General features: G+C 45.9%; 2 protein-coding genes across 3 annotated transcripts; both read right to left on the reverse strand.

The window, feature by feature from the left end:
• Positions 1 to 3,286: 3,286 nt before the first annotated feature.
• MAL (mal, T cell differentiation protein (MAL blood group)) lies at positions 3,287 to 29,912 on the reverse strand. 2 transcript variants are annotated; one of them, XM_083433244.1, is made up of 4 exons: positions 29,598 to 29,912; positions 6,556 to 6,723; positions 5,557 to 5,685; positions 3,287 to 3,689 (listed from the first exon to the last, which is right to left on the reverse strand). In XM_083433244.1, exons 1-4 carry the CDS (start codon positions 29,682 to 29,684, stop codon positions 3,615 to 3,617), a joined length of 459 nt encoding a protein of 152 aa, XP_083289370.1. In that variant the 5' UTR covers positions 29,685 to 29,912; the 3' UTR covers positions 3,287 to 3,614. The 2 variants fall into 2 exon arrangements, with proteins under 2 accessions (XP_083289370.1, XP_083289369.1); XM_083433243.1 differs by lacking the exon at positions 29,598 to 29,912 and adding an exon at positions 13,937 to 14,094.
• A 15,035-nt stretch (positions 29,913 to 44,947) lies between these two features.
• On the reverse strand, positions 44,948 to 66,082 carry LOC310674196 (MAL-like protein). Its single transcript, XM_083433236.1, has 4 exons — positions 65,731 to 66,082; positions 52,303 to 52,470; positions 50,494 to 50,631; positions 44,948 to 46,264 (listed from the first exon to the last, which is right to left on the reverse strand). The coding sequence occupies exons 1-4, from the start codon at positions 65,839 to 65,841 to the stop codon at positions 46,202 to 46,204; spliced, it is 480 nt and encodes a 159-aa protein (XP_083289362.1). The 5' UTR covers positions 65,842 to 66,082; the 3' UTR covers positions 44,948 to 46,201.
• Positions 66,083 to 71,680: the final 5,598 nt, after the last annotated feature.

Genomic DNA, 71,680 nt, shown 5'->3' on the forward strand with positions numbered 1-71,680 from the left:
AGGGTATGAAACTATAGGTTGCTGTAGGCCACCCAACAGAATTCTCCCAAAAGCCTGGCATTTGGGGAATCTGGCAAGAAATCCTGCCAAACCCAAGATAATTAATCATGTTGGACTGTACAAAGGAGGCAGCCCAGATTAGAATCATAGAATCATAGAGTTGGAAGAGACCACAAGGGTCATCGAGTCCAACCCCCTGCCAAGCAGGAAACACCATCAGAGCACTCCTGACATATGGTTGTCAAGCCTCTGCTTAAAGACCTCCAAAGAAGGAGACTCCACCACACTCCTTGGCAGCAAATTCCACTGTCGAACAGCTCTTACTGTCAGGAAGTTCTTCCTAATGTTTAGGTGGAATCTTCTTTCTTGTAGTTTGTATCCATTGCTCCGTGTCCGCTTCTCTGGAGCAGCAGAAAACAACCTTTCTCCCTCCTCTATGTGACATCCTTTTATATATTTGAACATGGCTATCATATCACCCCTTAACCTCCTCTTCTCCAGGCTAAACATGCCCAGCTCCCTTAGCCGATCCTCATAAGGCATTGTTTCCAGGCCTTTGACCATTTTGGTTGCCCTCCTCTGTACACGTTCTAGTTTGTCAGTGTCCTTCTTGAACTGTGGTGCCCAGAACTGGACACAGTACTCCAGGTGAGGTCTGACCAGAGCAGAATACAGTGGCACTATAACTTCCCTTGATCTAGATGCTATACTCCTATTGATGCAGCCCAGAATTGCATTGGCTTTTTTAGCTGCCGCGTCACACTGTTGGCTCATGTTAAGTTTGTGGTCAACCAAGACTCCTAGATCCTTTTCACATGTACTGCTCTCAAGCCAGGTGTCACCCATCTTGTATTTGTGCCTCTCATTTTTTTTGCCCAAGTGCAATATTTTACATTTCTCCCTGTTAAAATTCATCTTGTTTGTTTTGGCCCAGTTCTCTAATCTGTCAAGGTCGTTTTGAAGTGTGATCCTGTCTTCTGGGGTGTTAGCCACCCCTCCCAGTTTGGTGTCATCTGCAACTTTGATCAGGATGCCCTTGAGTCCATCATCCAAGTCGTTGATAAAGATGTTGAATAAGACCGGGCCCAAGACAGAACCCTGTGGCACCCCACTAGTCACTCTTCTCCAGGATGAAGAGGAACCATTGATGAGCACCCTTTGGGTCCGGTCAGTCAGCCAGTTACAAATCCACTGAGTGGTAGCATAGTCAAGACCGCATTTTACCAGCTTCTTTACAAGAATATCATGGGGCACCTTGTCAAATGCCTTGCTGAAATCAAGGTAGACTACATCCACTGCGTTAGTTGGCTGCTGTGTTGAAATACAGGGTTGGGGGAGCTTTTTCAGCCAAATGGCACATGCCATTCATGGGCAGAAGCAATAGAACCAATGGTGGGCAAAAAGCAGAGCAGAGGAATGAATGTCAGTTTTTGCCTTTGTACAGCAGGCTAGTTCCTACACACATTCACACACCCCTCTGGACAAGCAAGAGGCTTTATCAGAGTTCAGGGATATATTCCAAACAGGAAGAAACACTTGAGGCGTGAAGCAGGGACAGTGAAGAGTGTGGGTTGGCATTGTGTTGTTGGCAGTTTTATTTTTTTTTATCTCTTTCTCAATTTATTTATTCATTCATTAAAATAAAATGTTCATTACAATAAATCCCAGATATACAGTACATCACCAGCACTGTACAATATTGTAAAACGTTGTCAGCCTGGATAGCTCAATTGGTTAGAGTGTGGTGCTGATAACGCCAAGGTTGCAGGTTCGATCCCTGTATGGGACAGGAGCATATATTCCTGTATTGCAGGGGGTTGGACTATATGATCCTTAGGGTACCTTCCAACTCTATGATTCTAGTAAGGGCAGTAGATCAAATCACAAAGCAACCCAACAAGAGTGAAAAACACATCACTTGCCTGGGTTAAGATGTCAAAAAGATTCCTAAAAGCCACCAGCCAGGATCAGTGCCAAGTGGATTCCATAATCGGGGTACTGCTCTTGAGAACATCATCTCATACATTAATGGTCCCTGGAGTAGAATTCATCTTTTTCACAGCCACCGCATACTGGGTCAATGGTTTCGCTGAGCTATGCACCATGACCCCAAATCTCTTTCCTGGTTAGTCGCCAACCAATCAGACCCAACAGTCGATAGAAGAGCACTGGATGGTTTCACAGAAGATAAGGCTACCAATGGCTGCTAATCACACCAGCCATGTTCTGCCTCCGCTGTCAGAGGCATTTTGCCTCTGGATTCCACTTGCTGAGAATCACACATCCTGTTGCACTTTTGGGCTCCCCAGAGGCATCTAGCTGGCCACTGTGAGAACAGCATGCTGGACTTGATGCGCCTTTCTTATGTCATTTTACGTTCATCAGCATATATTTGAAGTCACGCTTTTCTGGCCCCAAGGCGCCTCACTTTCCTCTTACTTATATCGAACCGGCTTTTGCCATTTTGTTGCCCATACACCCAGTTTGGAGACGTCCTTTTGGAGCTCTTTGCAATCTGCTTTTGTTTCTCCCAGGGCTCATCTGCATGTCTGTCAGTCCCCAAGTTTTACAGTCAAAGGTATGAGAGGTTCTTTTTTCATCCCTAGGAAACTGTTAATGTTGGAATGAAATTACATGACTTTAGTAGAAACATTATAAGGAGTTAAGTATAAATAAACTCTAAGATTTTGATGGTAAGATAATGTTAAAATAAATTAAGATAATTAAATGACAGGAAGCAGTGAAAGAGGGAAAGGATTTGCTGATATAGTTAATAACTGGAATACAAAAAAGGGAGGTGTGAGGAGGTCGAGGAAATAAGTTAATGAAAGATAAGGATAAATATTGGATGTGTTTTTAATTGTTTTTGTTTCTTTTTGTGTTTTGATGTATTGTGTTTTTTGATCTTTTTTATGTATTGATTTTTCTTTTTTTTTCTTCTCTCTTCTTTTTCTTGTGCTTTTTCTTTTTCTGTAACTTTGAAACTTCTAATAAATATTTTATTTTATTTTTAAAAAAGGAAACCCCGCTGTTTACTGCTGAATCGGAACAAACACCAATATGCAGAAAACCCGCTGATGTTTGTTCCAACTCAGCAGTAAACAGTGGGTTTTCCCAGGGGAAGCGGACAGAAATCTCAGACCCATGACTCAAAATCTTAGGACAAACGGAAGTGGATGAGCCCTCACATCAAATAATTTTGTGTCACCCACGAAGTTGGCCGTCTCCCACTGCTCATGCAGGAGGGGGGAAAACATTTTTTTTAGAAAAAGAGAACAGCAGACAATTTACTTGAAGCTTTTTATTGTACAAACCTTACCTCCATTTACATAAAAGACATTTTTAATACAAATATATTTAAGAGATATTCCCAGTTTCCTCGGTTCCTCAAGCTATCTGACCAAAGTTCGGGGAGGGAGTGGGGTGGGAGTTCAGCTAAAAAGAGATGCACAAGGATTTGTTTATTTTTTTTGTCGGCATACAATAAAAGTACACTGTTGTGTATACACATTTTCCAAAGAAAGACAATCCTTTAGATACACATAGAGAGTAACTGACCAAATACACCTGCAAAAATCAAATTTAAAAAGACATTCAGATTTTTTTTTTTTTTTTTAAGAGGACTTCCATCTCAGCAGCGAGAACACCATGTGGATCACATATGTCAATGTGACTGCATAGGCAAAAACCTAGAAGAGAAACGAAGAGGGTTCAGTGTGTCGATTTGCTAAAATTAGTTCATGAGCAATCCTGAGCATCTCTCCGTAATATCTTTTCCCACATTACTGTGTGTATTGCTGCACTTGCTCTTGTCTCTCGCCCGGCCTACCTCAGGTATGCAGCCTCAGTTCACCTGGGCCCTGCTAGGCCCTGCGTACGCATCACACCCGGCACTTATGGTACCCTATATAGGCACGATAGGGCAGCCATGATGGATCGAAATGGATGACATTGTGCCAGGACTGTGTCTCTCTTTTACAAGTGGCTTGGGCCCTTCATGCCACTTTTGATAAGGCTCCTGAGGACTTTGGCATTATGATTAGAACAGCAGAAAAGCAGACATGCCGCCTAAACTAGAGCGAGGCAGTAAATTGTCTTGGCAAATCAAGGCTGGAAGTGGGTCAAGGATCCCACTAAAACAGCTGGGGTCCCAGTCACTCCTATTTCCCCCTTCCAGGTGGATTATGGTGATTCATAGCCCCATGTTTTAGGTGGGTCTCCTCATAACAACTGTAAAATTGACCGGGGGGGGGGTTAGAACTGGAAATGTCCAACCCCTTGGATTGATATCAAAGGCGTGTTGTTTTTTAAAGGTGTTTTAAAGGTATTTCTTCCTTTTTGGTTACTATCTGCCTCGCTTTGTGAGCTTTGCTAAGGACTAAGTGAGGACCCTGTTTGCTGCCTTAAGATTGGCAACTATGAATTTTTATTGCTCTGTGATGCTAGGGACTTAGATTTGTACAGGCATGCCAACTCTAGTGGGCAGAGGTTTTCGTCAGCCCTCTCAATATTCTTTCTCAGGGGGCTCAGCCCCCAAATATTGAGGGGGCAGAGGAGACCGAACCGACGAACAAGGTCTAACCAGCCTACACAGCATTTCCCAACACCATGCAGGCTGGTGCAGACTTCCACTAGGCCGGGCCGGTCTGGCTTGCATGGCATTGGAAGACGTGTGTGATGTCACACAACCCATGGCGTGTGTGATGTCACACACACACACACACCCCAATCTTGGGGGGCAACCCGGCTCCTGTAGATTTGTAACACAACTAGATGGGCTGAGGGAGACTGGAGTTATATCATTTACTTTGATTGGTCGCTTTGTCAATGCTGCTCTTTAATTCAATGTCACTTGTGAATCTATATGGTCCAAGCCCACCCAGTGAGCTTCATGGCTGAGTGGAGATTCAAACCCTGTTCTCCCAGGTCCTAGTCCACTACACCACACACTTGCATGCAAATGGAAACAAACATATAGGCAGCATATATTGTTTTCAGGTGATTTCACACATGTGTCACGGCAGAGGCAATTCATCCTTTGCCCCAGGGAAGGCAGTGATGCTTCTTTAAGAAGGCACTTGTCCTCTGCAGTTTTCACAAGTCATTTGGGCAAATCCATACCATGATCAACTCCTGCCCGGAAACCAATGTCCCCACTGTGGAAGGACGTGTGGATCCAGAATTGGCCTCCACAGTCACTTACGGACTCATTGTTAAAACCATATTTATGGAAGACAATCTTACTCGGCTACGAGTGATCGCCAAAGAAGAAGAAGAAGATGATGATTAGATAGATATAGATGATAGATGATAGATGATAGATAGATAGATAGATAGATGATAGATAGATAGATGATAGATAGATACCGGTAATAGATAGATAGATAGATAGATAGATAGATGATAGATAGATAGGTGATAGATGATAGATAGATGATAGATAGATGATGATAGATAGATAGATAGATAGATAGATAGATATAGATATAGATATACAGTGTGTGTGTGTGTGTGTGTGTGTGTGTGTGTGTATTGTAAGCGAGGACATATACTCACCACTGCTGCAATATCTATTTGGTAGTATTTAAAATGATCCGGATAAGATTTCATTTGATAGGTAGTATAGGCTTGCACAACTGACGCACTCAGGTAGAAGAGAGAAGCAATTACCTGGTAGAAAGCATCCTGGAAAAGAAAACAACACAAAGACCCTAAGACCAGCGCAAGAGAAGGTGTCCCCGCCGTATCCCTGTGCCAGAGTACACCTGACACTGGTGAGAAGTTTGTTTTGCTTAGTGGCAGTTTTATAGGATACGCTGCCATGACTAACAGCTTTAGAGGGAGAGTTTGTATCCAGGAGGAGATGAATGCTGTATTCTGAGCAAAGTCGGTGCCATGCTTTTCAAAAGCATCATGCACTTCTGGACAAGAATCTGCCAGGGCCTCTGAACTGGCTATGCCTCAGAACTAAATAGATGCCAATTTCAGAGCAGCAACTCATACTAAGATTTGGCAGGTAGCCTCCTCTGTGAGTGGGTACTTTGGGCTCTGTTTAAATGCATTTCTCATGGCATTCTAAGGCTGGTTCTGATATAATGAGAAGCACCCCACAGTGCTCACACTCTGGCAGTGGCGTAGCGTGGGTTGTCAGCACCCGGGGCAAGGCAAGTAATTTGCGCCCCCTAACCCGTGGATTTTAGCACTCGGGCAGAGAACTGCGAGCGCCCCCCCAGATGTTGCGCCCAGTGCGGCCGGCCCCCCCTGCACCCCCCACGCTACGCCACTGCACTCTGGCCCACACACTGCACTTCACAGCCGCAGGGAGGAGTTTAGAAGCACTGGCTTCCATTTTTACACAAAACAGAGTTTCCTGCTTTGTGTTTGAACACTGGAAACTGTAATTTGTTTAAACTCCAGTTTTATGGCACCCTTTTCCTCTGCTTATCCCACCAAAATCTAGGTCATGTGACACCTGATGCATGGATAAATAGCAGTGTATTTGGGGCTGGGGGGGGGGGAGTATACTGGTATTTTAATCTCTCCAAAGAGACTTACCACAGCAACCCAAGCCGACTTCCCTCCATGAGCGCCACACATATATAGGAACAAAAGCAATGTTGAAATTACAAAGCAAAACACTGAGACGAACATCACCCAGCCTTGACTCATCTGCATATAAACTTTCGTGGAAGCCACCAGGATCCAGACTAGGCCGCCAAAAACCTACAATAAAGTGTAAGAAAAGTAGTTCAGTCACCAGCCCTTACAACGGTTAATCAGATCTGTTCTGGAAGACCTCAGTTTCCGTACAAATTACTTGGCCGGACAACACCATCGCAAAATGCAGAGAAGTGCACATTTTGAAGGATGGCTGTGATTCAATTTACATATTGTTTTGGAAAGTGTGCTTTTCCTGGTTCTGGGAGACCAGGGGGCAGGAGAACACTTTGCAGCAGAAAAGGAAGATGCCTGTGCCTCTTCTCCAGCCGGACTCACCTCTGCCTCCCTCATCCTACTCTTCTGATTCAGCTTCTGCCCTTGATTCTGAACTGCTCTCTGCCACAGACTCTCCCAGCTCACTAAACCCTGTTGCCTCTTCAGCTTCTGACAGCTCCTCCTCCCAGTCTTCTCCCTCTTTTCCCTCTGTCTACTCATTGTTGTCCCACCACCAATCCCCTGGCTCTGAGCCTTCTTCCCCTGGGGGTTACCCCAGCTTGTGCCTCCCACAATTCCTCTGCATCCAACCAGTTTTGCAACAGCAATTTTGCTTCCCAGCTTTGACAATATAAGTACTGCCGGGCCCCTATCAACAAATGGCTTACTGCTATTAGAAATCGAGGTTTGCTTACCACCAATAGATCCACGCTTCCCAGGAGCACTCAGTACAACCCTAAAGTCCCCCTCCAACATGTTCACAGAGGAAATAGATATATTTCTTGTTAACGCCCCTCCTTTTAAAGCCATAGATCACTATCCAAAGGCTCAGGTTTGCAGAATGCTGAAGATTCATTGCCTGCTTTGCAGTCACTGCTTCTGCATTGGCTGACATAGTGAATTGCTTGTTTTTTATCCAGGCCTTTGAGAGGCAATGGTAGTCTGGTAAAGTTTTAGGTTATTGGTGGAATCTGCTGCTGTATCTATACATTGATATCATAGACTCATAGAATTTCAGAGTTGGAAGGTGGCTTAAGGGTCATCTAGTCCAAACCTATATATAATAAAAGAGTTTTTCACAGTTGTTTTAGTTATTGTTATTATATGGATATTGTAATTTTATAGCGGTGTGTTTTTTTTAATGTTGTCAACCATCCTGGTATCTAAACGGATGGTTTAAAAATGGAATAAATAAAATGTAAACATTTAAAATAAAATAAAATTTAAGTGTTGTTAGAAAGATCTTATATCCAATCTGGAATAAATGCAACTCAAAACATATTCAGCAATATAGGTGGAAATGGAATTAGATTAGTACACTAGTATTTGGTGTCCATTTGCATGTATACACACTTTCACTAAGATGCATATGCAGAGCGGGAGAGAGAATTTTAACTTCTAGATTAAAATATGTTCTCAGTGCTTACAAAATGCCATATGCTTTTAGGTGCATAGATGTTCAAACCCAAGACTGGCTGGTTCCTCCCTCTCTTTCCCTCCCTCTCCATATGTGTGTGCGTTGAGCAGTTACTGTGCATAGCAACCAGCCATTGTGCACTTTCACCAAGTCTCATGGTAAATGTGCACTTAATCCTTCCATTAAGAGGGAACTGTGCACATTTCCTGGTAAATATACATCTTTTCCTACAGACCTTGGGAAAAAGGCATATATCAAATGAATTTTGTACATTCTCTGGTCATTCTGCATAATCCCCAATAGGCTGGTAAATGTGCAGAACTAAGAGGGAACTGTGCACATTTCCTGGTAAATATACATCTTTTCCTACAGACCTTGGGAAACAGGCATATATCAAATGAATTTTGTGTATTCTCCGGTCATTCTGCATAATCCCCAATAGGCTGGTAAATGTACACAACGGTCAATTGTTATGCGCATTAACCACTCAGTGGGTTGGTGCTTGCTGTTTTGGCTTCTGAAGGAACAGCGCTCAGAGAACTGAGATTGCCATTAGCATTGACAGTGGTGCTGGTGATAAGCAAGAGGTACCAAGAGGGAAGTCTGAGAGCAGCGCCTGTAAGGCAAATGGCAGCGCTCTGCTCCTGGCATCCCTCCAGCTGCTGGAGATTGCCACGCCTCTCCGTACAAATGTAACTATTCTTAGAACTAAAGGCGCAATGCTGGGGTGGGGTGCCAAACATCCCCGGCCAGTGTGCATTGGAGGAGAGGACCAGTAATATCATAGGCAGGAGCTGCCCCTCCTTCCACAAACATATTGGCATGAAAGGACCTGGAACAGTTGCCCAGCCCTGCTTTCAAATGCTTCTCACCTTGCCATGCTCACCTGGCAAACATACAGAAGCCCTGAACGAAGATTGCCAGCCAGCAACGCAAAACGTTACGGCAAATCGGGTTGCCAAGCGACCAGAAGCCAACCTTTGCCTCTAACAATTTAATGCTACTTCACAAAATGTATGCACATCTTGATTGTTTACAAAAGAAATGCAACCAAAAAATGCAAAATATGTGGGGAGGGGGGGAGATGAAACTTAGATATCTACACTAGCACCTGCTAATATTATATCTTGTTCCTGTTAAAGTTACAGGAGCCAGTAATAAGGTGACTGTCCTGTCTGGCCCCAATTTTTGCCCATATTGCACATTAATATAGATGAAAGGAAATAAGATTCATTTTAGCCGCCAAAACCTTTGCTCTCTTGTTTCAGCATCACCTGACTCCTGATGTCTATATATATCGCTGCCAATCTCTCGTAGCAGCACATGTTAAAAAGGTGTGGTAGATTTATTTTCCTCTCAAGCTTGATTCGCTGTCATGATTTTTTACCTCTGCCCTTTTTGCTTTGTTTTCAAACTAAGCCATCTTTCTGTCAGTTGCAGAACTTTCGCTCATATAAATTAGTCTTCTACCACATTTGTATAAGCAGGAAAAAAGATAATAGAAGATAAAGGATTCATTCTAGCAGGTTCTCTAGTAACAATAGTTCTGTTAATGTTTTCAGTTTGAGATATAAATGAATGAAGATGAGATGGAACGTTCTTGGGAGTGAGGAAAATTTAAAGCAGTTCATGGCCAGGCATTTCCAAAGACAATGGGGAGGGGGGTGTCAACCCCAAGACCTAAGAGTTAAGGATTTTGTTTTGGAAATTAAAGGAAATCTATTGTTTGGAACACACTGGGGAAGCTAATATTCCCAGATCAGACTTTTGATGACATTAATAGTTCCTTGTTAAAGAATGTGGAACTTAGTTCCTTTCTTTGTTATCTGTGACGCATAAGCCCATCGGAAATCTCTAGAAGTCTAGAGAAAATAATATACTGAATTAGCTTCCTCCGCCAGAACTTCTCTGGCTTTGGGGGCAGCAAAGCTCTTTCTTCTCTTTCTCATGGGGGCAACTCAGAAATAGTCTATTGGGTAAGACTCTTTAGGGAACAGCAAAATGCATCGAACAGCCTTAAAGTAAGACTTTTGAAATTTGCTTTTTTGCAGTCCCTGTGTTATGCCTTGCCTATGTTCCCTCCTTTCACACCATGTCTTGTAATTATGTAAATATTGCTTGATTTTTCTGAAATAAACTAGCTACTTCTACGATCTTCTCTCAGATCTTTTTGATTTGAGAGTATATGCTGTCAGAGTGCACAATGAGGCTCAGGCAGGTGTTTCATGGGAGTTTTTACTTTTCCTAGTTAGCTGATAAAAGCATAAGAAGAAATAGTGAAAGGGGGTCCATTAGGGAAAATGGGGTACTGCCCCACCAAACTCTGCCCTTAACCAGCCTCCACCTGCCTGCCTTCTTACATACACCCAATATATTCCTCTGTATCAGTTTCCTTCTCCTTACTCTCAGTGTTACCATGATATAATTCAATAGGGTCAAAACTAGAATCAGCCAGCTCTGACTGTCATTGACTCCAACTACAATTGAGTTCTAAGTCTTCTGCTCTATCAGTCTCTATGGGCACCAGCAACTACTGGAACGAATCGACCATCTAGCCAGGCATCCTGTTCTCACGGTGGCCAACTAAATGGCTGTGGGAAGCCCAGAAGCCCAACCTGAGCACAACAGTACTCTCCCCAGTTATGATCCCTAGCAGTTGGTATTCAGGGGCATAATGCCTCTGACAATACATGTAGAGCATTGCCTTTGATGGCTTTATTCTCCGTGAATCTGCCCACTCCACATTACGGTAATCACCATCACTACTTCTTTGGGGACCGAATTCCAAAACTGAACTATGTGCTGTGTGAAGAAGTACTTTCTACTGTGGTACCTCAGGTTACATACGCTTCGGGTTACATATGCTTCAGGTTACAGACTCCACTAACCCAGAAATAGTGCTTCAGGTTAAGAACTTTGCTTCAAAATGAGAACAGAAATTGTGCTCCAGCGGCACAGCAGCAGCAGGAAGCCCCATTAGCTAAAGTGGTGCTTCAGGTTAAGGATATTTTCAGGTTAAGAATGGACCTCCAGAACGAATTAAGTACTTAACCCAAGGTACCACTGTATTGTCCGTCCTGAATCTTTCAACATTCAACTTTGTTGGATGTCCATGAGAGAGGGAGAAAAATACATCTCTACCAACTTTCTCTTCACCATGCGTAATAACTTGGTGTTACCTAAATACAGGGTCGGGGGGGGTGATGCTCTGCTAAGCAGGGCAGAAACTATAAAAAGCAGGGCTTTAATTGACCATTCAAGCAGGTAGAGCTTTAAAGCACAATGTCTGCTGAGAAGTAAGCTCCACTGAATTAAAGTGTACTTACTCCCAGATAGGTATGCAGCATCAGTTGATTTAAAGGTGCTGCATATTAAGAGCACTGGATAGAAATGTACTGATAGTGACAAGTCCCTTTTTGCATACTCACATTCCAGAATTACTGCTAGGAGCAGATATTCTGTGATTGTCTAGATATTCTTGAATTCCCTCAGTCCCAGCCAGCCTGACCAATGGTCAGGGTGATGGGAATTCTAGTCCAGCAACATCTGGACTTCTGGACACAGGCTGAACCCCCACCTCCAAGTGAAACAAAGCCTGTGTATTTCTTCATGTACACATGCACACAAAATTACTGTCAGCTCACCACTTTCTCATCTCTGCCACTGTCTGCTTTTAGGCTGTAATACTTTTTCAGGTGCTGGTTTGAATTATGGTGCTGGAGGAGACTCTTGAGAGTCCCATGGACTGCAAGAAGATCAAACCTATCCATTCTGAAGGAAATCAGCCCTGAGTGCTCACTGGAAGGACAGATCCTGAAGCTGAGGCTCCAATACTTTGGCCACCTCTTGAGAAGAGAAGACTCCCTGGAAAAGACCCTGATGTTGGGAAAGATGGAGGGCACAAGGAGAAGGGGACAACAGAGGATGAGATGGTTGGATAGTGTCTTCGAAGCTACAAACATGAGTGTGACCAAACTGCGGGAGGCAGTGGAAGACAGAAGTGCCTGGCGTGCTCTGGTCCATGGGGTCACGAAGAGTCGGACACGACTAAACGACTAAACAACAACAACAACTTTTTCAGGAGCCATCAGGTCCATCTTGCTAATGTCATTCTAGCGCTGCCATACGTCTGGAATTTCCCGGACATAGCCAGGATTCGGCTGTCATTTGCTGGTTAAAATGTCTGGGGAAACCCGGACGTATGGCAACCCATGACAAAGTATCATTTTTTGGCTTCTTATTTTTTTTTAAAGAACATCTCAAAAATGTCATTTTCTTTTTTTAGTGTTTGCAAAAACGATCACAAGCTGTGGCCCAAAGAAGAAAAAGCAGTACCCCTTTCCCCTCCCCAAACAAATAGCTCATCAACTTTGGCAAAAGGGGAGGGGAAAGCTGGACAACTTATGTGCCTGGATTTTCACCTTTAAAAAAAAAAAATGGCAACCCTATTTGTGCCATGTCAATAAGTGCCATGTCAACAACTCATCGTTGAGTTGGCCTAGTTTCGTTTTTGTTTTGCTTACTGTTTCATTGTCAGTAAAATGAAATACGTCTTTTAAAAGCGAGTGAGCATGGACTGCAAATTTGTTTTCGTTTTTGCACCTCCCTTTATGCAGATGTGTGCACTGGAGAGAAGAGAAATGTTTTGGCTGTAAAAGGCAAACCGGGAGCGCAGGAGGGTGCCTGTTGGTTAATCTAACTCATGGGTGTCTGAGTGGACGACAGCAGCTCTTCAGAGTTCCAGACACGGGTCTCTCCCAGCCGCACCTGGAAATGCCAAGGATTTAACCTGAGACCTTCTGCATACACAGCAGTTGTTGTATCAGGGAGCTAAAGCCTTGCCCATTCATTCATTTAATGGTGTCACAGGCAAAGCAGCCTCACAGCATTGGTCTGAAGGTGGCACCAGTTTCTTCTTTTTCCTAACTTCAGAGCTCAACATTTCCACATCAGTCTATCATTAAAAACATACCTATTTCTGTAAGCACTTTCCCCTGATATGCTACATGTTGTACAATAGTCTCACCAGATATGCATCTTCATGTACATCTCATGGTTGGCAAACTGCATTGCAAAACCCGGAAAGGGAAGTTGGAATTTAGCTCACATGTTGTTTCAGGAAGTGCCAATGAAATAGGCTCATATTAAAATAAAAATCACTCTGAATTTTTCCATGCAATAGGTGGGGGGGGGGAGAGAAATTCAATAGGCAAACCTATTTAATTCACATTTTCTGAGACAATACACAAATGGAAATGCAGCCTTCTTCAAAATTCACACTTCACAATTTTGCAATACAGTTGTCCAACCATGTAACATGTACAAAAATGTATATTGGAGCATAAAGTGTCCATTAAAAATGTATATATTAGTGAAATATAATGCAAACAAATGCATTATATTTAACGGAAATTGCATACAAAATGGCACACAAAAATGTGTATCTTAGGAGAAAATTGCACTAAAATTCAGCTGGATTTTCACGATGCCTTCTTTATTTATTAAAAAAACAAACTCACATGGAAATGTGGAGAACTGAATTTATTTATCTGGAAAAATGGAAAACAGAAAAACCAAAACTGATAAAGACTTGCCCATCCCTCACAATCTGCCAACAGCACCAGGCCCCGTCCCAAACCCCACTCCACAGATCCAACCCAGGTACCATTTTCAAGAGCTGACAAACTAACTAAAAGTGCTTTCATGTTTGTATGGAAACAGAAGCTGGCCCACCATTTCTCAGGTGAGGCAGAGCACAGCAGCCCCAGGCAAGGCAGGTTTTAAGTTTCTTTCCTGGTGAAGAGGGTGGGTTTTTTTCTTTAAAGCAACACAGCAGAATATTTCATCAACACTACTGAAATGTACCTCAATGGCTGTTGCACTCTCTGCTCCCAAGTGGTCCTGAGTTTCTTGATCTGCTACCTGGGAGCACATGGCTTAATAGTTGCACAGTTGTGGGTGCATTAGCTGGAAGAGGAAGGGCATGTCCTACAGAGGCCAGACTTGTTGCCTCACCCAGCTGCCCGCAGCCTGCTGCCCTGAGGTAACTGCCTCATCTCACCTTATTCGGCGTTCAGCATTCTGTGGCCACTGTGGACGCTCAGTCCTCATTAGACTGTCTGGAAGGTTCTCTCTCTACTTTAGAAGTACAAAAAAAAAAACACTTTGGAGAGGGAGCCCTCTACAACATTTGGAGCTACTCCAAGCCTACTGCTACGTCTCAGTGTTGGCTATTTGCAGTATGGTAGCGCTGCAGAGAAGGGACGCGAGTGGCGCTGTGGGTTAAAGCCTCAGCGCCTAGGGCTTGCCGATCGAAAGGTCGGCGGTTCGAATCCCCGCGGCGGGGTGCGCTCCCGCTGTTCGGTCCCAGCGCCTGTCAACCTAGCAGTTCGAAAGCACTCTCGGGTGCAAGTAGATAAATAGGGACCGCTTACTAGCGGGAAGGTAAACGGTGTTCCGTGTGCGGCTCTGGCTCGCCAGAGCAGCGATGTCACGCTGGCCACGTGACCCGGAAGTGTCTTCGGACAGTGCTGGCCCTCGGCCTCTTGAGTGAGACGGCGCACAACCCTAGAGTCTGTCAAGACTGGCCCGTACGGGCAGGGGTACCTTTACCTTTACCTTTTTAGCGCTGCAGAGAGCTTGCTGGGGAGACCATGCACTAAAAAGGGACTCAAAAATAACTTAAAGGTTTTAATAAGAAAAACAAAAACTCCATTTACACTAAATACATCAACAAACCAGACCCAACCCATCCCCCAGGGTAATGGCAGAGCTAAGTGCTGCTCCTTATATACTACACCCAATTCCTGACACAGCTTAATCAATGCAACTCAGCAGCACCTGCTATGTTTCACAGCCGTAAAGCTGGATCTCGTTATTTTGCTCTGGCCCCTTAAAGATATACACATCGGGTGAAACAATGATGAACCTTTACATTTAAAGAAACAATTCAACACTCAGGGGCAGATGGGGCTCGTCAAACTGGGAAGGAAGCCCATCTAGGAGAAGGAATACATATTAACACATATTTACACCTGGAAATCTGCAGTGGATGGGGTGCTGAGCATTATACCCCAAGAAGAAGGAGGAGGAGGAGGAGGAGGAGGAGGAGGAGGAGGAGTTTGGATTTGATATCCCGCTTTATCACTCCCCTTCAGGAGTCTCAAAGCGGCTAACATTCTCCTTTCCCTTCCTCCCCCACAACAAACACTCTGTGAGGTGAGTGAGCCTGAGAGACTTCAGAGAAGTGTGACTAGCTCAAGGTCACCCAGCAGCTGCATGTGGAGGAGCAGGGAATCAAACCTGGTTCACCAGATTACGAGACTACAGCTCTTAACCACTACACCACATTGGCTCTCGGAAAGGCTTTGGGAGTAAACACCAAGGAAAAATCTGAACATGGAGAAGAAAAGGCTAAGGAGTAAACCCTACACAAATCCTAAGTGGTTGGATGGCGCCTTGTACGCCTCCTTCCAACAGCTCCTGCAGCCAAGCTGGTGCCGAATGTGTTGCTCTGCTTTCCTTTAGACCCCATCAGCGAGTCTTGTCATCTGGGCAGCCTAAGACCTCCATGCACACTGCCCAGGCATGCACCCCAATGCGGTCACTTCAGTGCTGCTAGCGCAGCAAAAGCAACACAGGAGGCAGCAGTTACGAATCACTGGTCTCTGCAGCCACAGCAGGCGCTGTGATTCTCCAGCAGTTTGACTTTACCCCTGGAGGCACACTCCATTGTCTTTCGAGACAGACGGGTGCCGACGACTGCTACCTCCCTCTCATGTTGAATCATCAGCAATGGGAGCACCTACTGAACATATGAAATATGCGTGTAGAAGGGGAGTGGTATGAAGATGGGAGCTCCTCCTCTTCACTTTACATGTGTTCCTTATAACAGCATAGGAGCTGCCTTTTGCTGAATTAGACCACTGATCTAGTTCAGTATTGTCTACATACCAGTGATTCCCAAACTTGGGTCTCCAGCTGTTTTTGGACTAGAACTCCCATCATCCCTGGCCACTGGTCCTGCTGGCTAGGGATGATGGGAGTTGTAGTCCGAAAACAGCTGGAGATCCAAATTGGGGAAACACTTGCCTATAATGACTGAGTGGAAGCGGCTCTTCAGTGTTTCAGGCAGGGGACTTCCTAGACCTAGGTGGAGATACTGGGGGTTGAACCAAGCACATTCTGCATGCAAAACAGATGCTCTGCCACTGAGCTGTGGCCCTTACCCTCGGGGTAGCCAACATGAACCCATCCCTTGATAGTAAAGGGACCTCTGACCATGAGGTCCAGTCGCGGACGACTGTAGGGTTGCGGCGCTCATCTCGCTTTATTGGCTGAGGGAGCCGGCGTACAGCTTCCAGGTCATGTGGCTAGCATGACTAAGCCGCTTCTGGCGAACCAGAGCAGCGCACGGAAACGCCGTTTACCTTCCCGCAGGAACGGTACCTATTTATCTACTTGCACTTTGACGTGCCTTCGAACTGCTAGGTTGGCAGGAGCAGGGACCGAGCAACGGGAGCTCACCCCGTCGTGGGGATTTGAACCGCTGACCTTCTGATCGGCAAGTCCTAGGCTCTGTGCTTTAACCCACAGCGCCACCCGCGTCCCCTCCGTCCCTCTATAATACTGGGCTACAATTTCCATCATCCCTGGCCATTGGCCATGCTGACTGAGACTAATGGGAGTTGAACCCACCACCAATATATGGAAGCCACCATATTGTCTACCTCTTGCATCCTAACATTTGTAGAGATGCCCCTGGAACACGTACAATTGCGCACACAGAGCAGATGTGATTTAGAGGCATGTTAAGGATGCAGTTCATAATTACTGAGGGTTCGATCCTCTTTAGAAGTTAATTCTGGCCAGCAGGGATGGGGAGAGAAGCTGATTCCCTTCCCACCCCCTGGAGAGGAAACGTTGCTGAATACACTCAAGCAGCAGCTATTTTTAAACCACATGCAAATCCATTGCGGAGGAATCTGCAATGGTCAATTTATCAACACATTGCCCGAGAAGCCAGCGCAAGGCAGAGCAAATGCGGAGTTAATGAATACTGCAGGCAGAAAGGAACCCCCAGCCGTGCTCAGCAGCTGGGAGAGAGGGAGGCAACTCAGGGAAATCCTTGGTGTGGAAATAGGGAAATAACAAAGAACGTCCCTTTTCCTTTCTTTCTTTCGTGAGGTGCTGAAGGGTAAGGCAATGTCTGTTGGTTCCAAGACAATGTTGCTCTTGTTGTTGGAATTAGTCTGACGGTCTCAAGAGACAATGGAGCGTACCTCCAGGGGTGAAGTCAAACCACAAAGGTGCCCTTCCCAGGACGGAAGCCTGGGCAGTGTGTGTGGAGGTCCTGGGCTGCCCAGATGACAAGACTCGCTGATGGGGTCTAAAGGAAAGCAGAGCAATACATTTGGCACCAGCTTGGCTGCAGGAGTTGCCGGAAGGAGGCATATAAGGCGCCATGCAACTGCCTTAGGGACTTCACTCAGGATTTGTGATGGGATTACTCCTTAAAGCCTTTTCTTGTCTCGAAGATGTTCTGCAAGGCAGGTTTAGGATCACAGTTTTCCTTCTCCTAGATAGACTACTGTATTTTTCGCTCTATAAGACGCACCAGACCACAAGACGCACCTAGTTTTTGGAGGAGGAAAGCAAGAAAAAAAAATATTCTGAATCCCAGAAGCCAGAACAGCAAGAGGGATCGCTGCGCAGTGAAAGCAGCAATCCCTCTTGCTGTTCTGCCTTCTGGGATAGCTGCGCAGCCTGCATTCACTCCATAAGAAGCACACACATTTCCCCCTTACTTTTTAGGAGGGAAAAAGTGAGTCTTATGGAGCAAAAAATACGGTACCTTCCCAGGCTCACAAGCCCCTTCGGCCCCTTCCAAGACAGTCCATAATTAAGATCAGCCTTTGCCAACCAGGTGCCCTCCAGATGTTTTGGACCACAACTCCCATCAGCCCCAGTCTGAAACATCTGGAGGGCACCAGCTTGGTGGAAGCTAGGTAAGAGCATCCAGATCTCCCTACCCTGATTCACTGGGCTTCTGTGTGCAGGGAAATAGTCTTCAGAAGAACGTCCTGATCACACCATACATCTTGTTTTAGAAGATGATAGAAGAGGAGAACCCAGGGTTGCTGTTCTTCTGGATCAGGGTTTCCCAAACTTAGATCTCCAGCTTTTTTGGGACTACAACTCCCATCAACCCTGGCTAGCAGGACCAGTGGTCAGGGATGATGAATTATGGGCACCATGTCCTTTTGCACCTTAAGAGTGGCAGTCTTGTTGCAGCATAAGCCTTCATGGCTGCAGGTGCTCTACCTGAAGGTTGCCTGTAGTGCCTCCCCCAACCTGGAGCTCTCCAGAAGTTGCTAGACTACAGCTCCCATCATCCATTGCCATTGGCCATGCTCCTTGGGGCTGATGGGTTCTGCAGGCCAACCTATCTGGAGGGTAGCAGGCTGGCGAAGCCTGGCCTAGGCAACAATAACTTCTTCTTAGTACCGTATTTTTCGCTCTATAAGACGCACCAGATCACAAGACGCACCTAGTTTTCGGAGGAGGAAAACAAGAAAAAAAATATTCTGAATCTCAGAAGCCAGAACAACAAGAGGGATCGCTGCGCAGTGAAAGCAGCAGTCCCTATTGCTGTTCTGGCTTCTGGGATAGCTGCACAGCCTGCATTCACTCCATAAGATGCACACACATTTCCCCTTACTTTTTAGGAGGGAAAAAGTGAGTCTTATAGAGCAAAAAATACGGTATTTTATGGTCCCAAGGGCTCTTTCATGTTACGGACGCTCCATGTTATGGTATGAATTTGTATCCAGTTCTAGAGCTTCCCTGTGACCGTAGCACCTCTTCTTGTGCAACACTGTGCTTTGACTCAACACACAAACTGGACTGGGCTGCTTTCCCCCAGCTACGTGCTGCGTGTGGAAACTTCTGAGTGACGTGGTATGACAAGAATGACTGGTGTCAAATGCAGGGACGGCTCTCTGGGTTATAGGGAAGCAAGCTTAATATCTGCTGCAGGGCATGTTGCCAGATCATGGGCAGGTTGATTCATTTGCTAGCAATGAATACGTCAGACCAATGGCGTAGGAAGGGGTGTGTGGTGGGGGGCTGCCCTGGGTGTCATCGCTGAGGGGGGTGACAACATGGCCAAAATATCTGTGTTGTGTTTTTTTTAAAAAAAGGGCTCACAACACTTTTGTGGGGGGGGGGAATAACTCCCGCACCCACTGCACCCCCCTTCCTACGCCACTGGTAGCTAGGTGAGGTGGGGGGGCACTGGGTGTCACACTGTGGGGCCTGTAGCGTGCCTGAGTCATGCGTCTCTCCTGAGGGGGAGGCTGCCTGCAAGCTCCACACTGCTTTTTCTTTTCTTTTTTTTTTTCTTTTTGGAATATTTATTGAATTTTAGAACAATTAATGATATAAATCTCATTCATCGTTTTATTTACAATTATTCTCCTTCCCCTCCTCTGGACTTCCCTCAACTCCCCCTCTGCTGAGTTATTTAGTTTTATTTATCGTATCCTGCTTTTCCTACACAAAAATAAAAACCCTTATCATTTCTCTAGAAGAAGAAGAGTTTGGATTTGATATCCCGCTTTATCACTACCCGAAGGAGTCTCAAAGCGGCTAACAATCTCCTTTCCCTTCCTCCCCCACAACAAACACTCTGTGAGGTGAGTGAGGCTGAGAGACTTCAAAGAAGTGTGACTAGCCCAAGGTCACCCAGCAGCTGCATGTGGAGGAGCGGGGAATCGAACCCCGTTCACCAGATTACAAGTCCACCGCCCTGAACCACTACACCACACTGGCTCTCTAAAATATCTGTTACTCAAATGAAGTTGTGATAGTTTATTCAAATCCCACCAGTGAATCCAGTCCATTCTGTTGTTTCTGCAAATAAACTGTAAATGGTTCCCAGACTCTTTTGAAGTCCTTTTTGTCCTCTCATAGTTTGTCTGTTAACTTAGCCAGTTCTGCATAGTTCATCAGCTTTTCTTGCCATTGTTCCTTTGATGGAATTTCTTCCATCTTCCAATATTGTGCAATCAAGATTCTTGCCGTTGTTGTAGCATACATAAATAATGTCCATTTTTCTTTTGGTAGCTCTTGATTTGAGATTCCTAACAAAAAGGCTTCAGGGTGTTTGACAAAATTCATTTTAAACATTTTTTTTCAATTCATTGTATATCATTTCCCAATTTTTTTAAGGCGTTTGCATTCCCACCACATATGACAAAATGTTCCTTCCTTTTCCTTACATCTCCACCGTGCTGCTTTTTCAAGCAGTGTGGGGCTTGCGTCTGCTCACCGCCTCAGCCGCCCTACAGCTGAGGGGGAGGCTGCAGAGAGGCTCCATGTAGCGTGCCCTGCCTTGGCTCGCCCCATCCCCATGGGCAGCTTGCCCCACCCCCAGCTGCAGGATGCGCTCGCAGGACCAGGCACCCAAGCGGCTAGCTACACTGCTGCTTCAGACAGGCATACAAAGTTCTCTTAGAAATGGGCATAGGTTGCTTGACACTGACACATTCTTCCCCGGCTTAGGCATGCAGCCAAATCTCCTGATTTAATGGGTGTCTGGGATGTCACGAAGTATGACTGTTCAACAGTGGAATGGACTTCCTCGGAAGGTGGTGGACTCCACTGGAGGGTTTTAAGCAGAGTTTGATGGCCATCTCACATGGATGCTTTCGTTGAGATTCCTGCATTACAGTGGATTAGAATTTTACGATTCTATGACGAGTGCAGTGAGGAGGGTAGAATCAGGACAGAATGACATATGGCAAGGCGAACGGGGACATCCCAAGACATTTCTGGGCAGTGCTAAATACGTTTGGGGGATTTGCGAGAGAAAATTCAGTGAGTGGAAGCTTCTTCTTAAACAAGGGTTGCTTCATTGATGGAGGTCTCTGGAACAGGAGGAGTAGGGAACCTTTGGTCCTCCAGATGTTTATCAAATCATAGAGCTGTACAGTTGGAAGGGATCCCAAGGGTCACCCAACCCCCTGTAATGAAGGAAACTCAGCTAAAGCATCCCTGACAGATGGCCATTCAACCTCTGCATAAAAACATCCAATGATGGAGAGTTCACACCCTCTGAAGGGAGAATGTTCCACTGTCAAACAGCTGTTACTGTCATAAAGTTCTTCGTGATGTTTAGTCTGAATCTCCTTTCTTGTAATTTGAAGCCATGGGTTTGAGTCCTGCCCTCAACAGCAGGAGAGAGAGAATAGCTTGCTGCATCGCCCATGTGACAGTCCTTGAGATAGTTGAAGATGGTTACCATGTCTCCTCTTTTGGATTCCAACTTGATCAAGCATTGACAATAGCCAGGGATTGTAAGAATTGAATTCCATCAAAATCTAGAAGGCCACCAGGTAGCTACTGCAAGCTTAAACTTTTTGTTTTACTCTGCGTCAATCTCTGGTGCAACCACTCTGTCCCGGAGGCCATTTTGTCCCTGTTTTTATGCCAGGTAAGCTATGAGGCCAGAAAATGGTGCTTCCTCACTAGGCTTGAGCTTCTCCCCTCTCCTATAACTTCACACATGGCCACATTAAGATGTTCAGCCAGAACCTCATTTAGAGATTAAGAATTTAAGAAGAGCTGTGCTGGATCAGACCAAAAGCCTATATAAATGAGCACCCTGATTCCTATTGTTTCCAGTCAGATGACCATGGGAAGCCCACAATAGCCCTCTTCTGTATGGGTTTTCCAGCAAGCAGCATTCAGAACCATGGTGTCTCTGCTAGTGAAGGCAACAAAGCTTCCTCACGACTAGTAGCCACAGACAGTCTTATCCTCTACGAATTTGTCTAGTCCCATTTTAAAAACCTTCCCAGCTGGTAGCCACCACCACACCTTGTGGTGGCAAATCGCATTATTGGCTTTTCTGCTGTATGAAGAGCGACTTCCTTTTCTCTGTCGTGTATTTGCCACCATTCGGCTTTATTTGATGGCCCCAGGTTCTAGCAATATGGGAAAGGGAGAAAAAACTTCCTCCACCTGCTTTTCCATGGACTCAGCTACATTGGCAAAGAAAAAGCACTTTGCATGTGTTGTTTATGCATTGTAACACTGTGCTGTGGAGTTCTGTTTTTGCCAACCTGATTTCTCATACAAAGTTTAAAAGTAAAGGGACCCCTGACCATTAGGTCCAGTCGTGGCCGACTCTGGGGTGGCAGCGCTCATCTCGCTTTACTGGCCGAGGGAGCCGGCGTACAGCTTCCGGGTCATGTGGCCAGCATGATTAAGCCGCTTCTGGCAAACCAGAGCAGCGCACAGAAACGCCGTTTACCTTTCCGCCGGAGCGGTACCTATTTATCTACTTGCACTTTGACATGCTTTCGAACTGCTAGGTTGGCAGGAGTGGAAACCGAGCAACGGGAGCTCACCCCGTCGCGGGGATTCAAACCGCCAACCTTCTGACCAGCAAGCCCTAGGCTCTGTGGTTTAACCCACAGCGCCACCTGCATCCCTTAATACAAAGTTTACAACACATTTAACTGAAACGCTTCTTTGATGTGTCCAGAATCAGCCTGTGTATAATCTCACACACCTCTTATCACATTCTCTCTCAGTCTCCTTTTCCCTAAACTAAAAAATTCCAAATGCAGTAGCTTTCCCTCATAAGGGAGTTGCTCCACGCCACCCCTGATAATTTTTGGTTGCCATTTCCCAGCTCTGCAATATCCTTTCTGAGGTGAGGAGACCACAACTCTACAACATACCGTTCCAAGTGTGGTCACACGCCATAGACTTGTATAAAGGCCTTGAGATATTGGGAGTTAGGTTTTTGCCACCTTTCCTTCATGAACCCTCCTGTGGAATTTGCCTTCTTCACAGCTGCCTCACACTGAGCACTGACCTTTTCATCCAGCTACACACCACAACCCCAATATCCCTTCCTGGGTCAGCTGGCACAGGGGACAGGGGCAGAGGTCCCTGAGGGAGGGAGGGCTTCGCAGTTACGCAAGGGATGGGCAAACCCCCCAACCCTTTCAACTGCTTTCTAATATTTTTCCTTCTTCTTTTTACATGCTGCAGGCGGGCGGCTGGAGTCTCTGTTCCCTGGCAGGCAGCCTGGTTTAACAGGTTTCTGGCAACCACTGCACAACACAGAGCAACCGGGCCATTAATCCTCCTTTCCCCTCCCCTCCAGCTCTGGAGCCACTGGGCTCTCCCTCACCACCACCCTCTGCTTAATCTCCCCTCCCTATCAGATTCTCTGCTATTGTGTCAACTGGGTGGGAAGTTGATTTTAAGCTGCAAAATTTCTGCACCCATTCCCTAATCTTTCCTTGGGTGGGCAACACCTGCGCCAGCTTTAGTTCTTGCTATCTCCACAATAGGGCTCCGCTGTATTTTATCAGTTTGCTTAAGAGAGGGAAACAGAACTGGGTGTGCTGGGACCTTTGGGCTGTTGCAACAGGTACACAGATTGGTCATCTTTTTGCTCTTACCCTCCAGAAAGTCTCTCTCGCTCTCTCTAGGATGGGTGTTGCTATGCATTTCGTACATTCCAGAGACAGCTTTGTTCTCAGAACTTTTCCAAGTTCATTAGCTAGTGTCCTATAGACGATGTTGAACTACAACTCCCATCATCCCTGGCCATACAGGCCATGCTGGCTAGGACTGATGGGAGTTGTAGTCCAGCAACACCTGGAAGGCCCCAGGTTATAGGAAGATGTAATAGAGACATGGGGGGACACCCCCGTGATCTAAGGCAGACATAAAACTCTTCACCCGTTTGGCACAGATCTTTCCTCCCTCCAGCCAATCTCCCTTTCTCAGAAAAGGCAGACCCGTTTTGCGTTTGTTTTTAGCTCTACATTCCTTTCTCTGTGTATTGTGTGGGGCTCTCAAGCCATAAAAACCATTTAAGAGGCCATTAAAATAGATTTACAGGATTGCCAGGATGATAACTAGATTTGTTTTGCCCTCCAGAAATGCATTGTAACCTCTTGGTCCCTTTCCCATCTTCCTACATGTAACAACAGTAAAGTGGAGCAGTCAAATGCACAGTCCTCAGAGGGTGAAATCCTGGTCCTTCTAAGTAAAAGACAGTAGGGCTGCATCAAATGCTGGTTTAGCCTTACCCACTCGGCTGATTGCTGGCAATGTGCATTAGGCTTTCCACATACCTCCACAAACCACCTTTCAGTCTAGTCTTTACCTGCCCCACACTTACAGACCCTCTAAGTGTCCCTATTCTCCAGGGACAGTCCTGGATTTACAGAAGCCATCCTGGTTTCTGATTTGATATCAGAATGTCCCACTTTTCCTTAATGTCTCTATTTTCAGTGGAGAAATGTTGGAAGGTATGGAGTTATCCGACCCCCGAGCCAAGGGGATAAGTAACTATTCAACCTTTAGAAGACATCTGAAGGAAGCCCTGTAGAGGGAAGGTTTTTTAAAATGTTACCGTAAATGTTTTATTATGTTTTTATATATGTTGGAAGCTGCCCAGACTTGCTGTGGCAGTCCAGTCAGATGGGCAGGGTATAAATAGAATTGTTGTTGAAACCATGCTAATTTGATCTATTCCAGGATCAAATCAGAAACCAGGATGCCTTCTGTAAATCCAAGACTGTCCCTGGAAAATAGGGATAGTTGGAGGCATGGGCGTAGACGGGGGGGGGGGCGGGGGAGGGACAGTTTCCCCCCATAATCAATATAAATAAATAAAAAATACATAGCTAACTGAGGTTCTGCCCCATTTCCCTATAAAAGGCCTGGCTACGCTCATGCTTGGAGGGTCTGTATGCATGGATGCAAATTTCAAAATAATTGCTCTCATTTAAATAGAAACACAATATATTGCATCACAGTGGGGAAAACTGTGGCCAGATAATGTGTTTGCTATCTAGGTGGCCTTCCTTCCTTAGGTGTTTCTGTCCTTAAACCAGATTAAAAAGATAAAGGTAAGGGGGCCCCTGACCATTAGGTCCAGTCGTGACCGACTCTGGGGTGGCAGCGCTCATCTCGCTTTATTGGCTGAGGGAGCCGGCGTACAGCTTCCGGGGCATGTGGCCAACATGACTAAGCCGCTTCTGGCGAACCAGAGCAGCGCACGGAAATGCCGTTTACCTTCCCACCAGAGCGGTACCTATTTATCTACTTGCACTGGTGTGCTTTCGAACTGCTAGGTTGGCAGGAGCAGGGACCGAGAAACGGAAGCCCACCCTGTCGTGGGGATTCGAACCGCTGACCTTCTGATCGGCAAGTCCTAGGCTCTGTAGTTTAACCCACAGCGCCACCCGCGTCCCTTATATAAACCAGATTAGGGCTGGGTAATCCTTCAAAATAGAGGACTGCCCTCTCGTCGCCCTACAAATGGAGGACTCTGCAAAGGAGTGCACACGTCCATTTGACAGCAAGATCACACCCCAAAGCAGCATAGAAATGCCCTACTTTACTCTTACAGTGCAAAGCTAGGGTTAGGGTGGCTGTATTTAAAAAACAAAAAAAACAAACACAGAAGTCACTTAGACAATTGTACAAACAAAGAGAGAGGTGCTCACCCAAGATGGCAGCTTCCAATCAGAAAACACACAAAAACCCAATTTCTGCATAATGTCCAGATGTTAAAGGCCCAGGTGCTGTCCGCAGAGGTGACAACATTAAGCAGATATTCCACTAGCCCATCCCAACCCCTAGCAACCCAAGAGAAAAGCACTGGCAAAGGTGCTGGAATTTCCCCAAAGTTTAACCTGTTGTAGCAGTAACCAAGTGGACCCAGATCTGCTGGTGGGGGACTCCTCCAATGAAAGGAATGGCTAAACACTGTGCTGGTGGTTAGAGCCAAACTAGATGTGACATAGGACTTCTGCAGAGAGAGCTCCCAAAGTCTGATCTTCCAGCCCCTTAATGTCTTAGTCCAAAGATATCCATCTATTCAACTCACTCTCACCAGCTGTTGACAGCAGGTTCAATGGAGGCATCCCTTTCTTTTCATTTTACTTTTTATGACCATACAAACTTTAAATAATAATAGAAATATTATCAAGGATAGCAAATAATGCCACACATCCTGCTATATAAGCCATTCAATATTCCTAAGATATATTAATGCAAAACCTTTGACGCCGTAGTTCACTTTCTCTCTAAAAAAATACGTATGTTTAACTAGGGTCGGCCACCCTTGCTCCCTCTGCTCACCAACCCCACCTACTCATTTGGCAATCGCCCCTTCCCCCCAACTCCCCCCCAACTATTACACCCTTCACCCACCCCTTAACAGGTTGCCCCAAGCATTTCTGCCTCCCCTCCTGCAACAAGCCAAGCCTGTGTCAAGGTTTAACAGAGCTTGCTAAACTGCTGGGTGAAGCACCTACCCTCCTCCATTAAACCTCTGTGTGGTCACATTTAACAGAGCCCTCCGACAGGGGTAGCAACTTGAATAAAATATTGGGGGGGGGGCAGGTAAGGCTCACCACGCATAATCGATCACAAGACATGGTGCACACACACTATTTGAAAGGCAATGCCCATCCACTATGGGGTGTGTGGTCCCCTCAAATATTTTATTGGCGAGGAGGGCAGAAAGGGCCTAGGCCCCTAGAAGTTGGCTCTTATGCCCTCGGTTAAACAGATTGCCTGGGCAAGCTTGGCATTCCTCACACTGCAGTCGGTATGGCCCCCTAGTTTCTCAGAGAAATACAAATCTAGTTCCTTAAACCAATATACAAATTACTGGTACCTCTGAAATCGCAGCATCAACAATATCAAACAATATATTGCTTGTAAAAGAAAACGTAGATAGATATGCAAATCCGTTTCCTTTTAGTAGCAAGCAATCTGTTATGCCTAGTTTCTTTATATACATATGTAAGATGGTTGGATTCTATTCATTCATTTCCTCTCTTATCATTTTACATGGGGGAGGGGGGTTGTTTTAAGGGCCAAAGCAGACGTGACAATAATCACACAGCTAACATTCCTGTGTGGTTATTTGTCATATCTAAAATGGCCTTAAATTGGACAGCGGTGGGGGATCAGAATGAGGGCAAATTGTTAGACCTCCACACACATACCTTGGCCCTACCCCAAACCATACATGGACCTTTTAGAGCTGAAAAGGTGCCAAATAATGAATAAACAATCATGTATTGTTTAAACCACATCCGGTGGCTGCAACAGAGGTAGCACACAGAAATGTGTACAGACTTTACCTTTAAAGCACATTTCCCTGCTCAAAGAATTCTGGGCACTGTAGTGTGTTAAGGGTCACTAGGAATTGCAGTTCGGGTGTCTGTGTGGTCAACTACAGTACCCAGGATCCTTGGAGGGGGACAAAGTGCTTTGAATGTGTTTTAAAGGTACAGTGGTACCTCTGGTTACGTACTTAATTCGTTCCAGAGGTCTGTTCTTAACCTGAAACTGTTCTTAACCTGAAGCACCACTTTAGCTAATGGGGCCTCCTGCTGCTGCTGCGCTGCTGGAGCAAGATTTCTGTTCTCATCCTGAAGCAAAGTTCTTAACCCAAGGAATTATTTCTGGATTAGCGGAGTCTGTAACCTGAAGCGTATGTAACCTGAAGCGTATGTAACCCGAGGTACCACTGTATAGGTTATTAGCAACCTTGATAAGAGGCACAAACGTTTAGGTAAAATAACAGGTTCTAGAAGCAGACAGATGTAATGAGCTCTTCAAGCAGTCCTGGGGCTCCCATTCAGCTGAGCTCCTGTACCTCAGACATGTAACACAACAGATCAAAAATCAATAGCTGCGACCTTTCCACTTTGGTGCCAAAATTTCTGCCTGTTTCACACTGCTCAAGGACCAAGTAGAACCCAACTGTTCAGCTGTAATAGATAATGTGTTGGAATCTCAGGTTTAAAGTCTCCCTCAGCCATGAAGCTCACTGGCTGACCAATCACACACTCTCCTCCTAACCTACCTCACTGGGTTGTTGTGATGATGAATGAAAGAGAGAACATCTTGAAAGGAGGGCTAGATAGTAAAAGAGGGCAATAAACACTTTCCTGGCATGGAAAGTTCTGGAAAGGGAGCATTGTCCCCTAAGGCTGCAATAGCCATGTTCTTCATTGAACTCAATGAGGCTGATATTAGAGGATTTAACTGTAAATTAAGCTAGCTGCTGTAAGAACTGGATGAGTTGCCATTCCTGCTTAACCCCTCACCATCACTTAAGTCTCTTCCAAACTTGAGCATTCATTAATTCTCGTTTGCTTGCACAAAATTTGCAGGTAGGCGATAAAACATCCATTGTTATTGAGCGTTTGTTCCAATTAGTTTGTGGGGATGTTATATGACATCACCTCAGCAATCCCCACTTTCCGATGCATTTCCATACCCTCCAACATTTCTCCGATGAAAATAGGGACGTCCCATTCCATAATGAAATTTTTACTATTTATACCCCACACGTCTTATTGGGTTACCCCAGCACTCTAGGAAGCTTCCAACATATATAAAAACATAATACAACATTAAACATTTAAAAAACTTCCCTATACTGGATTGCTTTCAGACGGCTCTGGGGTGGATAACTCCATAACCTCCAACACTTCTCTAATGAAAATAGAGACATCCTAAGGAAAAGTGGGAGATTCAGGGATCAAATCTGAAACCGGGACACTTGGAATGTCTGCATTTACCATCACTTTCCTAACTACAAAACATGGCTGTTATTGTTGTGCAACAAATCTGCGTTGTTTTTTTAACAACAGCACAAATCCCCTTTTACTGTGCATGCTGAATTTGCCAGCGATTAATGGATCCCACCTGCAAAATAGCAACAGACAGAAGCAGTCTTAATTCTCCGCCATTTTTCCAACTCTACACTGCCCAAACCTTTGCATTTGCACTATGGATGTTTATCAACATGAGAAGTAGAGTAACTGAGTAACTTGCCAGTTCTCTTCATACCAGAGAGTAACAAACCATCCCTTCCCAGTAAGCTGCGTGCTCAGCAGACCTTGGAGATTTGCTCTACTGCATAGGCCACCAGTTCACCTGACTAATTAGCTGCTTGAATGCTACACACACCTGTACGAGGTACACCTGTTTCCACGCATGGATTTGTGCGGCAGTGTATAACCTTGAAGGTCAAATAACTTAGCATGTTTTCAGAATTAAAATATATATGTGCACAGAAACAAAGCAAAACATTTAGAAGCAGAATTTAAACACCTCAAATCCCATCAACATCTGGTTTGGGGGGTAATTTCTTTCCCAGTTCTCCTTTTTAAATATTTGATAACCAGTCTAATTTGTTGTTTTTAAAGAAGGGGATCATAGTGAAAAGTAAATGTTCCAGTAAATGAGAGAACAAGGGGGAGAGCTAATCAACCCTGGGGGGGAAATCTCGAAACTTTGCTCAGAAAGTCACTAAGAAGCAGAAGCCACAATCCCAAGACACACAAGGGTGAAATGCCTTGGTTGATACAGCCGGACTTTCCTCCAAGTAAATGTTCCTAGGTTTGCACTGGAATGTCCCAGCTACCAGGTTCTGTTTTTAACAGCGGAAAATCATACTTACAAATTCAGGAATGGCCAGAATATCAGGGAAAGTAGCCAGGACCTTCATGCCGCTGGGTAAACTGGAACCGGTGGTTGTTGAAGACATATTTCTGGTTCGCTTCCCTTCCAAAACTCACCACGCAGACGTCCTCACCCTTCCAAGCCAAATGCTCTTTCCCTGTGCTCTTCTTGAGCAGCTGAGTTCTTAACCTTTTCCCTATGTTAATGCTGCCCGCCCTCCAGGTAAGGAGCTCAGCATAGGTGTGGCCAGCTTAGCAGAAGGACCTGCCTCTTCTTCTGTTTTTGTGCCTGGGGAGGAGTGAAAGGCTGCTCCAAAGGGTGTCATCTTTTGTCACACACTGTTGCAAGCACCTTACGATCATATCCGAAGGGCAGGTACAGCAAGTGTAATTCAAAACCCACAGTGCTTTCCACTTGGGTTGAACTCTTCTGAGGCTACTTACACACCATATTGTTATTAGTTTGTGGGGAGACGACCACCCTCCAAACCCAATAAATTAATGTCAGAATCTAGCTAACATTTGGGTATAGGAAGGGGAAATTATGCAAGCTACAGAACTGTGCCGGACAAGGAATCCCTGAAGTGGCTTATGCATGTTACTGGGGAAAGTGTTGTTTTACAGGAAGCTTGGGTTTGCGGGGAAGAGGTGTGCTGGGGAGAAGAGCAAAGGTCAGTCTTCTAAGAGCTGCTGGGCAGGCCAGAAGTCCATGCGGGGCCTGGAGGTCATCTTGGCTGTGGCTGGAGGAGGCTGCACTACGAGACCGGGAACCATTACTGACCGTTGCTTTGGATGCAAGCTTGCTGAAGCTATGAGCCAGTGTGGTGTAGTGGTTAAGAGTGATAGACTTGTAATCTGGGGAACTGGGTTCGCGTCTCCGCTCCTCCACAGGCAGCTGCTAGGTGACCTTGGGCTAGTCACACTTCTTTGAAGTCTCTCAGCCCCACTCACCTCACAGAGTGTTTGTTGTGCGGGAGGAAGGGAAAGGAGAATGTTAGCCGCTTTGAGACACCTTCGGGTAGTGATAAAGCGGGATGTCAAATCCAAACTCTCTCCTTCTTCTTCTTCTTCTTCTTCTTCTTCTTCTTCTTCTTCTTCTTCTTCTTCTTCTTCTGGTATAATGTTCAGCACCCTGTCCACTGCAGATTTCCAGGTGTAAATATGTGTTAATAAACCATCTTTCTTAAAGGCATTAGCTTCCTCTGTGGCTCAATCTTCCCAGTGGAAACACAACCCTGGGTAAGGCCTGCAGCCCCTGGGATCTTGTGCAGTCACTCAGTGGAGATTGGGGTGGCGTGTAACACTAGTGTCAACAGTGAGGTTTATGTTTTCTAGTGCGTAGCACATGGAAGGGGGGGTTGGAGTTTCCTCATGTGCAGAGAAGTCTTTAGCATATGCGCCGCCAGGGTGCAAAGATCCGCCCAACGCCCCCAAATCTGACAAGCGCCACCGTTGTGAATGACAAGTGACGCCGCTGGTGTGGCGCGTCTTTGGTAAATGAGCGCACAAAGTCGAAAGTCATTTAGTGAAACAGTAGGTATACATTTCGGTAATACCTATATGTATTTTGCTTTTCTAGCTTGATCAAAATCATTTATTTGAAAGTAAATATATTAATATTAAATTTCTGGTATATTTTTTATCAAATATAAAAGAAACTAATCTAAATAAAACCAGTTTGGATCGCAATGGGCCTTGCAGTTCAGGTCTCGTGTACTCGGCTACCCATGACTCAGTGCTGCCACAGATTTGCCATTCATTCCAGTTGGTTGACCAATAATCCACCTCTTCCAGCATCTTTTTCATGTATTTCATGAATGTTCTTCAAACAATGAAAAGGTGAAGCGGTTGCTTGAGCAACCACCCCTCCATACCACATAAAATCATTGGGGGGCCCACTTATTCCTACATAATAAAGGGAAGAGTCAAGGAAGCATAAGCAATAAACCTCAGATACTGGCAAGTAAGACTGATGGTTATCTGCTTGTAAAGGTTTACTGGCCTCCCTTGTTGGCATGGCGACAGCCTGGGCAAAATGCAAACATGGGCATTCTGATGTCACGCATGATGTCACATACAGGTTATGCTCAAAAGTCTCAGCAGAGTTAGAAGCAGTTAACAGTCAGTCCATGTCTGAACTCTGGCAAGATGGATCATCAAGTCAGGTGATGACTTTATATTGGGGCTCTATTGAGGTGAAGATTTTCAATATTTAAAGTTTTCTTAAGCCCAGTACTGAATAGAATTATTTGGGCCTCCAGCAACCTCATCATAGAGTGTGAGAAAGAAACCTGAATAACAATTCGGAGATACTGAACTTTTCAAAATGGGGCTTGTATTCTAAAATCGAACACCTGGAAGAGGGAGATGAATTTACTCACAGTAAAAGTTGTGGAGGAACACTGGATCAGAATTTGTTTATAAAGATTCACTGGATCAACTAGTCTATAAACTTCTAGAAGCAGGCTTTCAGGTTAAACGCAACTCAAAATCAAGCTTAGGTCATGAGAGCAAAAATCTAAATTTGCTGAATAGCGAGGCATCAGTGATTCTCTAGCCACAACAGGAATTTATAACTGTCCAACTGCTGTTGGCATGGAGATAGCATGGCAGAATAGAAACATGGACGTTCTGTGTGATGTCACAAAAAGAATAAGCTCAGAAGTCTTGACAGAGAGACAGTTAATGGTCAAACCATGTCTGAACTCTCAGGTGATGAATTTATTTGGGGGATATATTGACTTTTACCACAGGGGAACAAGAGCTTGGGAATTAAGACATTTATTAAGCTTCCCAACCCCAGTACTAAATCTTTGCGGAAGTATTCACCTCTGCATAGCAAGGGGCAAAGAAACCTGAAGAACAATTCTGAAGAATGATCTGGAGATATTGAACAGTTCAAAATGATTTCTAAATATTTAAAATGCTGTAAACAGGTGGAAGGAAGTGGGTGCAATTTGGAGCAGAAATTATCAAATAGAATTGGATCAGAATTCATCCATAAAGGATTCATTGGATCGACTAGTTTATAAGCTTTGGGAATCAGGCTTGCAGGGTTACGCGAAAGTCTGATTTAGACTTAGGTTATGGGAGCAAATATAAAATCAAATGTGTTGGGTCGTCAGGCATTGATGGCTCTCTAGCTGCAAGGAATTCCTACTGCCCACTTGCTGTTGGCATGGAGATAGCTGGAACCGAATGCAAACATGACATTCTTCTGTCATGAATGATGTCACAAATAGGATAAGCCTTGGCAGGTGGGAGTGAGTTAACAGACAGACCAAATCTGAACTTTGGCAAGATGGATCTTTATAACAGGTGATGGGTTTATTGGGGGGGGGGTAGGCAATACTAACTTTTACTGGAGTAGGGAAACTGGAACGTTTTGAAGACTGAGCCCAGTCAACTCTTAATTCAGCCGCGATTCAGGTTATAAACAATTCGCCCAACAGACAGGCAACCTTAGGACACATGACTCTTTAAGCCGATTCTCCATCTTCCTACAATATTGCTGATGTACATTCTAGAGCTCAGCCAAAATGTCTTTCTGATAAAAATTTCTAAGATTTAAATTTTTCTCACCCTACCCAGATCAAGAACAAAAAGGCAAAAAAAAAAAAAAAGAACGAAAAGGCTACTTTGCAGAATATTCTACCATTCCCCTCTCCCCACGCAATGCATTGGAGAATGAGGACATTGTAGGGGATGCAAAATGGGGGTCACTGCTTCAGCTGTTGCTATTTGGGAGGTGGCAGTTACAAATAAAAACAACTTAGGGGGAAAGGAAGAAGCTGCCTCACTGCTTTTGGTGAACCCTGCCTGAGGGTGAGGGTTAGGATTAGGGGTAGGGGTAGGGCCAGGGTTTGAGGTAGGGTCAGGGGTAGGGTTAGGGTTGGAGTTGAAGTTGGAGTTGAAGGGTCAGGGGTAGGGGTAGGGGTAGGGGTAGGGTCAGGGTCAGTGTCTGAGGTAGAGTTAAAGTCGAGTAGGGGTAGGACGCGGGTGGCGCTGTGGGTTAAAGCCTCAGTGCCTAGGGCTTGCCGATCGAAAGGTCGGCAGTTTGAATCCCCGCTGTGGGGTGCGCTCCCGCTGTTCGGTCCCAGCGCCTGCCAACCTAGCAGTTCGAAAGCACCCCTGGGTGCAAGTAGATAAATAGGGACCGCTTACTAGCGGGAAGGTAAACGGCATTTCCGTGTGCGGCTCTGGCTCGCCAGAGCAGCAATGTCACGCTGGCCACGTGACCCGGAAGTGTCTTCGGACAGCGCTGGCCCTTGGCCTCTTTGAGTGAGATGGGTGCACAACCCTAGAGTCTGTCAAGACTGGCCCGTATGGGCAGGGGTACCTTTACCTTTACCTAGGGGTAGGATTTAGGTTGGGGTTAGGGTCAGGGTCACTGTTAGGGTTGGAGGTACGGTTAGGGTTAGGGTTAGTTATTTTTTATTATTTTATTTTTATTCTAAATTTTATTCTAGGTTACCCTTAAACCTTGTAGATTCCAGGGCAGCACATTACCCTGATATTTTATGAGAAAGCAGTGTGTGCTTGCTTAAATAAATAAATAAACAAATAAACAAATGAATAAATAATGGTAAGGGGTACCACCACATAAAGGCCCTCTCACTTCACCAACTGTTGGTTACTTAGACGAGGGCCTCATTAGATCATGCATCTGTCAGGTGCTGACGGATTCATTCCCAAGTGCAAGGAAACACCACCTCTCTTGCAACAGCTTCTAAAATACAGTCAAACCTTGGTTGTCGAATGTAATCCATTCCAGAAGCCTGTTCAGCTTCCAAAAGGTTCAGCAACCAAGGCGCGGCTTCCGATTGGCTGCAAGAGCTTCCTGCACTCAAGCGGAAGCCACGTCGGATGTTCGGCTTCCGAAAAATGTTCGAAAACTGGAACACTTACTTTCAGGTTTTCGGTGTTCGTGAGTTGAAACGTACGATAACGGAGGCATTTGGGAACTGTGGTTTGACTGTACATCATCAGGCACCAATTCATTTTTTCTCAGAGAGTAAGGATCTAATGCTGTTGCCAAGATTACAGCACAGCAGCAAAGCCGACCTCATTGGCTGTTTCTCTTGGGATGTCGTTTAATATAGGGCTCAAGGGCATCCGTCCTGATCAAATTTGCAGATGACACCAAACTGGGAGGGGTGGCTAACACCCCAGAGGACAGGATCACACTTCAAAATGACCTTGACAGATTAGAGAACTGGGCAAAAACAAACAAGATGAATTTTAACAGGGAGAAATGTAAAGTATTGCACTTGGGCAAAAAAAATGAGAGGCACAAATACAAGATGGGTGACACCTGGCTTGAGAGCAGTACATGTGAAAAGGATCTAGGAGTCTTGGTTGACCACAAACTTGACATGAGCCAACAGTGTGACGCGGCAGCTAAAAAAGCCAATGCAATTCTGGGCTGCATCAATAGGAGTATAGCATCTAGATCAAGGGAAGTTATAGTGCCACTGTATTCTGCTCTGGTCAGACCTCACCTGGAGTACTGTGTCCAGTTCTGGGCACCACAGTTCAAGAAGGACACTGACAAACTGGAACGTGTCCAGAGGAGGGCAACCAAAATGGTCAAAGGCCTGGAAACGGTGCCTTATGAGGAACGCCTAAGGGAGCTGGGCATGTTTAGCCTGGAGAAGAGGAGGTTAAGGGGTGATATGATAGCCATGTTCAAATATATAAAAGGATGTCACATAGAGGAGGGAGAAAGGTTGTTTTCTGCTGCTCCAGAGAAGCGGACACGGAGCAATGGATCCAAACTACAAGAAAGAAGATTCCACCTAAATATTAGGAAGAATTTCCTGACAGTAAGAGCTGTTCGACAGTGGAATTTGCTGCCAAGGAGTGTGGTGGAGTCTCCTTCTTTGGAAGTCTTTAAGCAGAGGCTTGACAACCATATGTCAAGAGTGCTCTGATGGTGTTTCCTGCTTGGCAGGGGGTTGGACTCGATGGCCCTTGTGGTCTCTTCCAACTCTATGATTCTAGGGTCATTTTCCTTTAATTTGCAGAGGTTGCCTTGGATGCTTGAGTTGAGTTACAGTAGGTTGAGCTAGATGACCCTCAGGGTATAGAGCCCTGCCTGAGACTCTAGGGATGCTGTTGAATTATCATCAACCCAACTGCTAAGATGCTGGCCAGTGGGCAGCCAACAGGGAATGGTATTTCTGCCACTGCAGCAGCAGCAGCAAACGGAGAGGGGAAGCAAGCCTGTGTGTTTGTGGCCATGGGGCAGGAGGTATTGACAGCAACGTACCCAGGGCCCCTGAATAAATCTGACACTTGTTTGTCCAACACTCCACTCCCTGGACTGCAACTGCCGCCCAGTTCTCTCTTGGCCCCTTTATGTTTAGTGCCATGGTCTGATTTGACACAGCTGACTCCTGGTGTGGTCAGAAAGCTCAACCCACTTGTGTTTGGCTAATGCAACTCTTTGAGATAAGCATGTAGTACTAGGGTGGCTTCCCTCCTGGACTTTTGATCCCTTTCTCTTTGCAGAGTGCTCCATGTTCTACTTCACTGGGAGGAAACTGGGTTATATACTTGGTCAGTCCGTTGGGTCATCTAGGTCACCATTGTCTCCAGTATGGAGAAGGAAAGGAGAGACTTCCAGACGACCTTGGACCACAACTTCTACCCTTCCTGACTTTGGGCCATGCAGCTGTGTTTGGACTTTCACTGTTGTTTCATATTTTCTTACGTTTCCTTCTTGTAGGTTTGTCATGGCTACAAGAGGTATTCTGCAAGGGCTCTTTTCAAAATCAGCATGCAGCCGGTCCCCTTTCCTTCCACGCACTCTTTCTCGCACACAAATTTGCCAGTTTTCTTTCGTTAGGCCTTTTGGCTGTCCTTTTAGTCACTATTTGCTCTGCAACAATTAGCTGCTGATCACTCTCTTTTTTCCCCTGGCCGATAATCCTACCTACACACAGACACACACACTTGCATTTCCTTGCTCAGATTGAGAAATACTTCTACTACGAAGGTAAACAGGTGCTGCTATAGCCAACATGAAATTGGTGGCTATAACCTAGCACCTAGGTTATAGGTTAAACCTAGTCTTGGTTTTTTTGTTTTGTTTTTAATTTGTTTAATTGTTTCTTCGATACAAACCCCAAAAGACACATACAACAAAAACAATAATAACAATAATAACACAATTTGACAATTCAGACCACCTTTTTAAACAATATTTTCCCACCTCTCTCTCCTCCCCCTACTTCCCACCACTATCCGCCTTATCGCCTAAATATTCATTCCAGATTTCTTGGATTCAGTCTTGGTTTTTAATCATCCAACAGATGTTTTCTATTTTAAAAAAAATCAAGAGTTGGGAGATCAGATCACAGATCCGAAAGGCCTTTCCTTGCTGACCTCGGCCAAGGGTTTGCGCTGGTAATTTCTGTGTGTCGGACTATTTTACATTTTTAGTACACAAAACCTGTTCTGTCTGATAACTAGTTCCTGATAGAAAGCGCGGTCGAGAGGGAATGGAGCATGAAGGGAAATTTGACGGAAAATAACTACAAGCACTGCCGGGAACCTAAGAAGAGCCTACTGGATCAGGGCAATGGCCCATATAGTCCAGCATCCTGTTTTTGCCAACCAAATGTCTATGGGAAGCCACCCCAACCCCAAGCAGGACCTGTGTGTGACAGCCACTCCACCCACGTGTGATTCTCAGCACCACCAGAGACTCACAGCCTCAAGGAGGTAGAAATGCGCATCATGGCTCCTAGCCACAGATAGCCTTATCCCGTCCATGAATTTGTCTAATCCCCTTTTAAAGCCATCCAAGTTGATGTCCAATCACTGCTCACTGTGGGGTTGATATGTTGGTAACTAGCTTAACTAGTTATGTTGTGCAGAGTGAAGATGGGCTTTGTTTTTTCAATCCTGAATCTTCCAACCATCAGTGTCACTGGACGCCTATAAATTCTAGCTTTGTGATAGAGGGAGAAAACCTTCTCTATCCAACTTTCTACAAGCTACCCATAATTCTACACATTTCTACCCCGGCTCCTCTCACTCACCTTTTCTCTACGCTAAAAAGCCCCAAATGATATACCGTATTTTTTGCACCATAACACTCACTTTTTTCCTCCTAGAAAGTAAGGGGAAATGTCTGTGCGTGTTATGGAGGAAATGTCTACGGGTGGCATGCCTACGGATTTTCCTCCTCTAAAAACTATGTGCGTGTTATGGTCGGGTGCGTGTTATAGAGCGAAAAATACGGTAACTTTTCCTCGCATGAAAAGAGTTGCCGCATCCCTTGTAACCGGAACCAGGTATGAAATCTTAAATAACGTAAGTGTATTCTCTTCTCTCTCTTCAAATGGAAAAATCTGTTGTTCACACTGTGCTTTTCTTTCACCTGAAACCGGTTTTCCTCCTTCAAGCTGATTAATCTTTCTTTTAAAATTGTTTTCATTAAAGATTTTTGGGTTACAAAAGTACATGCATCACTTCTGTTTTCAGATCATAAAGTCCTTTCTACAGATCACTAATACTTGATGTGAAACAATAATGTTGTAATCAGGTTGGGATATTTCAAAAAGTGAAAATCCGGACACGAAAGTTTTTTTTGTCAAAGTTGTTGAGCTTCTGCTGCTGCTTCTTTTGCAAAATTACTACTACTACTACAACAACAACTAATAATAATAATAATAATCAGTGGCGTAGCGTGGGGGGTGCAGGGGGGCCGGCCGCACCGGGTGCAACATCTGGGGGGGGCGCTCGCACTTGCAGCTCTCTGAGTACTAAAATCCACGGGTTAGGGGGCGCAGATTACTTGCCTTGCCCCGGGTGCTGACAACCCACGCTACGCCACTGATAATAATAATAAAGTTTTAAAGCTATTTTAAAGGAAATTTTCCAAAATCGACACTTCCGACATGGGTTGCCATATGTCCAGATTTTCCTGGACATTTCGGCGATTTCCGCCCCGCCCAGACTCTGTTTTCAACTGCTGAATCCCACCTATGTCTGGGAAATTCCAGATGTATGGCAACCTTACAAGAGAAGAGATGTGGGAAGGGAGAGCATGGAATAGAAAAGGAACCTACCCACGTGACGCTGACACAAAAACCTTGCACATACACTATGTAAGAAACTGAAAAAGATCTTTAATCTTTATTGAGACTCGGGTCCCGCCTTCCTCCGCTAAACTGCCCTTCCAGTAAATAGCTGTCCCTTCCAGGTGCTTTGGTCTCTATCGCTGCCATCTGCATAGTTTTAAGTCCTAGACTGGACCAACCACATTCCCCAGGACAGAAGGGGAGAGGCTCAGTCTCTGGCTGCATCAAGTGATAGAGTTCCCAAATGCCTGGAAAAGAAAATTCCAGCCTAGCCTGCTCCTGGTGTGGATCACCTGCTATTAAAGGTAAAGGGACCCCTGACCATTAGGTCCAGTCGTGGCCAACTCTGGGGTTGCGGCACTCATCTCGCTTTATTGGCCGAGGGAGCCAGCATACAGCTTCCGGGTCATGTGGCCAGCATGACTAAGCCACTTCTGGCGAACCAGAGCAGCACACGGAAACGCCGTTTACCTTCCTGCCAGAGCAGTACCTATTTATCTACTTGCACTTTGACGTGCTTTCGAACTGCTAGGTTGGCAGGAGCAGGGACTGAGCAACGGGAGCTCACCCCGTTGCGGGGATTCAAACAGCCGACCTTCTGATCGGCAAGTCCTAGGCTCTGTGATTTAACCCACAGCGCCACCCGCGTCAAAATCCTGAAAGTTCAGGGAATGATTCAAAGGTTGTCAGCCTAATTCCCAAGCAGATGACACTCTGTCATTGCCCCTTTCCCTGATGCCTGTCTCTTGGCCAGCCTGTTAGCTAAGCACCAGTATTGCAAATATTAGTGAATTATGTAAACCTTTTGATATTTTGAGATATCTTGAGCATGGCTTGTTATGGAAAGGTGGCATGCAAATGATGGCGATGGCGATGGTGAAACTAGTTCAAGAGTGGGGGAGCCTTTGGCCCCTCGAGATGCTGCTAAACTACAACTCCCATCAGTTGCAGCAAGCATGGCCAATGGCCAGGGAAGATGGGAGTTGTAGTTCAACAGCACCTGGAAGGCCAAAGGTTCCCCACCCCTGAACAAGATGAAGAAAGCAATCATGCGAAAGCATATTGGATCAGGTGTGCAGTTGATCAAAGACAGACATATTCATCTTATATTTAGATAAACTTCCGAACATTCCCGTAGACCACCAAGAAAATGCACATGATCTTTAGACATCACAACTCTGTGTGCTTTCTAGTTCCCAAATAGCTTCACTTTCGGAATTCCAAAACCCTTAGGGACATCATCGCCCGAAATGCCGCCTAAAATTGGATAAGCCAATGTAACATAGCTAATGGAGTGCAGCAGATTGATTGCAGAGCCTTGGGTTCAAATCCAGCCACGAAAGTCACCATCTCTCTCACGAGGGGTTGATATGTTGCAAGTACTGTGCAAAACAACTCCAGGGCTGCTGATTTTTTGGTTATATTGGCTGTAAGTCCTGGAAGACTACCTGGAAGACGCCTGCCCTGAAATACTCCATGCCATTCCTTATGTTGCAGGAATTTATGTATAGGTTGGAGGGGTTGTCCCTCCAGCAGATATCATGCACATGCAGCCCACTACCAAAATCAGCACAATTGCTTTTGTGACTTTTGTGATTTGTCCCCACAAAACACTTCATCACAGTTTCTTCCTATCTATCCAAAGGGCCTTTGCTGCACCATACCAAATGTAACAATTCACTGATAAATGTATCTATGTACTGGCTCACTGGGAAAACTTCAGAAATTCATATAGACATGTGAGCTCAGCTACTCAGCAGCCCCTCTGCCTGAGTGATAATCCCTGGCATCCTGATACCTGAGTGCCAGACAGGTAGCCATTCCAGAAATAACAAACCCAGATGAAGACAAAAGGGTGTGATTAACTTGGCTGGGACACAGGGAAATGTAAATATCTCTTTTGTTACACTTGATGGGTGTTTGGTGGAGGGCAAGGGGAACCATGGGGCAGGGTCCAGGATGCTCAGATTACTGCCATCAGACCTCCCCTTTCATGATGTAACCATGATGTATTAGTGATGTAGTTGGGGGGTATAATATGGAGATTAGGTAAAGGTAAAGGTACCCCTGCCCGTACGGGCCAGTCTTGCCAGACTCTAGGGTTGTGCGCTCATCTCACTCTAGAGGCCGGGAGCCAGCGCTGTCCGCAGACACTTCCGGGTCACGTGGCCAGCGTGACAAGCTGCATCTGGCAAGCCAGTGCAGCACATGAAACGCCGTTTACCTTCCCGCTAGTAAGCGGTCCCTATTTATCTACTTGCACCCAGGGGTGCTTTCGAACTGCAAGGTTGGCAGGCGCTGGGACCGAATGACGGGAGCGTACCCCGCCGCGGGGATTCGAACCGCCGACCATGCGATCGCCAAGTCCTAGGTGCTGGGGTTTTACCCACAGCGCCACCCGCGTCCCCTAACATGGAGATTAGCAGCTAATAAAAGTTTGGGTGCTCTTTTGTTTGGGGCTTCCATCTTGTTCCACCTTGTGGCAGGTGGGAGTCCTGTCGCGACAGTCTTCAATAAAGACCAAGCTTACTGGCGGCTGTTTTGCTCTGGTATTCCTGACTGGTGTCCTTGTTTGTTGTCCAAGGGAGCCTTCAGATTTCTCCGTTAACAAAAGGAAAGCAGCATCCAGACAGTTTTCCATCCATTAAATAACCAGGTTCTCTCTCTCTCTGTGTGTGTGTGTATATATACACATTTGGCTGTTCAGCAAAGATTCCCTGCCCGCTTAGGCCCCCTCAATGCAGCATTTCTGGCTAAGGGCCTGCTAGGTATCTATGCTCTGCTTATCCTGCAAAGTGAGAACTGGCCCTAAAGGCAAAATTAAAGGAGCCCGCTTCCAGTTGGTTAGAGAGAACGGCTCATATTTCTCACAGGAACTGCATCAAAGCGGAGTCCAGCCGGGGGGGGGGGGGACATTGTCTTTCGGTGTGTGAACAGAGCACTACAGACACCCAGTGGCCAGCTCAGTTAATTGCATGGTGGTAGATCAGTGCTTGTAGAAGAGACATCACAAGTTTGCTAGACACCGAAGAACAGCAATAACCAGTGTGGTACCCACCAGCTTACTAGTGTTAGCAGTAACGTCACATTTATATCTTCCCTTTAAAGAGCTCAAGGTGGCGCACAGTGTTTCTGCCCTCTCACTGCTATCCTCACAACCACCTTGTGAGGTTGTCTGGACTGAGACAGTGACTGGCCCGAGGTCACCTAAGGCAGCGTCACCCACATGCTAGTCCTACAATCAACAACTGCATCACACTGGCATCTCTAACTATTGACCATGCTGTCTGGGGCACTGGAGACCAACAACCTATGAAGGGCATGGCACTAGCTATCCTGTTTAGAAGATGCTGGTAATGTTCTTTCCAACGCAGTGCAATAGCTTCTTTGTCTTTTAGAAATGTGGTAGCAGTGATTTTTCAACATCAACTTTGTTGGACTGGTCATGTTGTGCAGATGCCTGATTATCGTCTTCCAAAGCAACTACTCTATTCCAAACTTAATCCTGGTGGTCAACAAAAGAGGTTTAAAGACTCTCTCAAGGCAAATCTTTAAAAATGTAGTATAAACATTGACAACTGGGAAACACTGGCCTGCGAGCGCTCCAGTTGGAGAACGGCCTTTACCAAAGGTGTCCTGGGCTTTGAAGAAGCACGAACTCAGGACACAAGGGAGAAACGTGCTAAGAGGAAGGCACGCTTGGCAAACCCTCACTGTGATCAACTCCCACCTGGAAACCTATGTCCCCACTGTGGAAGGACGTGTGGATCCAGAATTGGCCTCCACAGCCACTTACAGACTCACTGTTAAAACCGTGTTTATGGAAGACAATTTTACTCAGCTACGCCAAAGAAAGAAAGACTAGCTATCCTAGTAGAAGAAGAAATGAGTTAGGCAGGCAGGCAGGCAGGCAGGCTGCAGCAGCAGCAGCTGGGTCCCTTCTGAGACAGGCTTGTGCCAGCTAGCCAGAAAAAGGAAAAACTGCTTGCCTCTCAGGGTTCATCAACACTTCCGTTTGCCCTGCCACTTTCTCCTAGGGAAACCCATAGTTCAGCTCTGAATTGGAACAAACAGCAATTGGGATTTCCACAGACTGTTGTATATTCCAATTTACCACTAAGGCAGTGCCATAGCTGGGGGGGGGGGGCACTAGTTGTTTTTTTTGCCCCAGGTGAAGACTCCGGAGGGCACCCTTGAGTTCCCAGCCTGTGTGTGTGTGTGTGTGTGTGTGTGTGTGCGCAAATACGTGAGGGGGTGCCAAACTGGGTCTTTGACACGTGTGATACAGGGTGAGTCCTTTAAAAGAGGCCCCATGGAAACAAAGTTCCACAGGGCCTCTTTTAAAAGACTCACCCTGTATAAAGCCTAGCTTCACCACTGCATTCAAGGAGTAGGTTTTCCTGGGGGGATCAACAGGCAGCTATCTCCATTGGCATGCAGCTTCCTCATGGACTGTGGTGCAATTGGGCCCTGAAGGAAAGGGCAATAGAAGAGTCAGTGGTTCAGCTGCTAAGAGGCAGGGATTATTTTTGAGGGGGGAACTTATCTGAGTGTGGACCCCTTCCGCACTAAGGTCCAATGGCGTGTCTGAGATAATACCAGGCAAGGATAATCTGTTAGAACAAATGCAGGGGCACCGAATTTTGGCCTCGCACAGCGTCCTGTATGAGGTCAAAATTCAGTGCCCCCCTACCTCTTGTCTTCTATTCTGTGCATGTACTACATCATAGTTGTGATACCCTGCAGCGCCCCCCCACCCCCCAGCTTGTTGCCCTTTACAGGGGAACCAGTTGCACTGCCCTAAATCTGCCTCTGGCAAATGGGTCGGCCCTTCCTCTGCCTGCCTTCTTAAATTCAGCCAGTCTAGTGGGTGGCTCTGCATCTCTGTATCTCAGAGACTTCCTTTGTAGTCTCTGGGTTCATCCACACTTCTCTTTGGTCTAAGGTTCCCTCCATTTGTCCCATGACTACTGTGCATGGATCCGAGTGATGTGGGTTCTTTGTTTTTTGCAATGTTGCTTTGCTTTCCTCAAGGAAACAGTGCTGTTTAGCGCTGAATCAGAAAAACTGTCAATCCACAGAAAATCTGATTGACGTTAATTCCGACTCAGCACTAAACCACGGTTTTTCCTGGGGGAAGCAGTGAGACAAAAAAACAACAGCACACCACTTAGACCCACGCCTAGACTTCATTGTAGAAATGGAGGAAATCTCAGCCCCAAAAGAGTCCTCAGTGTGGCCCTTGCAGAATGCAGCAGGGAGGTATATGGGGATAAAACTAGTTGCTTTGTCTGTTATTTGAGTGGAGTTCTGAGCACTGCCCATTTTTCTTCTCTGAAATGGATATTGATCTATTTTCTGATGCTCACAACAGTGGTTTGGATCTCCAGAGGTGGCCCCAAGCCCAAAAAAGCTTGAGCGCCCCTGCATGGATTAGAAGCACAGCTTAACCTCAGAGTTGGGTTGCTACAAAAAAGTTCCCTTGGTTCGATTTGAAGCCCTCCTAGATCTCAGAGGCAGACATGTAGAAATAACTCCCAAACTTTGGTGTGTTTTCATTGTCCTCCTTTATCGAGAAGCATGCTGATGATACCAGCAGAGATGGGGAATGGACAAATATGTCGATCTAGGTTTCTGTCCGTTTTTCATTTTTCCAAATCTTGAATTCAGTTCTTCACATTTAAGCAGAAATTTCAAGTTGTTGGGTTTTTTTAAAAAAATCCTCATAAATTCACCAGCATTTTAGTGTGACTTTCTCCTTAAAAAAAACTGTTTTTGTATGCAGTTTTGACCATATTAGTCAATTAGTATATTACACATTTTTGCAAGCAGGTTTCCCTAACATAATGTATTTGTGTGTGTTACTTTCACTAATATATGAAGTTTTATACACACTTTCCCCTAATACACGCATTTCTGTACACATCTTCTGGTTGTGCGGCTGTATCGCAAAATTCAGAGGTGCCAATTCAGATGAATAGCTATGTTTTGGTTCTTGTATTTATTGAAGAGCTTGCAAAGCAGGTAGTTGCTCATTAAAATGCAAACAAAACTGAATTTCTTCCCCTTTTCTGGCTTACAGTAGTTGTGTTTGGAAATATGTAATGGTCTAGATGGATCCTTAGAAAGCTCTGGCCCCCTAATGGACCCCACAAGCCTACAACCCTCACAGTTCTTCTGTGGCAGTTTAAACTGGCAAAAACATGTCCTTAATTACATCTTCTGCATCTACATCTACATACACAGGAAAGCAGATATAGTGGGAAGCAGATCTCCAGTGAGATTTATTTTACAGCAACAGCAAAAGAGACACACGTGAGCCAATCAGAGAGAACAGTCAGCCATATTGTCCTAGCAAAAGATAGTTCACTAAAATAGCAATATAAAATGGAGAACGAAACTATTTTTTAAAAAAACCCACACAGATTTACCAATAAGTTACTTCATGTTTCCCCATAAAAACAAACATTCTCTGCAATAACAAAGGACAGAAAAACCTTTAGCATATATCAGCAGTACTGAAAGGGCAATTCGCACGTTGCTCTTTGACCCAGTAATATCATCGTGACAGGATGACAAGCCAGAGTTTATATTTATTCATCCCCTGAAGTAAATACAATCTTTTGCCACTTGCAGGAACATTTTCAAAATATACGTCCCACACGCATTTGATGAGGTAAAAATACCACGTGACAATACTACAGCATCAGAAAGTAACACATGAATCTTTCTTAACGGTCATCTGGACAACGGTATTCGTTTGTTTGTGACGGTCATTGTCAGGCCAAACATGGTTTTATCCAAATGGCCTGAGGGAATAGTTTTCAAACTGTTCTTCGGGGAAGCTCTGGAATCATCTGGAAGCTTCTCAAAGGAACCTAGTCAGAAGAATATAGTCACAGACAAGCCGCCCTAAAAGACAGTTTGCCCACTGCCACCCATGTTTCCTGTGACACACAGAGGCGGGAGATTGTGAGACGCATTTGAGAGCACATTTCTGAGTTTAAGTTGGGCAATGGTGGGGCTCCACAGACTTGGCCAGTGCCTCTTATCATCTGTGATCACCTAGAAATTATCCCAGAATCCTCTAGGGTTCCAGAGCAGATATACCCAGCTTCATCAGCAGAGGAATTGGTTTGGAAATGGTACAAGTACTTTGCAGAAGAACCCCCCATGAACACACACTGATTTAGAAAAATGGGTGCATTATTTACACAGGTTTTCCAAGGCACAAACTCTGGGGAACAGACCATGACTCTGGATAACTGTGATTATCAAGGATTGGGTGGTAATATTTCTATTGCAGTTTCTTACACAACACAGCTTGAGCGAAATGGCAGGTTGAAATAAAACCCAATATTCCTTTCACCTAAAATGAGAAGGTGCCGCTAGGTGATGAATGGCCACAATTTCAACTGGGCTCTGTCCTTACGCAAATGTGAATTTGTTTGGGGACACGGATTCCATGGAGGGAAAATTAGGCCTTATGTTATATACGTCCCCAGCAGTTTTCACTGGTAGTAGTTGCTGAAGGCATGAAGAATATACAGCAGCGTGGTGATGAATGCAAAGAACTGAAAAAGAGAAAAAGGGAGGGAAAAGAGAGATGATTAAAGTATAACGCATATGGTTTTGCTCTCCCAGCTTCCCTGGGTCATTTTCTTCTGAGGAGAGGATATTGGGAGCTTTTGTTGCTTTTCTAATAGTTTATCTCTCTTATATAAAGTAGATGGAAAGGGAGTAGTCAGACAGGCAGTGCTAATCCAAAAGCATCACCTTTGACTCCCTGCGCTGGGAGAGGCTGGTGCAGCCTGACATGTGGGCTGGATTCACCTTATCTATTTAATTAATGAAATTTGGAGCACACCACTTGATTGCCAAAACCTCTAACCGGTTTACATAAAGCATAAGATACACACTAAGATTATCTGTGAAAGACAGGAGCCAAGGGCAAGGTGACCTAAAAACGATTCAAAATATGAATAAAATCAGTAGTTTAAAAATGCACATTATGAAAAAGAAAGAAAATTACCTATTAAAAGGCACATCAGTTTTACGTATACAGGTCAGCAAAATGGATTTTAGCAAGTGCCCGAATGGATTTTAGCAAGTGCCTGAAATAATACAGCACCTGACTCATATCAGTGAGCAAGGAGTCCTAGAGTATAGGTGAAACCACAATGAAAGATCAGTTCTTCACTGGGGAAGAACAGACATTTTGTGGCACTTGTAAAAGTGCCACATCTGCAGATCGAAATGATTAAGGCCTCAAGTCAAGGACTGAAGAGTGCCCTTGTGAGGCATCATGTCTTCGCCATGATCAAACACACAAGTCCCCCAGCTCTAACTGGTCCTCCAAAAAACCCCACAGGGCATCTTGGACTCAGAAGGCATGTCTTCATTGGCATGGCAACCAGGCCAGGTGAAATATACTCGGAGTCGAGAGTGGATGTCATGCTCTTTATTCAGCTCATAGTGGTGAGGAGGAATGGAAGTTCCCCCAGAATGTCTGCTTTATATACATTATTTACACAATGGGCCCCACGTGATAGGCTAATTCCAGGATTCTCCTGTAGACCAATCAGGTTGCGGATTCACTTCCACCTGGAGCTGGATTGGGTGGCTCCTGTGGACCAATCAGGCTGCTGCATTCTGAAGCCTATTGTTCTAGGACCAATCAGGCTGCTGCATTTTGGATCCTATTCAACTCAGTACATAACACCAGGAATCCCTTCCCTTCTTATTTACAAACTGCATGCTCCCTGTTATGTACTGAAGTTCTCACCCTGAGCCAGCAGGGGGATACTGTAGATAGTTTTTACTCAGGTTCACATATGCAAATAAGGGATTGAAAGTGACGTTCAGTGATTGGATAGTTACAGAAAGTTGTTACAGTTACGTTGTACTGGAGCTCTATATAAGCAGGTTGGCTGAACCCTTCAGTTCAGTTCTGTCCTGGCCTGTGAATAAACAAGAGCTGTTTGAAGAATCGCTGTGTCGTCTGATATGTTCACCCACAACTTAACACTCCCCAAATTGCCTGCAGTTCTCCAGCCCTTGTCTCATCGGTAGCAAATTGGACTCTGCTGCCACATAGTTTGGGTAAGATTCCCACGTACACTCTGAAGGGCAAAGCAACTTGCAGCACTTCAGCAAAACAAAACTTCAAGTTGTTTCTCTTTCTCTCACCACATTCAAATCCGCCTTCAGCTCACCGCATATGAACTTAGCTGCCTTATATTGAGTTAGACCATTGGTCCATTTAGGTTAGTATTGCCTCCACTGACTGGCAGCAGCTCCCTAGGGTTCAAAATACCTGGAGTCTTTCCCAGCTTTCTCCGGAGACGCTGAGGATTGAGCCCGGAAGCTTTTGCATGCAAAACACACACTCATATCTTGGAGCTACGGCCCTTTCCTACCTCAAATCCAAACGGTTACGGATGTCACATGCCAGGAAAATGAAAGAGACACCCACAGTCAGCCGTGATTGCTCCAAGGCAAATGCTTAGATGCCAGTGGCAATGAAGGGCTGTGACTCTAGAGCCACTTGTCATCAACAAAGTAGGTGCAGCTAACAAATGTTTACCCACCAAAGTGTGTCATGCACTACCTGATTAGAATTAGATTAGGAAATTATGACAATGAACAAAAACAACCTATCAGATGAACATTGCATTTTTATTAATTGAGCTAATCAGTGGGAAATGGATGTAATCTATTCTAATGTGATGAGGCATAAACAGCAAGGCGCAAACAATTTGCCCTTTAAATCTTGAGTGGTATAAACTTCCCCCTGAATTCCTGTGTGTATCATCAAGACTCACTGAAATTTATTGTACTAAAACAGCGAGCCCTTCCTACAAAGAAAATCAAAGAGTCTTTGGAGTATACAAACAGGCTGCATTTCCTCAATTTGCTAAACCACTGTTTAACATTACAGATGAGCCTGTGAGAGGCTTGGGCTAGCACATTTCTCCCTTCCCTCTTCTAGTGCAAAAAACCAGGAGCTCCCACCTCCATTTGTGACTAACAACAGTATAAACTGTGTTTAATCACAACTATGGTTTAGTAAAACTCCGCTTCATAAACCATGGTTTGAAGATGCCTTGCTTTAGCCAATCATAGTTAAGACTAACCATAGTTTCCCTGGCTTTGGATGTCATGATAACCTGGGGTTAGTCTACAATGGAAGCGGAAGCGTCTGAACCCTTCCTCATGGGTGTGCAAGAGGGAGGAGTGCACAAGTTCAAGACTTGCACGGGCTCATTCTCCTAGCACTAAATCGTGGTTTAGCATTACATACGAATGTCATCACATTCTTCTGCCAAGTGAATGAGGTCCTGCCCTACCAAACTCAGCTCTGTTCCCAGCCAGCCTGACCTTCTTACAGCCAGTACAAGGGTGGCAGTTTCTGTCAGCTTCCTGCTCCTTAGACTCGGTGTTGCCCCTGGTAGAACTCAGCAGGGAGGAGGATGGAGACAAAACCAGAATTTGTTGGCTCTGCTTGTCTTTGACTCGATCTATCTACTGTTTGGGCTCCCTACATTCTGCCCTACCAGCTCCAATGGACATCAGCCACTGCTGGTTGGAAGAACTTGCAGGACAGGATGAGGGGGGACCTGGGAGGTTGTAGAGGACATACAGCAAAAATTGCACACACTGCTTCACTGAATCAGAAGTCCTTACGCACTTGGAAGCAGTCCTTTCCTTCATGGAAAGAACACTTAGGACACTTAGGTTCCAAGTTACTGCTAATAAAAGGCATGGATGAAGTCCACCTGCCACAAGCCATATTCAGGATTATCCTGGCAGATAAATTGACTTCGTTCAGTGCAAAAGATCACAGGTTGCACACCAAAGCATATTTGGACAAAGAAGCAATTGGTGACATCTCTGGCTTTGAAAGTGCCGAAATAAGGTAAAATACGGTGGTCATTATATTAACAAAATAGGAGATCAAAATCAAATGATTCACTGGGTATATAATCAACAGAAGCCCAATTGGACGGTGTTTATTGCTGGTTGAAAGATACACCCTTTCAGTTGGCAAAATATTTTTCAGTCTGTCAATAAGCGTCATGGTGATCCCACGAACTATTACACCCATTTTACAGATGGGTTTCATTAAGGCTAAGACAGGTGTGGGGAACCTTTGGCCCTCTGGGTGTTACTGAGTTACAGGTTCCATCAGCCCCAACAATGCATGGCCACTGGCCAGGGATGGTGGGAGTTGTCGTTCAGCAACATCTGAAGGTTCCCCACACCTGGGCTAAGAGATATTAATGCACAGCAAGAAGGCTGATCGCCGAAGAATTGATGCTTTTGAATTATGGTGCTGGAGGAGACTCTTGAGAGTCCCATGGACTGCAAGAAGATCAAACCTTACCATTCTTAAGGAAATCAGCCCTGAGTGCTCACTGGAAGGACAGATCGTGAAGCTGAGGCTCCAATACTTTGACCACCTCATGAGAAGGGAACACTCTCTGGAAAAGACCCTGATGTTGGGAAAGATGGAGGGCACAAGGAGAAGGGGACGACAGAGGACGAGATGGTTGGACAGTGTTCTTGAAGCTACCAGCGTGAGTTTGACCAAACTGCGGGAGGCAGTGGAAGACAGGAGTGCCTAGTGTGCTCTGGTCCATGGGGTCACGAAGAGTCGGACACGAATAAATGACTAAACAACAACAACATGGTGAGTCCGTAGCAGAAGCAGGGTAAATTGAACTTGGCCTCCCCCTCGACCCCACATTCACAAACATACCAAACCAAATTCAGCTGGTGGAGCACATAAGAGTTATCTCACCGTAGCAGCAGCATTGAGCTGATAGTAGAGGGGCGAAGACTCTGGGGGCACTTCTGTCTCCGAGCGGATGGTTGCATTGGCCTGAAGGACTGCAGCACTCATGTAGAGGATGCCAGTAGCTCCATGGTAAAGGCTATCCTAAAAAGCAGAAGAAGAGCAATAGGTTCGTGTCCAGATCAGGGCCTTTTAAAAAGTGAAAAGTTCAGTTCTGCAGTCTATGTTATGTACATTGTGCAGGTTTAGAAGATATGTTATTTGTCATGAGGAGAGGGTGCAGGAACCATCAGGGCCAGGCAGGGCTTTTTTTTCCCAGCCAAAACTCTCTGGAACTCAGTTTCAGCACCTCTCAGGTGGGTGCCATTGCCATTCTAAGAGAATGAGGGAGGTGTTCATGGTGAGTTCCAGCACCTCTTTTTCTAGAAAAATACCATGAGGCAAGGTGAGGTGACTGCCTCAGATCAAAGCATCCACAGGGCCAGCAGATCCCGGTGTAGATCTTTATTCTGGCCTTGTTCTTGCTGTAGATCTTCACCCTTCTCCCGTGTCAAGGAGGGGGCGCCATTTTGTGGTTCGCCTCAGCTGCCAAATTGACTTGGGTCAGCCCTGAGAGCTATGCTGGATGCTGATGGTTTGCCTAGGTCAGGGGTTCCAAACTCTGGTCCTTGGATCACCAGTGGCCCATGAGTTTCCTTCTGGTGGTTTAGGGCAGAGGTCGGCAACCTAAGGCCCATGGGCCGGAAGTGGCTCCAGAAATCACTTCTGCGCATGCCCAGACGCCAAAAATCGCTTCTTCACAGCCGCGATTTCTGGAGTCTGGGCATGCACAGAAGTGATTTCCGGCGCTGCGGATATGCAAAGACGCGATTTCCGGCGTCACGCTGCGCCGGTCCAGCCCACGGAGGATCTCTGTGGGAGTGATCTGGCCCATGCCCAGTAAGCCTTGCCGACCCCTGGTTTAGGGCATGCCTGTGGGTTTGTGGTTGGAGGTGGGAGACAGCACACCCGTCTCATAAAGCATTCATATTGATTTCTAATTGTAGTTTTACTGTTGCTCTCATTTCTTTACCTTGTATTTCACTGCATTACTTATTTGCTAAATTGCAATGCCATGAAATACTATCTGTAAGAAATCAAAGAGGAAATTTTAAAAAATGCCATTAAAAATCACACAGTGCATTACAACACCTAAAACAAGCTGCAAAATAATAACAGTGGCACCTCAGGTTAAGAACTTAATTCGTTCCGGAGGTCCGTTCTTAACCTGAAACTGTTCTTAACCTGAGGTACCACTTTAGCTAATGGGGCCTCCCACTGTCACCGCGCCACCACCACGCAATTTCTGTTCTCATCCTGAAGCAAAGTTCTTAACCCAAGGTACTATTTCTGGGTTAGCGGAGTCTGTAACCAGAAGCGTCTATAACCTGAAGTGTCTGTAACCCAAGGTACCACTGTAGCAAGTTCCGGAGGGTGGCAACGCGAGAACGGGGCCTTTTCTGCAGTGGCTCCCTGTCTGTGGAATGCTCTCCCCAGGGAAGTTCGCCTTCATTATACACCTTTAGGCACCAGGCAAAAACATTCCTTTTTAACCAGGCCTTTGGTTGATCTGATTTACATCCTTTGGGGGAGGGCTAATGGGTTGTTGTTTTTATTTTTATTATGTATTTTGTGGTTTTATATCTTGATTTCATTCTGTGAACCGCCCTGAGTCCCCCTGGGTATAGGGCGGTATATAAATTCAATAAATCAATAGCAATATGTTTTCTAAATTTGCACCCTGTACATAAACTCTGTGTGTGTCCCACCTCTTACCAGGATTCTCCAGGAGGCGAAGTTTTTGTGGAAGCCAAACAGGTAGGACATTAGAAGCATCAGCGAGATGAGAAAGGAAGTGAGGGAGACATACATGACCCATCCCTGCAGCAAAGGGAAGTACACATTGGTAGCTGCTACGAGGATCCAGACCCAGCAGCCAAAGATCTGCAAAGAAGAGGAAAGGAAGGCACAATTATAAGCTTTGCTGTACCCATTTAATGCCGCATCAGTCTGCTTCGGTTCTGTGTAGATTTGTTGGACTCCAACCCCCATCAGCCCAAGTCAACACGGCCCATCACTGGGGATTATGGGAGTTGTAGTTTAAAACTACAGTAAGTAATAAAGGTAAAGGGACCCTTGACCGTTAGGTCCAGTCGTGGCCGACTCTGGGGTTGCGGCGCTCATCTCGTTTTATTGGCCAAGGGAGCCAGCGTACAGCTTCCGGGTCATGTGCCCAGCATGACTGAGCCGCTTCTGGTGAACCAGAGCAGCGCACGGACACGCTGTTTACCTTCCCGCCAGAGCAGTACCTATTTATCTACTTGCACTTTTGTGCTTTTGAACTGCTAGCTTGGCAGGAGCAGGGACCGAGCAACGGGAGCTCACCCCGTCATGGGGATTCGAACTGCCGACCTTCTGATCGGCAAGTCCTAGGCTCTGTGGTTTAACCCACAGCGCCACCTGCATCCCTTCACAGTAAGTAATACTGGTGCATAAAATTATGCATAGTGCAGGGAAAGTGGGCATAGAGACATTTTCCTCATTCTCTCATAAGATTAGGACCCAGAGCCGTCCAAGGAACTTGAATGTTGAAAGATTCAGGGCAGACAAAAGTCAGTGCTTCTTCATACAGCCCTTAGTGGAATTGGTTCCTACAAGATGAAGCGGTGGTCACCAATCTGGATGGCTTTAAAGGAGAATTAGACAAATCTGTGGTCGATAAAGCTATCAATGGCTTCTAGCCACAGTGAGTATTGTTACAAAAGTTGGGTTGCCTTCCCTCTCTCTCTGCCAAGCAATGGGTTTCCAGGCCCTCATCCAGGGCCTGTGTTCCTTTGGAGAATTGAGACATGGCGGAGACTGTCATAGCTTTAAGAAATATGTGTTATTCACCTATGTACACCTTCAGTCTGCATGAGGAGAGTCCAGATCTTACAGCATGGTCCCCTGTGGCTTGTCCGCCACAGCAGCGCAGCCCTGGAATCTAAGGCATTTCTCCCAGCCAGCCTTCAGCCAGCCTGTCCAAGATGGATCCCAATCTATCTTCCTCCCCTCCTTCTTCCCAGCAACCCTTGCTCAGGACTCTCTTTCTATCACCTCACACCCAATTACCCAGGCAACCTTCCAACCCCAACCCCCAATCTTTGTTCACACCTCAGGCCAAGGGGGAGAGCACTTCTCTTGCATTGCCAATGGCCCTCAATGGCCCTGTATTGCTTCTTAATGGCCCTGGCTTGGCCAGGTCATTTCTGCACAGGCTAGCCCAGGAATTCCTCTACAGCTTGTATTTCTCCCTTCACATCCCAAATCAACACAATCCTACCATTTATTAATTTCTAGGGTTTAGGGGGTCCCCTTCCAAATCTATAAGAGTATGTTGTACTAGCTCTGCTGGTTGGTGCCTCTGAAAACCAGTTGCTAGAAATGGCAAGAACAGCTCACGCTTCTGGGCTTTTCATGAGCATCTGCTTGGTCACTGGGAGACTAGGATACAGGTGGTATTTAACACCCACCAGACTGACGAAAATGTCTAAATAAGAAAAAGGTTTGTGTTGAAAGTGTAAGGAAAATGAGGGATCATTTTTCCACATGTGGTGGTCCTATAAAGTAATTAAGGAATATTGGAAACTAAATATATATTTGGGAAAAATATAATTTGGGAAACTAAATATAATTTGGCCACCTCATGAGAAGAGAAGACTCCCTGGAAAAGACCCTGATGTTGGGAAAGATGGAGGGCACAAGGAGAAGGGGACGACAGAGGACGAGATGGTTGGACAGTGTTCTCGAAGCTACCAGCATGAGTTTGACTAAACTGCGGGAGGCAGTGGAAGACAGAAGTGCCTGGCGTGCTCTGGTCCATGGGGTCACGAAGAGTCGGACACGACTAAACGACTAAACAACAAATATAATGATTTTTTTTAAAAAAAATTCCCCCAAACACCTGAGATTTTCCTTTTGGGGATAGTCATAACGGAGGTCCCAAAAAACAAAAGAGTTTATTACTATACGCCATGGCCGCAGCTAGAACCCAATATTGGCACAAAGGTGGATAAGAAGTATGGTAAAATGTAAAATGTTCAAATATGCTGAACCGGCTGGTCTGACGAACAGGATAAGAGAAAACGAAGATAAGGAATTCAAGGAGGAATGGATAATGTTTATTGAATATTTTAAGAACCAGTATAAACAAATACATAGCTTAGCAGGTCTTGAGTAAATCCATCAGAGCTGAAATAGATAAGAGTTTTTAATAGATAACAAATTGGATGATTAAAAAGATGTGGATTGTGCAGAGTAGTAAAACAGCAAAGGAACCAGGAAAAGGGTGGAAGGAAAGTCATATGGTATATGTATACATGCTGTATTTGGTATGAAGTTGTAAGTGGGACGAGGGGGAGGGGAGAGGGATTAAGCAAGCTCTCTCTTCCTGTTTTTGAAAAGGCAAATGAACAAAATAAATGAAAAAAAAGATACTAAGATACTGAACCAAGTAGACTTTTGCTCTGATCCAGCCAGGTTCTTCTAATGTCGTCCAGCAACATCTGTAGGACAGTGGGTTGGCCACCCATATTCTAAAGCATTTTGACATCCAAATATAGATTGAACAGAGTGTAGGAAATGAGACTGGAGTGCACACCTAGCAGTTGCGAAATCCTCTCTCATTCTTCATAAGGTCAACGGCAGGTTAGTTTCTGCTTGATCACTTTATAAACAACCTTGAAATAATAGATTTTACCCCTCTGTCAAACAGTAGCAAACAGGGGGAATGATTAAAAAATGAAATAAAGAAGAGCTTTGTGAGAAAAATTCCTCAACATCACTTTTGATTCAAAAGCTCATTACATGTGCTTTACACCAGGGATAGGCAACCTAAGGCCCATGGGCCACAAGCAGCCCACGGGGGTCGTTTAAGCGGCCCACGAGAGGCTCCCAAACCGAGCCACCCGCTTGGCGAGTCCCTGTGCGCTGCGCTAAACTGGCACAGCGTGGTGCAGGGACTCGCTTCCGCGGCACCAGAAATTGCGTCTGCACAGAGGCCAGAAATCATGGGCACACACGCAATCCAGCCCACAGAGGGATCTCTGCTGGAGTGAACCGGCCCAGGCGAGGTAAACCTTGCCGACCCCTGCTTTACACATTACCTCTACAGTTATAAAGTAAAAAATCCATTTCACAGTGTACAGGACAGAGCTGCCCACTCTGAATTAGCATTTTGAATTTAGCAGTGCAGCCCACCAGCCGAGTATTGTGTGCAAAAATGCACGTGCTAGGGTCAGGAAATGCACACATCCGTGAAAAGGCATTATATTAGGGGGAAATGGCTTTGCAAAAATGTGTTTTGGGCAAAACCGCATGCAAAAATGTGCAGATTGGGAGAATTTTTGCACCAAAATGCTGATGAATCTTCACAAGGACTTTTTTAAAAAATCGCAAGCTGATATGGAGAACTGAGGACAGAAGAAGAAGAAGAAGAAGAAGAAGAAGAAGAAGAAGAAGAAGAAGAAGAAGAAGAAGAAGAAGAAGAAGAAGGAAAGAAACTGAGAGGAAGCAAAATGGACTGATTTGCCCAGTTTCGGTTGGAAGGGAAGAGAAAGATCTTCCAGTGGTTAAAAGTATTGTGCAAACTCTCTGGGTTGCAACTGGGCTGAAGAGTCCTTCATATCTGAGACAAGGTGTGGTGCACCCACCCAAAGATTCAGATCAGAGCTGCCTGGATATATCCTTAGCTATTGCTTTTCAGGCAATTTTGCCAAGAGCAGAGCCTTGCACGGTTAAGCACTGCCAGGAGCGAGCCAGCAGTAAATCACACTGTGCAAGTTGGAGTTAACTCTTGCTTAGCAAAAATATGATCTGTACAGACCTAATGAGCACAGCAACTTATATCCGGCAAGTCTTGCCTCCATGAAGCAGTTGCTGAGACTGAATGTCCCCGCCTCCCCAGAGCTGCCTAAATCCCTTCCTCTCCAAGGTTTTCCCTCAAAGCAATTGGAGACTGCGCCTGCATGAATCTAACCTCTCCTCCATCCTTTTCATGCCTCCTCTGGTTCTGGGAGACCAAGGGGGACAGGAGCTTGGCACAGCAGGAGTGGGACACCCATACCATCCAGACTCATCTCTGCCTCTTGGCCTCCCTCGTCTCCTGCTTCAGTTTCTGCCTCTGATTCTGGACTGCTCTCTGCCACAGCCTCTGCATTCCTCTGCATCCAGCCAGTCCATGAACATTTCTTAGCAGATATCATTAATTTAAACCTACTGTCAACTTCTTGGGATGAAAGCAATGACCAACCTAGACAGCATCTTAAAAAGTAGAGACATCACCTTGCCAACAAAGGTCCGTATAGTAAAAGCTATGGTTTTCCCAGTAGTGATGTATGGAAGTGAGAGCTGGACCACAAAGAAGGCTGATCGCCGAAGAATTGATGCTTTTGAATTATGGTGCTGGAGGAGACTCTTGAGAGTCCCATGGACTGCAAGAAGATCAAACTTATCCATTCTGAAGGAAATCAGCCCTGAGTGCTCACTGGAAGGACAGATCCTGAAGCTGAGGCTCCTGGTTTACACTGCTCAGCCTCTCCCCAACAACTGATGTGCGGGGGAAATTCAGCAGCTGCTTTCGCCTGCGTCCTCCAGCCTCCTGCCAACCACAGAGCTTCAGTTCTAGTTGTGGATATTTTTGGATCAGCCCTGAGTGCTCACTGGAAGGACAGATCCTGAAGCTGAGGCTCCAATACTTTGGCCACCTCATGAGAAGAGAAGACTCCCTGGAAAAGACCCTGATGTTGGGAAAGATGGAGGACACAAGGAGAAGGGGACGACAGAGGACGAGATGGTTGGATAGTGTCTTCGAAGCTACAAACATGAGTCTGACCAAACTGCTGGAGGCAGTGGAAGACAGAAGTGCCTGGCGTGCTCTGGTCCATGGGGTCACGAAGAGTCGGAGACGACTAAACGACTAAACAACAACTGTCAACTCACAAAGGACAAGTGTGCCTTCCCCACAAAACTGCCTTGGACCGACCAGTCGTCCATCTCTGTGCTCTGTGACTGCCTCACAACTACAAGCTCCCAGCAGTGGTGTTCTCGTCTCTCAGGCCTTGTTACTAAGGCAACACCTGCCCTCAAACTCTGTGAACCTGATTCTTTTCACCATGTCTTCACCCTGGGCTCCACACCCAGCCTCCCTTTCTGCCTCTCTCAGCTCTTTTCAAGGTCTCCACCCAGGAGTCATTGAACCTGATTCTTGGGAGTACATTGCAGCTATTTCTGCTGATGGACAAACAGAGGCTTGCAAACAAGTCATCGTGAAAACAACACACACACATCTTTATTCTAAAACAACATAGCGTCCTGCAGCACCTTAAAGACTAGCCAATGTGTTTGCTTGTAATTTGTTAACTGGGAACTGTAGCTCTGTGAAGGGTAAACTACAGTTCTTGAGATTCTTTGGGGGAGGGGTGTGTTTTAAATGTATGGGGATCCACTGAAAATAATGGTCATAGGTAACTTGTGTCTATTAATTTTAATGGGTCCGTTCTTAGCAAAAATAATAATTGACTACAACCCACGTTGTACATGTGACCTTGGTCGTTTTTGCCACACACAAAAAGAACATGGTTTTTACCCTGAAAACTTTCGTTCTTGGCTATATTAGCAACTTAATAAACACCCAGAAGTAGTCATTGAAAGAAGTATTAGTACATTAGGGCAGGCATAGGCATTAGTACATTAGTACATTAGGGCAGGCATAGGCATTAGTACATTAGTACATTAGGGCAGGCATAGGCAAAGTAGGCCCTCCAGATGTTTTGGGACTACAACTCCCATCATTCCTGACCACTGGTCCTGTTAGCTAGGGATGATGGCAGTGGCGTAGCGTGGGGGGTGCAGGGGGGCCGGCCGCACCGGGCGCAACATCTGGGGGTTAGGGTTAGGGGGCGCAAATCCACAGGTTAGGGGGCGCAAATCCACGGGTTAGGGGGCGCAAATTACCTGCCTTGCCCCGGGTGCTGACAACCCACGCTACGCCACTGGATGATGGGAGTTGTAGTCCCAAAACATCTGGAGGGCCGAGTTTGGGGATGCCTGCATTAGGGGAATTCTCCGTGCAAATTGGCACAAATATGGTTTTGAGTTAAGACGTTTTATTTATTTTGCTTTGTGAATAAAGCTACTGTTTACTTCTCTGTAGGTGAAGAAACATATAACATTTATAGAGCATTGGAGCTGCTCTGAAATGGGGCCTCCCTCTGGCAAGTTTAAAGCTGCAGTCCTAGGCATGTTTGCTTGGGCGTTAAGTCCCACTGAACACAACGCAACCAACTCCTGAGTGGACATGCATAGGGTTGCACGCTTGTTGTACCTATTCCTCTCCAGAATTGACTTTGCAAGGGTGTTCTGTGTGATCTGTAGATCTGCAGCAGAAGACCTGTACGGCACTGATGAACTATGTCCCTATAATGTCACCAACAAGCCATTCCACTTTCCACTAATGCTTTGCACTTCAAAAAGTTTCATTAGACAAAGAAAGAAATAATGCAATGGACAGATGGATAAATTCTTTAACATTCAGCCTTCTTTTACAGTGGTACCTCGGGTTAAGAACTTAATTCGTTCCGGAGGTCCATTCTTAACCTGAAACTGTTCTTAACCTGAGGTACCATTTTAGCTAATGGGACCTCCCACTGCTGCCGCACCACCGGAGCATGATTTCTGTTCTCATCCTGAAGCAAAGTTCTTAACCCGAGGTACTATTTCTGGGTTAGCGGAGTCTGTAACCTGAAGCGTCTGTAACCTGAAGCATCTGTAACCCGAGGTACCACTGTATTAAAAATTCATTTTTAACAAAATAATAATGGTGGGCAGCCTTCCTGGAGCATGTGGAAGGGGCAAGACTGACCACCAAGGCAGGGCCAAGACCTGTCTCTGTTTGAAAGCCAGGAGGAAGGTGGCTTTACCTCATGGCTCAAGGATGCAGTGGCATAGCGTGGGTTGTCAGCACCCGGGGCAAGGCAAGTAATTTGCGCCCCCCCCCCGCTGCACTGTCCCTCCCCCAGATAGTCCCTCGCTCTCTCTCCGCACCGCACCGCACGCCTGGCACCCTCCCCTCCACAGTGGGCGGCGACCCGGCGGCTCGGATCGGATTCGCACAGCCAGCACTGCAGTGAGAGAGAGTGAGTGAACCAGGTAGGGGCAGAGAGCTGCGAGTGCGAGCGCGCCCCCCCCCCCCGATGTTGCGCCCAGTGCGGCCGGCCCCCCCTGCACCCCCCACGCTACGCCACTGCAAGGATGTGCTGTAAGCTCTCTCTCTCTCTCTCTCTCTCTCTCTCTCTCATGTCACATCTTTCTGCACCCATCCTAGATTCGCTTCGGAAGATTGATTGCTTTTCTCCTTTCCCACGTTCCTTACATTGGAACAAAGCTACCTGCAGCCAGCCAGCCGCTCTAAGATGAGAACTGCTGATAAAAGGAGCAGGATGCAAACCCGGTATTCTACTCATCTGTCCGAATAGCTTAACGGCATAGACCCTGACCATGTTGCGCCATGCTTAATGCCAAATAGCAAAGATTCCATTCACTATTTGGGTTTGGGCATCTTACACTGTAAATGAAGTGAGTGGGAACATCTGCAAGCATAGGAGCTAAGTGTGTACTTCACAACATGTACAGAAACTCCGGACTGGAGTAGGGTGTTTATACACAGGACAGATCAGGCATTTGATACCCTCAGTTCCATAGGGAATGGGCTATGATTCTGTGAGTTCAATCTCTGACATTTCTAGAATGGGACGAAAAAGATCCCTGCCCAAAACTTTGGAGAGCTACTGTAAATCAACATAAACAGTATACTGAGCAAAATGGACCAACAACCTTAGTAGATTCCAGTGTTCTGACAGGGTTGGCAACAACCACCAAAATAGATCATGGTGCTGCAAATCCATAGATACGATCCCCTGCAGTTTTAAAAAAACTAATAACAGCCATGTGGTGGTCTTGGGGTGTTGGATTGGGACCACGGCAATGGAGAAGGACAATTTAATCCCCCATAAAAAAGAAAGAAAAAGATGCTATTTACTGTGTGGGGCAAAATGTACAGGTAAAATATGTACACCTGTGAAGCCTAATTCAAGAGACAGATATTGGCACAGAGAGAAAATTAAAAAAACAAAACAAAAAAACCCCCTGTGTTTATATATAGGACATACTTCATATGATTTGTGCAAACATTTCATTATGAACAGGCAATGAGTTTTCTGGATCATTAATTCTTCAAGAAGAACCTAGCCTCACAATTCTCCTAGGATGTCAGTTTCTGCATACCTACTTGAGCAGCCGCTATAAATATGCACATATTTCACAAAGGTGTTCCCAGAGACCTACCCTGAGCCAGAGCTACCATTTCAGTGACAACAAGGGGTGGGGTTGGGGGGGAATCTGGCACTGAGCTTTTCATATCCACTAACAGGTATCTCTTAGCTTCTGCTTACTCAGACCTACACTCCCCACTGAGGGCTGATGAGGAAGGATCGCTTTCAAGAGAGGCACAGACCCACCCTTGTTGAGAAGCAACCAGACAGGTTCTCAAGGGTGGGTCACGCAAAGGTGAAATCAGGCCTTCCGTTTCAAAATACAGGGGTACCTCAGGTTACATACGCTTCAGGTTACAGACGCTTCAGGTTACAGACTCCGCTAACCCAGAAATATTACCTCAGGTTAAGAGCTTTGCTTCAGGATAAGAATAGAAATTGGGCAGCGGCAACACAGCGGCAGCAGAAGGCCCCATTAGCTAAAGTGGTGCTTCAGGTTAAGAATGGTTTCAGGTTAAGAACAGACCTCCGGAACGAATTAAGTACTTAACCCGAGGTACCACTGTACTGCTCAGGACGGTCGCCAAAACCGCCCAAGCACATTTTAGTCGGGGAGGATCAATAGGCTACAGAGGAAAGGGGGAATTGGTGGACTTTGCCTCTACTGGTGTGAGCATCCAGCAGGTAACATTCCGCTCAGAGGATGTTTCCACTGGCACCAGTGGCGTAGCGTGGGTTGTCAGCACCCGGGGCAAGGCAAGTAATTTGCATCCCCTAACCCGGGGCAAGGCAAGTAATCCCCGCCCCGCCCCCCCGCTGCACTGTCCCTCCCCCAGCTTTTCAGTGGGACTTGGTTGGACTTAACCTTCTCAGTTGCACCCACCACATTCTATTACTGTTCATAAGAACATAACAGAGAGGCCAAAGGCCCATCTAATCCAACCTATTTCCTTAAAAAGGCAGAGATGCCTCTGAGAAGCTCACAAGCAAGGCATGAAAGCCCCCAAAGGCTGTGGAACACTCTCCCTGCACCTCTGAACTCTCTCCCCAGGTGAGTGCAATGGTGGGTGGGGTTGCCAACATTTGTTTCCCCGGACGCTTGTCCCCTGTTTATTTTTTTAGCATGTAAGGCTGAATTTGTGCAAGTTCAATATGTGTGCATTGCAAGTCAAGTGCACCACAGATGTTCCTGAGATGGTTATTGTTTGTTTGTTTTGTCCTGCTTTTATTGCACTCTATTGCAAGAGAGCCCCTCCAGGTGCACTAGCACTGGGGAAGCACTGCAGAACATCTAAGAAAGCAAAATGATGTGTCCCATATAAATCCACCACTAATGCATGACCATTTCATTACCAGTTGCACTGGCTCCCAATGCAGTATCGGGTCAGGTTTAAGGTGCTGGTTTTGACCTTTAAAGCCCTTTGTGGCTTAGGGCCCTCATATTTATGGGACTGCCTCTCCTGGTATGCACCACAGGGGACCTTAAGGTGCATGAATAATCATAGTTTAGAGGTCCCAGGCCCTAAGGAAGTCAGATTATCCTCCACCAGGGCCAGGGCCTTCTCAGTGATGGCTCCAACCTGGTGGAATGTTCTGTCCCATGAGACCAAGGCCCTGCAGGATTTAACTTCCTTCCTCAGGGCCTGTAAGAAGAGCTATTCTGCCTGGCTTTCAATTTGAACTTAGCCTGATCTTTTATTCCCCTTCCTTCCTTCCCTTCCCTTCCCCTCCCCTTTTTATGAAGATTACCCACTCTGGGATCCCACAGCTAATTCTCCCCCGGTCTCCTCACTGGCCCAAATAGGACTAATTTAGCCAGCTAGCCCTGGTTATCATCTAATGGATTTCCCCCCAAATTGATTTTTGAATGCTGAATTTATTGTTATTCACATTTTATACTGTATTTTATGCTGTTTTTTGTTTCATCAATTAAGTGTTTTAAAATTGTTGTTAGCCGCTCTGAGCCCGGTTTTCTGAACCAGGAAGGGTGGGGTATAAATAAAAAATTATGTATATATTTATTATATCAATAGCATGTTGCAGTAGGTAAAGCAGACACCTGCAACAAAACTGCTGTCTGAAGGGCCCCACAGCAGGTCAGCTTTCTGTGTTCCTAATCTGATAGACCTTTGCCATTTGGATCCATTAGTCTGCACAATCTTCCAAACAAAGAAGCCAAAACTTTTTGTGGTACGCAGAATTTTCCTGACAGTTATGATATGAACACTGCCCATTTCGCAGAGTATAAAAAGGTTTGTGGAGGAAAACAAAGCTCCAAGGCTTTTGCCACTTCCCCCCATGCCTGTTAGCATATGGTTACCAGATTTTTTTCAATGAATCCGGGGACACTTTTTTCCTTTTCCTTTTTTTGAAGCTGAGTAGCAACAGGGAGTCAGTAGTGGGGATGGTGAGGCAAAAGACCCTGGGCCCAAGTATACATGCATATTGCATAAAGGTGCAAAGCCCTTCTTTCACACCCTGTGATACATAAATGCACAGAGTTTTTAAAAAAACTGGGCAACGGCAGCCCGCCCACAACTCCCAAGCCTCCCTGATCAGTCAAAACAAAGGGGGAAGGGGGCAGGAGATTCCACAAGACACATCCTATGCGCACAAGACACATCATATGGGGACTTCTGGCGAGGGATAATGGCAGGTGCCATGGCAGCAAGCAGCTCCTGAAGCCAGCCAGAGCCAACTGCACTACCAGGCTGGCTCCGGGCTGCTGAGGTTGCCGCTGCCACGTTTCCCGGGGACAGATTTGCAAATTTGGGGACATTCCAGGGATGGAATTTGTCCGGGGACAGATTTGCAAATCCAGGGACTTCTGGTAACCCTATGTTAGCAGCCGCTGTTCCTCTGATCTGCCCCCACCTCAATGTCATCCTTTTAACTGAAAATGCATTGCCTGCCACACTCCTTAATGGGCATTCCAAAACCATTAGGTAAGTAAGGTGTGTCAGTCATATCACAGGAGCGCTGGCTTTCCATTTCACAGCACAGAGATTTCTTCTTGCGAAGTCTTTGTCATCAGTACCATTGGGGCATTTATTGTAATTTGCTGGATTTGTGACGAAAGCAACCTTCGCTCAAGAGGTCCTTCACTTATCAGAGGCAAAGTCCGACAGCATTAAAGTCCACACATCATAAAGCTCACGGGGAATGCAAATGGGCTGCAGCTCTTGAGTTGCTCTGCCATGTTTTCCATATCATGGGCTAATACCCAAAGTATGCAGACTTGAAAGGAAACTCTTGGAATCAATAGATTAACCTCCAGATAAATGTACATATGAATATGTTCAGGATGGTTAGTGCAGCTGATTTTGGACCTCTCTGCTTTGTATGTCAGCTAGCAGAACTCTGCCCCCAAAGTTCCAGTCACTGAAATCTGCCTGCTCCTCTCACCTGTATAAATCAACAGCTTCATTACCATGTGACCCCAAAATTCTGGATCCCCCCGCAACCTGATGCCAAAGTTTAGCACTAGTTTTGTGCCATTTTGTGCCACGAACCCCCGCATTTCGTGCCAGACTTCAAACCGAGTAATTGACACAGGGTCACAATTTTAATGCCAAAAAACCCAACCTTTTCCAATGGATTCCAGACAGGTGCCAATGTTTTGTGCTAGTTTTGTGCCGTTTGGTGCTGCAAACCCCATGTTTTCTGCCACCCCCTCCCAAACTGAGTAATTGACACTCAAACCAAGGCCCCAGGAAAATGGCCAAAACCCCAACCTTGTCCAATTAACTGCAAACCACATTAGTTAAGCTTAAATAAACGCTGGTATCTAACTTGTGAACACTCCTGGTTCAGTCCCTTGGTACCATATGCAGCTCAGCCAAGCCTAAAATGTATCTAATCGTTAGGTCAGAGAGAACCTTTCATGAGCAGAACATGTCCTCACAGCAATCAGCCTCAAGGAGATGACTAGGGACTAGAGCAGACTGCTTCGCTCCTGAGTCCCTGAGAGTCAAACTGAGCATCAAACAGCATTGTGGATAGCTGCTCAGTTAGCTTTGCTTTCTGAGGTTGATTGCTTCTTTTAAGAGTCTAGCATGGTCAGTTGATGTTTCATCAACATGGTCAGTCAACTGGGAATCTCTTTGCATTTTTTGAACTATGGAGAGTCGAAAGTGATGCCCTCCAACCCCTGGCTTTGCCACTTAAAGGGGCCATGTTGTAGGGGATAGCAAATACCTCTTCCCAGGGCCCACAAGAGCTGCTTCCAGGCAGAGCATGCAGTACTGAGCTCAAAGGACTGATGGTCTGAGTTAAAGCTGTCTCACACTTTCAAAACACCTTGTTCTCTTCTCCTGCTCAAAATGACCCAGTCCTGTTGCTCTCTGCCTCACACAAGCAAGTGAGCAATACTACCAAACTAATCCTGGTTCCATTTTCTGTACTGATGTACCTCTTGAGCTTCTTTCTGACAAAGAGGACAAGAGACATACAGGCAAGGCAATTCTTGGGATCTTTGCCATCCAGGTTTTATCCCAACAGATTGCAACATCAATATCCTTGGAATAATCGGAATAGGTGCTCCAAAAATATTTTTAAGGCTTAAAATAATTTCAGGGCCCACTGAAAGCAACAGTGATACAGATGGATAGCAATCAGAATGGCACGCTGGTGCAAATTCAGATGCACAACAGCTTTAAGCTTGCATCCCTGATCCAGTAAGTGAGATGTATGTGGAGACTTTTTGATGTGCAATGGGTTTCCTTTTGTGGATTATCTATGTGCACATGGGTGTGTGTGTGTCTCAACCTGCATATTTCATGCCCATGCCAGAAGCCAAGACTCCCGGCCATGCATAAATGCTACGAGGAGCATACATGAACTGTATTATACTATATGGAATCAAATAACTATAATTAAAGGAAGTCGTTTGACTTACCAGCTCTGGCAGAATCAAGGCATACGGTATGGTCCTGAAAACATCTACTCCTGAAGGAATATTTTCAGGCGCTGTGCCGACGGGAGCTGGTCCTGAAGATTTGGTATCCATTTCTGTACAGGCTGAATAGCTGTAGTTAGTACAGCTCCGCTACTCTCAGTTATCTCTGAGACGCTGTTAGCAAGCAAAGCTTAAAATAGTATCCATAGACACACCCAACTGGACGTCAAAGGTGAAGCCTGTTCCAGCTTGGCAGGTAGCTCCACTCATCACTGCAGAAGAATCATCAACTATTCTAAAGTTAATAAAGCCGATCAGGAAGGGCTTGGCAACCACATGCCCTGCTGGAAAAGAGAGAGGGGAAGCGGCAACACACAAACACACCTGTTTCTGTTGCAAGGCTCAATGGCTTTTGTATTCCAGGGCTTCCCATCATACCTGGCTAGGGCTCCCTTGCAAGCTCACTCAGCTACTAGGCATTGAGAGAAACCTTTACAAGCTGTTTGCTGTTTATTCCGAAAGACTGCAAACTTTAGAAAACTCTTTTTAAAACAAAAAAGTTAAACAATAAAACAAACTCATTAACAGTATTTTAAAGTTAGGAATAGGGATGCGGGTGGCGCTGTGGGTTAAACCACAGAGCCTAGGACTTGCTGATCAGAAGGTCGGCGGTTCGAATCCCCGCGACGGGGTGAGCTCCGGTTGCTCGGTCCCTGCTCCTGCCAACCTAGCAGTTCGAAAGCACGTCAAAGTGCAAGTAGATAAATAGGTACTGCTCCAGTGGGAAGGTAAATGGCGTTTCCGTGCACTGCTCTGGTTCGCCAGAAGCGGCTTAGTCATGCTGGCCACATGACCCGGAAGCTGTAGGCCGGCTCCCTCGGCCAGTAAAGCGAGATGAGTGCCGCAACCCCAGAGTCGGCCACGACTGGACCTAATGGTCAGGGGTCCCTTTACCTTTACCTAAAGTTAAGAATGCTGGAATCTGAATTTTGCACCATTGTGAGGCTGGTTAAAAAAAAGGAAAAAAGGCTACTTGGCCAACAGAAAGGATCAGCTGGCATGTTCCTTTGGCCTGCAAAGGTGCTAAACAAGAACTTATCTGCAGATCAGCACTCATGTAGCAGCCCCTCAAAGGCATAAGCGTCTAAGTCAATGCCCTCTAGAGGGTGTGGGAGGGAAGAAGACAAGCAGAGGTGAGCAGAAGAAGAAGACAGAAAGAGCTGTTTCCACATCAAGTTCGGTGTTGCTGTTCTGAGATTCGTTCAAGGGCATTCGGGCTGATATGACGGCTACGGCAACTGGCTGTGGACTGCCTCTGGATCCGTTCATCCACTGCGTAAGGAAAGCACTCAGCCTGCCTACATAGCCCTCCCCTACACTTTGGAGCAAAAGTTAACAGGGGAAGTGATTTGTACTGCATTTGAGCACAGCATTTCCGACTGTTGCCAGAAAGAATGGGAATGGGAGGGGGACTGCATCTGTTATAGATGGGGAAGCATTCTGTCCAATAAGCATGGCACACACAAGTGTGCTTCTTCCATCCTTTCTGGAGGGTGGGGCACACCAGCCCAACGGAGGGTTTCCTGAAGAATGGAATAACTGATCTGGCCCTCTGTCTCCTTGCATCTGCTCCTAGAGCAAACCAACACCAGCAAATGAACAAACCAACACTAGCAAAACGTCCAACTACTGTAGAAGGCATCAGAATACGAGGAGCCCTGCTGGAGTAACCCCTGAATCTATCCAGCTGGGTATTGTGCCCCCCCAATGCTAGCCACCCAAATGCCACAAATCAGACAGAAAGGTACCAGTCACCCTCCCAGCTAGACTGATGACTGGGGGGCGGCCGCCAAGACCACCTAACACCGGTCTTGAAAGACCTACATTGGCTCCCAGTACATTTCCGAGCACAATTCAAAGTGTTGGTGCTGACCTTTAAAGCCCTAAAGCCTCAGTCCTGTATACCTGAAGGAGCATCTCCACCCCCATCGTTCTGCCCGGATGCTGAGGTCCAGCGCTGAGGGCCTTCTGGCGGTTCCCTCGCTGCGAGAAGCCAAGTTCCAGAAAACTAGGCAAAGGGCCTTCTTGGTGGTGGCACCTTCCCTGTGGAACGCCCTCCCATCAAATGTCAAAGAAATAAACAACCATCTGCTGTATAGAAGACATGTGAAGGCAGCCCTGTTTAGGGAGGTTTTAATGACTGATGTTTTAATGTATTTTTAATCTTTTGTTGGAGGCCACCCAGAGTGACTGAGGAAACCCAGCCAGATGGGTGGGGTATAAATAATAAATTACTACTACTACTACTACTACCCATGGCAACTACCACTCAGCAAGCATTATTCCAAGCAGTGACAAAAACAGCAAAGACGACAGTGAAGGGGTTTATAGTCCTTGAGAGTTGTATCCAACTATGCTATATTCATAGGAGACCCACAGAAATTAATGAACCTAAGTTACTTGTGTGCAGTAGGTCTACTCTGAGTAGGACTGACATTGGCTACAGTCCTTAATAACAATAAAAATCAAATGTGTGGTTTATTTATTTCCTGGTCACTGCCTCCACTGTTTTAACGGAAGCGAAGTCTAGGCCAAAAAGTCAAAGCATGCAGGTTTATACAACCTGTGGTATATGAGGAGGCAGTTAGGGAGGCATCTCTCCACAATGGTTAATTGATGTCTGTTTTTAACTTTTTTGTATGGTCATAGAATCATAGAATTGCGAAGCTGCCCTGCAATGCAAGAATCTTTTGCCCAAGGTAGTTTTACATGGGGACAGGTGGGGTGGGGAGTGAGATTGGCTGCAAAACACACACACACACGGGGTATATATATGGTATTTAAAGGTAAAGGGTAAAGGGACCCCTAACAGTCAGTTCCAGTTACGGACAACTCTTGGGTTGCGGCGCTCATCTCGCTTTATTGGCCGAGGGAGCCGGCGTACAGCTTCCGGGTCATGTGGCCAGCATGACTAAGCCGCTTCTGGCGAACCAGAGCAGCGCACGGAAACGCCGTTTACCTTCCCACCAGAGTGGTACCTATTTATCTACTTGCACTTTGACGTGCTTTCGAACTGCTAGGTTGGCAGGAGCAGGGACCGAGCAACAGGAACTCACCCCGTCGCGGGGATTCGAACTGCTGACCTTCTGATCGGCAAGCCCTAGGCTCTGTGGTTTAGACCACAGCGCCACCTGCATCCCTTAGGATATATGGTATTTATATTTTTATTTAAAAAAATAAGGAGAATGGAGTGTCAGACCTCCTCTGATTGTCTCCTTTCCAGGCCAACAGGTTCAGCTCCTTATTTACTACTGCAATGAGTGGTGACAGCCCATGGCCAGACAGCAATAACAACACAGGTATTTAAAATTTGGCTGCACCTGTCCTTTAAACAATTATATTTTTCTCATGAAGTTTTGTTGTTTTAAACATGCTGTGGCCCATCACTTTGGGTATCCTTTTTCTAAGGAAGAGAACACATGTTTTTCTTTTATTACACCCATCAGGCATGAGCACTGAACGAGTATCCATTTTGCTTTGTGTACCGGAGACTAAAAGCTCTTGTTGTAGATCAGGCATAGGCAAACTCCGGCCTTCCAGATGTTTGGGACTACAATTCCCATCATCCCTAGCTAACAGGACCAGTGGTCAGGGGTGATGGGAATTGTAGTCCCAAACATTTGGAGGGCCGGAGTTTGCCTATGCCTGTTTTAGAGCCAAATGCACACCCAGAATATTCAGTGAGCGCATGTGCTTTCCCCCCCCCCCCCACTCTCCACCCCCCACAGCACCCTGTGGGGAAAAGATGTGTGAAGCACCCCCAAACTAATAGGGAAATTTATAGCCTTGAGGACTGTAATCCTAGCCACGCAAGCTCTACACACCCTGGTGTGGAAAGAGGAAGACATATATTTAACGTTTGGGGTTGAGTCAAGCCTTTCATTAACATAACAGCAGCGCATTTTCTAAACAATTTAAGGGCAACACTGACGTGCCTTTCTGAAGAACTCCATTGTCTTGTTGTTAATTGACTGGGAACACATCCAACAAAAAGACTTATTGCTGGTTGGCCTTGCTGAACTAGTTTCGTCTCCGCTTAGGTGCCATGGTCAGATTCCTGTCTTGGGCTCATTAAGGAAGCATCTAAAAATAATTGCATTGTGAATTATCTGCCCAATCTCCATGCCCCTTGGAAGGTTCAAGCCTCACTCATTTCAATGTGATTGATGCTGACAATATCCAGGGAGCTCTTTCTAAGGCAGCTCACACTGTAATGTACAAGCACACACATACCCCACTTTTGTGGGGGTTACGTTCTGCACCCCTGTGCGCATAAGTGAAATCGCATAAAGTGGGGAACACTCTCTAAGCACCCTTTAAACACCTTCTCTGCCGTGCTCTCTTCAACCCACACCAAAAATTGTTGTCGTTTAGTCGTGTCCGACTCTTCGTGACCCCCTGGACCAGAGCACTCCAGGCACTCCTGTCTTCCACTCCCTCCCGCAGTTTGGTCAAACTCATGCTGGTAGCTTCGAGAACACTGTCCAACCATCTCGTCCTCTGTCGTCCCCTTCTCCTTGTGCCCTTAATCTTTCCCAACATCAGGGTCTTTTTCAGGGAGTCTTCTCTTCACATGAGGTGGCCAAAGTATTGGAGCCTCAGCTTCAGGATCTGTCCTTCCAGTGAGCACTCAGGGCTGATCCAAAAATATCGACAGCTAGAACTGAAGCTCTGTGGTTGGCAGGAGGCTGGAGGACGCAGGCGAAAGCAGCTGCTGAATTTTCCCCGCACATCAGTTGTGGGGGAGAGGCTGAGCAGTGTAAACCAGGGGTCGGCAACCTAAGGCCCATGGGCCACAAGCGGCGCATAGGGGTCGTTTAACCGGCCCATGGACCCCCACAGCCCACTCAGGGACCCCTGCCGCCCGATCAGTCAGCTCCCATGCGCTGTGCTAAACCGGCGTGGAGCAGACAGGGGACCGCCTTCCGCTATGCTGGCCGGCTTCCCATTGGCTGCACGAAGGTCCTGCAGCCAACGGGAAGCTATGCACGCCTGCAGGACCATGAACCGGCCCAAGCCACAATTATTATTATTATTATTATTATTATTATTATTATTATTATTTATACCCCGCCCATCTGGCTGAGTTTCCCCAGCCACTCTGGGCGGCTCCCAATCGAGAGTTAAAAACAATACAGCATTAAATATTTAAAACTTCCCTAAACAGGGCTGCCTTCAGATGTCTTTTAAAGATAATATAGCTGCTTATTTCCTTCACATCTGAAGGGAGGGCGTTCCACAGGGCGGGTGCCACTACCAGAAGGCCCTCTCCCTGGTTCCCTGTAACTTGGCTTCTCGCAGTGAGGGAACTGCCATAAGGCCCTCGGCGCTGGACCTCAGTGTCCGGGCAGAACGATGGGGGTGGAGACGCTCCTTCAGGTATAGAGGACCGAGGCCGTTTAGGGCTTTAAAGGTCTGCACCAAGACTTTGAATTGTGCTCAGAAACTTTCCAAACCCCTGGTGTAAACAAAGCCCTGCTGCGCCTCCTCTTTCGGGGCTTCCTCCGCCTTGACATCCTCTTCAAACTCTGGGGAGGGTCTCCTCGTGAGCCACAAGGACTCTCCAGCTCTCTCCCACCATTTCTGGGTTTGAAATGAATTATTTCCTGGTGCCATGCGTAAACACAAGTCAATCGCACATAAATTTGGGGGTGGGGGAGTCACACGCCTGTATAAATCTCTCTCTCCAGTCTGAAAAGCTGCCCCAGCATTTCTATTCACATTGGTGAAGCTGTATGTTTGATGACACCAAAAAGTTAGTACACCCCAGATAAAGAACTCATGTGCAGCAACAGTATTTCTTAGCCATGTTTGTTCCTAGCAGGATAAACCAACAACAGCAGGAATATGGGTTGTGGGATACTGGAGCAGGGCAGGATTCCACACTGTG

This window comes from Podarcis tiliguerta, assembly GCF_965153285.1.
Source record: "Podarcis tiliguerta genome assembly, chromosome: 3".
Lineage (NCBI taxonomy): Eukaryota > Metazoa > Chordata > Lepidosauria > Squamata > Lacertidae > Podarcis > Podarcis tiliguerta.

Bases quoted from the DNA above. Each gene is read 5' to 3' on its own strand.
- LOC310674196 (XM_083433236.1), bottom strand. From the start codon at position 65,841: ATGGATACCAAATCTTCAGGACCAGCTCCCGTCGGCACAGCGCCTGAA. The intron at 50,632-52,302 runs GTAAGAGGTGGG...TCTGCTTTTTAG, and splicing joins TCGCCTCCTGGAGAATCCTG to GATAGCCTTTACCATGGAGC. The intron at 46,265-50,493 runs GTGAGATAACTC...TCTCTTTTTCAG, and splicing joins AGCTCAATGCTGCTGCTACG to TTCTTTGCATTCATCACCAC.
- MAL (XM_083433244.1), bottom strand. From the start codon at position 29,684: ATGTCTTCAACAACCACCGGTTCCAGTTTACCCAGCGGCATGAAGGTC. The intron at 6,724-29,597 runs GTAAGTATGATT...ACTTTATTGTAG, and splicing joins TTCTGGCCATTCCTGAATTT to GTTTTTGGCGGCCTAGTCTG. The intron at 5,686-6,555 runs GTAAGTCTCTTT...TTTCTTTTCCAG, and splicing joins AGTCGGCTTGGGTTGCTGTG to GATGCTTTCTACCAGGTAAT.